Source organism: Calliopsis andreniformis, unplaced genomic scaffold (assembly GCF_051401765.1).
Source record: "Calliopsis andreniformis isolate RMS-2024a unplaced genomic scaffold, iyCalAndr_principal scaffold0025, whole genome shotgun sequence".
In the NCBI taxonomy this organism is placed as follows: Eukaryota; Metazoa; Arthropoda; class Insecta; order Hymenoptera; family Andrenidae; genus Calliopsis; species Calliopsis andreniformis.
The window spans coordinates 4,784,033-4,856,121 of record NW_027480434.1 but is presented as its reverse complement, the minus strand read 5'-3'; positions in this window follow the sequence as shown (position 1 = coordinate 4,856,121).

The following is a 72,089-nucleotide window of genomic DNA, read 5'->3' as shown; positions in this document are numbered from 1 at the left end:
ATAAGTACAACATCTTTTCCATCGTATAAAACGAATAATTGCAACCAGTATGAAACTTATGGTCATTTCTACTTTCCGAGCAAGCTAGGCTTCACCCTAGGGCGTTGCTCCAACAGATTGAATAGTTAGGGCGTTAGAAGTCAACGCCCGAATCATAAAATGCAATAAAAATACAACAGTGTTTCCATCATATAACAGGAATAATTGCAACCAGTTTGAAAGTGATGACCAATTCTACGTTCCGGGCAACCTAGGCTTCACTCCAGGGCGTTGCTCCACCAGATCCAATAGTTAGTGCCTCAGAAGTCAACGCCAGAAGCATAAAATACAACATAAATACAACAGTTTTTCCATCGTATAAAACGAATAATTGCAACCAGTTTGAAAGTGATGGCCAATTCTACCTTCCGGGCAACCTAGGCTTCACTCTAGGGCGTTGCTCTACCAGATCGAATAGTTAGTGCCTTAGAAGTCAACGCCAGAAGCATAAAATACAATATAAATACAACAGCTAATCCATCGTATAAAACGAATAATTGCAACCAGTATGAAACTTATGGTCATTTCAACTTTCCGAACAACCTAGGCTTCACCCTAGGGCGTTGCTCCCACAGGTTGAATAGTTAGGGCCTTAGATGTCTACGCCCGAACCATGAAATGCAAAAAAAATACAACAGTGTTTCCATCATATAACAGGAATAATTGCGACCAGTTTGAAGGTGATGGGCAATTCTACGTTCCGGGCAACCTAGGCTTCACTCTAGGGCGTTGCTCCACCAGATCGAATAGTTAGCGCCTTAGAAGTCAACGCCAGAAGCATAAAATACGATATGAATACAACAGCTTTTCCATCGTATAAAAGGATTAATTGCAACCAGTTTGAACGTGATGGTCATTTCTCCTTTCCGGGCAACTTAGGCTTCACTCTAGGGCGTTGCTCCACTAGATCGAAAAGTTAGTGCCGTAGAAATCAACGCCAGAAGCATAAAATACAATATAAATACAACAGTTTTTCCATCGTATGAAACAAATAATTGCAATCAGTATGAAACTTATGGTCATTTCTACGTTCCGAGCAACCTAGGCTTCACCCTAGGGCGTTGCTCCAACGGATTGAATAGTTAGGGCCTTAGAAGTCAATGCCCGAACCATAAAATGCAAAAAAAATACAACAGTCTTTCCATTATATAACAAGAATAATTGCAACCAGTTTGAAAGTGATGGCCAATTCTACGTTCCGGGCAACTTAGGTTTCACTCCAGGGCGTTGCTCCACCCGACCGAAAAGTTACGGCCTAAGAAGTCAACGCCAGAAGCATAAAATACGATATAAATACAACAGCTTTTCCATTGTATAAAACGAACAATTGCAACCAGTGTGAAAGTAATGGTCATTTCTACGTTCCGAGCACCCTAGGCGTCACTCTAGGGCGTTGCTCCACCACATCTAATAGCTACGGCCTTAGAAGTCAACGCCAGAGGCATAAAGTACAATATAAATACAACAGCGTTTCCATCGTATAAAACGAATAATTGCAACCAGTGTGAAAGTTATGGTCATTTCCACATTCCGAGCAACCTAGGCTTCACTCTAGGGCGTTGCTCCACCAGATCGAATAGTTAGGTCCTCAGAAGTAAACGCCAGAAGCATAAAATACGATATAAATACAACAGCCTTTCCATCGTATAAAAGGATTAATTGCAACCAGTTTGAACGTGATGGTCATTTCTCCTTTCCGGGCAACCTAGGCTTCACTCTAGGGCGTTGCTCCACTAGGTCGAACAGCTAGGGCCTTAGAAGTCAACGCCAGAAGCATAAGATACAATATAAATACAACAGTTTTTCCATCGTATAAAACGAATAATTGCAACCAGTATGAAACTTATGGTCATTTCTACTTTCCGAGGAACCTAGGCTTCTCGCTAGGTCGTTGCTCCAACAGATTGAATAGTTAGGGCCTTAGAAGTCAACGCCCGAAGCATATAATGCAATTAAAATACAACAGTGTTTCCATAATATAACAGGAATAATGGCAACCAATTTGGAAAGTGATGGCCAATTCTACGTTCCGGGCAACCTAGGCTTCACTCTAGGGCGTTGCTCCAGCATATCGAATAGTTAATGCCTTAGAAGTCAACGCCAGAAGCATAAAATACAATATAAAAACAACAGCTTTTCCATCGTATAAAACGAATAATTGCAACCAGTATGAAACTTATGGTCATTTCTACTTTCCTAGCAACCTAGGCTTCACCCTAGGGCGTTGCTCCAGCAGATTGAATAGTTAGGGCCTTAGAACTCTACGCCCGAAACATAAAATGCAAAAAAAATACAACAGTGTTTCCATCATATAACAGGAATAACTGCAACCAGTTTGAAAGTGATGGCCAATTCTACGTTCCGGGCAACTTAGGTTTCACTCCAGGGCGTTGCTCCACACGACCGAATAGTTGCGACCTAAGAAGTCAACGCCAGAAGCATAAAATACGATATAGGTACAACAGCTTTTCCATTGTATAAAACGAATAATTGCAACCAGTGTGAAAGTAATGGTCATTTCTACGTTCCGAGCACCCTAGGCGTCACACTAGGGCGTTGCTCCACCACATCTAATAGCTACGGCCTTAGAAGCCAACGCCAGAGGCATAAAGTACAATATAAATACAACAGCGTTTTCATCGTATAAAACGAATAATTGCAACCAGTGTGAAAGTTATGGTCATTTCCACATTCCGAGCAACCTAGGCTTCACTCTAGGGCGTTGCTCCACCAGATCGAATAGTTAGATCCTCAGAAGTAAACGCCAGAAGCATAAAATACGATATAAATACAACAGCTTTTCCATCGTATAAAAGGAATAATTGCAAACAGTGTGAAGGTAATGGTCATTTCTACGTTCCGGGCAAGCTAGGCTTCACCCTAGGCCGTTGTTCCACCAGATCGAATAGTTAGGGCCTAAGAAGTGAACGCCAGAAGCATAAAATGCAATAAAAATGCAACAGTTTTTCCAATGTATAACAGGATTAATTGCAACCAGTTTGAAAGTGATGGTCATTTCTCCTTTCCGGGCAACCTAGGCTTCACTCTAGGGCGTTGCTCCACTAGATCGAATAGCTAGGGCCTTAGAAGTCAACGCCAGAAGCATAAAGTACAATATAAATACAACAGTTTTTCCATCGTATAAAACGAATAATTGCAACCAGTATGAAACTGATGGTCATTTCTACTTTCCGAGCAAGCTAGGCTTCACCCTAGGGCGTTGCTCCAACAGATTGTATAGTTAGGGCCTTAGCAGTCAACGCCAGAAGCATAAAATGCAATAAAAATACAACAGTGTTTCCATCATATAACAGGAATAATTGCGACCAGTTTGAAAGTGATGGCCAATTCTACGTTCCGGGCAACCTAGGCTTCACTGTAGGCCGTTGCTCCACCAGATCGAATAGTTAGTGGCTTAGAAGTCAACGCCAGAAGCATAAAATACAACATAAATACAACAGTTTTTCCATCGTATAAAACGAATAATTGCAACCAGTTTGAAAGTGATGGCCAATTCTACCTTCCGTGCAACCTAGGCTTCACTCTAGAGCGTTGCTCCACCAGATCGAATAGTTAGTGCCTTAGAAGTCAACGCCAGAAGCATAAAGTACAATATAAATACAACAGTTTTTCCATCGTGTAAAACGAATAATTGCAACCAGTATGTAACTTATGGTCATTTCTATTTTCCAAGCAACCTAGGCTTCACCCTAGGGCGTTGCTCCAACAGATTCAATAGTTAGGGCCTTAGAAGTCAACGCTCGAACCATAAAATGCAAAAAAAATACAACAATGTTTCCATCATATAACAGCAATATTTGCAACCAGTTTGAAAGTGATGGCCAATTCTACGTTCCGGGCAACCTAGGTTTCACTCCAGGGCGTTGCTCCACCAGACCGAATAGTTACGGCCTAAGAAGTCAACGCCAGAAGCATAAAACACGATATAAGTACAACAGCTTTTCCATCGTATAAAACGAATAATTGCAACCAGTGTGAAAGTAATGGTCATTTCTACGTTCCGAGCACCCTAGGCGTCTGTCTAGGGCGTTGCTCCACCGCATCTAATAGCTACGGCCTTAGAAGTCAACGCCAGACGCATAAAATACAATATAAATACAACAGCTTTTCCGTCGTATAAAACGAATAATTCCAACCAGTATGAAACTTATGGTCATTTCTACTTTCCGAGCAACCTAGGCTTCACCCTAGGGCGTTGCTCCCACAGATGGAATAGTTAGGGCCTTAGAAGTCTACGCCCGAACCATAAAATGCAAAAAATATACAACAGTGTTTCCATCATATAACAGGAATAATTGCGACCTGTTTGAAAGTGATGGACCATTCTACGTTCCGGGCAACCTAGGCTTCACTCTAGGGCGTTGCTCCAACAGATCGAATAGTTAGTGCCTTAGAAGTCAACGCCAGAAGCATAAAATACAATATAAATACAACAGCTTTTCCATCGTATAAAACGAATAATTGCAACCAGTATGAAACTTATGGTCATTTCTACTTTCCGAGCAACCTAGGCTTCACCCTAGGGCGTTGCTCCAACAGATTGAATGGTTAGGGCCTTAGAAGTCTACGCCCGAACCATAAAATGCAAAAAAAATACAACAGTGTTTCCATCATATAACAGGAATAATTTCGACCAGTTTGAAAGTGATGGCCAATTCTACGTTCCGGGCAATCTAGGCTTCACTCTAGGGCGTTGCTGCACCAGATCGAATAGTTAGTGCCTTAGAAGTCAACGCCAGAAGCATAAAATACAATATAAATACAACAGTTTTTCCATCGTATGAAACAAATAATTGCAACCAGTATGAAACATATGGTCATTTCTTCTTTCCGAGCAACCTAGGCTTCACCCTAGGGCGTTGCTCCAACGGATTGAATAGTTAGGGCCTTAGAAGTCAACGCCCCAACCATAAAATGCAAAAAAAATACAACAGTGTTTCCATCATATAACAGCAATAATTGCAACCAGTTTGAAAGTGATGGCCAATTCTACGTTCCGGGCAACCTAGGTTTCACTCCAGGGCGTTGCTCCACCAGACCGAATAGTTACGGCCTAAGAAGTCAACGCCAGAAGCATAAAGTACGATATAAATACAACAGCTTTTCCATCGTATAAAAGGAATAATTGCAAACAGTGTGAAGGTAATGGTCATTTCTACGTTCCGGGCAAGCTAGGCTTCACCCTAGGCCGTTGTTCCACCAGATCGAATAGTTAGGGCCTTAGAAGTCAACGCCCGAACCATAAAATGCAAAAAAAATACAACAGTGTTTCCATCATATAAATGGAATAATTGCAACCAGTTTGAAAGTGATGGCCAATTCTACGTTCCGGGCAACCTAGGTTTCACTCCAGGGAGTTGCTCCACCAGACCGAATAGTTACGGCCTAAGAAGTTAACGCCAGAAGCATAAAATACGATATAAATACAACAGCTTTTCCATCGTATAAAACGAATAATTGCAACCAGTGTGAAAGTAATGGTCATTTCTACGTTCCGAGCTCCCTAGGCGTCACTCTAGGGCGTTGCTCCACCACATCTAATAGCTACGGCCTTAGAAGTCAACGCCAGAGGCATAAAGTACAATATAAATACAACAGCGTTTGCATCGTATAAAACGAATAATTGCAACCAGTGTGAAAGTTATGGTCATTTCTACATTCCGAGCAACCTAGGATTCACTCTAGGTCGTTGATTCACCAGATCGAATAGTTAGGCCCTTACAAGTAAGCGCCAGAAGCATAAAATACGATATAAATACAACAGTTTTTCCAATGTATAACAGGATTAATTGCAACCAGTTTGAAAGTGATGGCCATTTCTCCTTTCCGGGCAACCTAGGCTTCACTCTAGGGCGTTGCTCCACTAAATCGAATAGCTAGGGCCTTAGAAGTCAACGCCCGAACCATAAAATGCAAAAAAAATACAACAGTGTTTCCATCATATAAATGGAATAATTGCAACCAGTTTGAAAGTGATGGCCAATTCTACGTTCCGGGCAACCTAGGTTTCACTCCAGGGAGTTGCTCCACCAGACCGAATAGTTACGGCCTAAGAAGTTAACGCCAGAAGCATAAAATACGATATAAATACAACAGCTTTTCCATCGTATAAAACGAATAATTGCAACCAGTGTGAAAGTAATGGTCATTTCTACGTTCCGAGCTCCCTAGGCGTCACTCTAGGGCGTTGCTCCACCACATCTAATAGCTACGGCCTTAGAAGTCAACGCCAGAGGCATAAAGTACAATATAAATACAACAGCGTTTGCATCGTATAAAACGAATAATTGCAACCAGTGTGAAAGTTATGGTCATTTCTACATTCCGAGCAACCTAGGATTCACTCTAGGTCGTTGATTCACCAGATCGAATAGTTAGGCCCTTACAAGTAAGCGCCAGAAGCATAAAATACGATATAAATACAACAGTTTTTCCAATGTATAACAGGATTAATTGCAACCAGTTTGAAGGTAATGGTCATTTCTACGTTCCGGGCAAGCTAGGCTTCACCCTAGGCCGTTGTTCCACCAGATCGAATAGTTAGGGCCTAAGAAGTGAAGGCCAGAAGCATAAAATGCAATAAAAATACAAGAGTTTTTCCAATGTATAACAGGATTAATTGCAACCAGTTTGAAAGTGATGGTCATTTCTCCTTTCCGGGCAACCTAGGCTTCACTCTAGGGCGTTGCTCCAATAGATCGAATAGCTAGGGCCATAGAAGCCAACGCCAGAAGCATAAAATGCAATATAAATACAACAGTTTTTCCATCGTATAAAACGAATAATTGCAACCAGTATGAAACTGATGGTCATTTCTACTTTCCGAGCAACCTAGGCTTCACCCTAGGGCGTTGCTCCAACAGATTGAATAGTTAGGGCCTTAGAAGTCAACGCCCGACGCATAAAATGCAATAAAAATACAACAGTGGTAACATCGTATAAAACGAATAATTGCAAGCAGTATGAAACTTCTGGTCATTTCTACTTTCCGAGCAAGCTAGGCTTCACCCTAGGGCGTTGCTCCAACTGATTCAATAGTTAGGACCTTAGAAGTGAACGCCCGATCCATAAAATGCAAAAAAAATACAACAGTGTTTCCATCATATAACAGGAATAATTGCAACCAGTTTGAAAGTGATGGCCAATTCTACGTTCCGGGCAACCTAGGCTTCTCTCCATGGCGTTGCTCCACCAGACCGAATAGTTACGGCCTAAGAAGCCAACGCCTGAAGCATAAAATACGATATAAATACAACAGCGTTTCCATCGTATAAAACGAATAATTGCAACCAGTGTGAAAGTTACGGTCATTTCTACATTCCGAGCTACCTAGGATCCACTCTAGGGCGTTGCTCCACCAGATCGAATAGTTAGGTCCTTAGAAGTAAACGCCAGAAGCATAAAATACGATATAAATACAACAGCGTTTGCATCGTATAAATGAATATTTGCAACCAGTGTGAAAGTTATGGACATTTCTACATTCCGAGCAGCCTAGGATTCACTCTAGGGCGTTGCTCCACCAGATCGAATAGTTAGGTCTTTAGAAGTAAACGCCAGAAGCATAAAAAACTATATAAATACAACAGCTTTTCCATCGTATAAAAGGAATAATTGCAAACAGTGTGAAGGTAATGGTCGTTTCTACGTTCCGGGCAAGCTAGGCTTCACCCTATGCCGTTGTTCCACCAGATCGAATAGTTAGGGCCTAAGAAGTGAACGCCAGAAGCATAAAATGCAATAAAAATATAACAGTTTTTCCAATCTATAACAGGATTAATTGCAACCAGTTTGAAAGTGATGGTCATTTCTCCTTTCCGGGCAACCTAGGCTTCACTCTAGGGCGTTGCTCCACTAGATCGAATAGCTAGGGCCTTAGAAGTCAACGCCAGAAGCATAAAATGCAATATAAATACAACAGTTTTTCCATCGTATAAAACGAATAATTGAAACCAGTATGAAACTTATGGTCATTTCTACTTTCCGAGCAAGCTACGCTTCACCCTAGGGCGTTGCTCCAACAGATTGAATAGTTAGGGCCTTATAAGTCAATGCCCGAAGCATAAAATGCAATAAAAATACAACAGCTTTTCCATCATATAACAGCAGTAATTGCAACCAGTTTGAAAGTGATGGTCATTTCTGCGTTCCGGGCAACCTAGGCTTCACTCTAGGGCATTGTTCCACCAGATCGAATAGTTAGGACCTAAGATGTCAACGCCAGAATCATAAAATGCAATATTAATACAACAGTTTTTCCATCGTATAAAACGAATAATTGCTACCGGTGTGAAAGTTATGGCCATTTCTACGTTCCGGGCAACCTAGGCTTCACCCTAGGTTGCTGCTCCACCAGATCGAATAGTTAGTGCCCTAGAAGTCAGCGACAGAAGCATAAAATACAATATAAATACAACAGTTTTTCCATCGTATAAAACGAATAATTGCTATCAGTGTGAAAGTTAGAGTAATTTCTACGTTCCGGCCAACCTAGGTTTCACTCCAGGGCGTTGCTCCACCAGATTGCATAGCTAGGGACTTAGAATTCAACGCCATAAGAATAAAATACAATATAAGTATAACAGTTTTTCCATCGTATAAAATGGATAATTGGAAACATTGTGAAAGTAATGGTCATTTCTACGTTCCAGGCAACCTAGGCTTCACTCTAGGGCGTTGTTCCACCACATCGAATATCTACGGCCTTAGAAGTCATCGCTAGAAGCATAAAATAAAATAAAAATTCAAGAGTTTTTCCATCGTATAGCATGAATAATTGCAACCGGTGTGAATGTTATTTTCATTTCTACGTTCCGGGCAACCTAGGATTGACTGTAGGGCGTTGCTCCACCACATCTAATAGCTACGGCCTTAGAAGTCAACGCCAGAGGCATAAAGTACAATATAAATACAACAGCGTTTCCATCGTATAAAACGAATAATTGCAACCAGTGTGAAAGTTATGGTCATTTCTACATTCCGAGCAACCTAGGATCCACTCTTGGGTGTTGCTCCACCAGATCGAATAGTTAGGTCCTTAGAAGTAAACGCCAGAAGCATAAAATACGATATAAATACAACAGCGTTTGCATCGTATAAAACGAATAATTGCAACCAGTGTGAAAGTTATGGTCATTTCTACATTCCGAGCAACCTAGGATTCACTCTAGGTCGTTGATTCACCAGATCGAATAGTTAGGCCCTTACAAGTAAGCGCCAGAAGCATAAAATACGATATAAATACAACAGTTTTTCCAATGTATAACAGGATTAATTGCAACCAGTTTGAAAGTGATGGTCATTTCTCCTTTCCGGGCAACCTAGGCTTCACTCTAGGGCGTTGCTCCACCAGATCGAATAGCTAGGGCCTTAGAAGTCAACGCCCGAAGCATAAAATGCAATAAAAATACAACAGTGTTTCCATCGTATCAAACGAATAATTGCAAGCAGTATGAAACTTATGATCATTTCTACTTTCCGAGCAAGCTAGGCTTCACCCTAGGGCGTTGCTCCAACAGATTCAATAGTTAGGACCTTACAAGTGAACGCCCGAACCATAAAATGCAAGAAAAAATACAACAGTGTTTCCATCATATAACAGGAGTAATTGCAACCAGTTTGAAAGTGATGGCCAATTCTACGTTCCGGGCAACCTAGGCTTCTCTCCATGGCGTTGCTCCACCAGACCGAATAGTTGCGGCCTAAGAAGCCAACGCCAGAAGTATAAAATACGACATAAGTACAACATCTTTTCCATCGTATAAAACGAATAATTGCAACCAGTATGAAACTTATGGTCATTTCTACTTTCCGAGCAAGCTAGGCTTCACCCTAGGGCGTTGCTCCAACAGATTGAATAGTTAGGGCGTTAGAAGTCAACGCCCGAATCATAAAATGCAATAAAAATACAACAGTGTTTCCATCATATAACAGGAATAATTGCAACCAGTTTGAAAGTGATGACCAATTCTACGTTCCGGGCAACCTAGGCTTCACTCCAGGGCGTTGCTCCACCAGATCGAATAGTTAGTGCCTCAGAAGTCAACGCCAGAAGCATAAAATACAACATAAATACAACAGTTTTTCCATCGTATAAAACGAATAATTGCAACCAGTTTGAAAGTGATGGACAATTCTACCTTCCGGGCAACCTAGGCTTCACTCTAGGGCGTTGCTCTACCAGATCGAATAGTTAGTGCCTTAGAAGTCAACGCCAGAAGCATAAAATACAATATAAATACAACAGCTAATCCATCGTATAAAACGAATAATTGCAACCAGTATGAAACTTATGGTCATTTCAACTTTCCGAACAACCTAGGCTTCACCCTAGGGCGTTGCTCCCACAGGTTGAATAGTTAGGGCCTTAGATGTCTACGCCCGAACCATGAAATGCAAAAAAAATACAACAGTGTTTCCATCATATAACAGGAATAATTGCGACCAGTTTGAAGGTGATGGGCAATTCTACGTTCCGGGCAACCTAGGCTTCACTCTAGGGCGTTGCTCCACCAGATCGAATAGTTAGTGCCTTAGAATTCAACGCCAGAAGCATAAAATACGATATAAATACAACAGCGTTTGCATCGTATAAAACGAATAATTGCAACCAGTGTGAAAGTTATGGTCATTTCTACATTCCGAGCCACCTAGGATCCACTCTAGGGCGTTGCTCCACCAGATCGAATAGTTAGGTCCTTAGAAGCAAACGCCAGAAGCATAAAATACGATATAAATACAACAGCGTTTCCATCGTATAAAACGAATAATTGCAACCAGTGTGAAAGTTACGGTCATTTCTACATTCCGAGCTACCTAGGATCCACTCTAGGGCGTTGCTCCACCAGATCGAATAGTTAGGTCCTTAGAAGTAAACGCCAGAAGCATAAAATACGATATAAATACAACAGCGTTTGCATCGTATAAATGAATATTTGCAACCAGTGTGAAAGTTATGGACATTTCTACATTCCGAGCAGCCTAGGATTCACTCTAGGGCGTTGCTCCACCGGATCGAATAGTTAGGTCTTTAGAAGTAAACGCCAGAAGCATAAAAAACTATATAAATACAACAGCTTTTCCATCGTATAAAAGGAATAATTGCAAACAGTGTGAAGGTAATGGTCGTTTCTACGTTCCGGGCAAGCTAGGCTTCACCCTATGCCGTTGTTCCACCAGATCGAATAGTTAGGGCCTAAGAAGTGAACGCCAGAAGCATAAAATGCAATAAAAATATAACAGTTTTTCCAATCTATAACAGGATTAATTGCAACCAGTTTGAAAGTGATGGTCATTTCTCCTTTCCGGGCAACCTAGGCTTCACTCTAGGGCGTTGCTCCACTAGATCGAATAGCTAGGGCCTTAGAAGTCAACGCCAGAAGCATAAAATACAATATAAATACAACAGTTTTTCCATCGTATAAAACGAATAATTGAAACCAGTATGAAACTTATGGTCATTTCTACTTTCCGAGCAAGCTACGCTTCACCCTAGGGCGTTGCTCCAACAGATTGAATAGTTAGGGCCTTATAAGTCAATGCCCGAAGCATAAAATGCAATAAAAATACAACAGCTTTTCCATCATATAACAGCAGTAATTGCAACCAGTTTGAAAGTGATGGTCATTTCTGCGTTCCGGGCAACCTAGGCTTCACTCTAGGGCATTGTTCCACCAGATCGAATAGTTAGGACCTAAGATGTCAACGCCAGAATCATAAAATGCAATATTAATACAACAGTTTTTCCATCGTATAAAACGAATAATTGCTACCGGTGTGAAAGTTATGGCCATTTCTACGTTCCGGGCAACCTAGGCTTCACCCTAGGGCGGTGCTCCACCAGATCGAATAGTTAGTGCCCTAGAAGTCAACGCCCGAAGCATGAAATACAACATAAATAGAACAGTTTTTCCATCGTATAAAACGAATAATTGCTATCAGTGTGAAAGTTAGAGTAATTTCTACGTTCCGGCCAACCTAGGTTTCACTCTAGGGCGTTGCTCCACCAGATCGCATAGCTAGGGACTTAGAATTCAACGCCATAAGAATAAAATACAATATAAGTACAACAGTTTTTCCATCGTATAAAATGAATAATTGGAAACATTGTGAAAGTAATGGTCATTTCTACGTTCCAGGCAACCTAGGCTTCACTCTAGGCCGTTGTTCCACCACATCGAATATCTACGGCCATAGATGTCAACGCCCGAAGCATAAAATACACTAAATATACAAGAGCCTTTCCGTCGTATAACAGAAATAATTGCAACCAGTGTGAAAGTGATGGTCATTTCTACGTTCCGGGCAACCTATTCTTCACTCTAGGGCGTTGTTCCACCAGATCGAGAAGTTAGGGCCTAAGAAGTCAACGCCAGAAGCATAAAATACAATATAAATTTAACAGTTTTTCCATTGTAGAAAACGAATAATTGCTATCAGTGTGAAAGTTATGGTAATTTCTACGTTCCGGGAAACCTAGGTATCACTCTAGGGCGTTGCTCCACCAGATCGCATAGCTAGTGCCTTAGAAGTCAACGCCAGAAGCATAAAATACAACATAAATACAAGAGTTTTTCCATCGTATAAAACGAATAATTGCAACCAGTATGAAACTTATGGTCATTTCTACGTTCCGGGCAAGCTAGGCTTCACCCTAGGCCGTTGTTCCACCAGATCGAATAGTTAGGGCCTAAGAAGTGAACGCCAGAAGCATAAAATGCAATAAAAATGCAACAGTTTTTCCAATGTATAACAGGATTAATTGCAACCAGTTTGAAAGTGATGGTCATTTCTCCTTTCCGGGCAACCTAGGCTTCACTCTAGGGCGTTGCTCCACTAGATCGAATAGCTAGGGCCTTAGAAGTCAACGCCAGAAGCATAAAATACAATATAAATACAACAGTTTTTCCATCGTATAAAACGAATAATTGCAACCAGTATGAAACTGATGGTCATTTCTACTTTCCGAGCAACCTAGGTTTCACCCTAGGGCGTTGCTCCAACAGATTGAATAGTTAGGGCCTTAGAAGTCAACGCCCGAAGCATAAAATGCAATGAAAATACAACAGTGTTTCCATCGTATAAAACGAATAATTGCAAGCAGTATGAAACTTATGACCATTTCTACTTTCCGAGCAAGCTAGGCTTCACCCTAGGGCGTTGCTCCAACAGATTCAATAGTTAGGACCTTAGAAGAGAACGCCCGAACCATAAAATGCAAAAAAAATACAACAGTGTTTCCATCATATAACAGGAATAATTGCAACCAGTTTGAAAGTGATGGCCAATTCTACGTTCCGGGAACTTAGGCTTCTCTCCATGGCGTTGCTCCACCAGAACGAATAGTTACGGCCTAAGAAGCCAACGCCAGAAGCATAAAATACGATATAAGTACAACAGCTTTTCCATCGTATAAAACGAATAATTGCAACCAGTATCAAACTTATGGTCATTTCTGCTTTCCGAGCAAGCTAGGCTTCACCCTAGGGCATTGCTCCAACAGATTGAATAGTTAGGGCCTTAGAAGTCAACGCCCGAAGCATAAAATGCAATAAAAATACAACAGTGTTTCCATCATATAACAGGAATAATTGCAACCAGTTTGAAAGTGATGGCCAATACTACGTTCCGGGCAATCTAGGCTTCACTCTAGGGCGTTGCTCCACCAGATCGAATAGTTAGTGCCGTAGAAGTCAACGCCAGAAGCAAAAAATGCAATAAAAATACAACAGTTTTTCCAATCTATAACAGGATTAATTGCAACCTGTTTGAAAGTGATGGTCATTTCTCCTTTCCGGGCAACCTAGGCTTCACTCTAGGGCGTTGCTCCACTAGAACGAATAGCTAGGGCCTTAGAAGTCAACGCCAGAAGCATAAAATACAATATAAATACAACAGTTTTTCCATCGTATAAAACGAATAATTGAAACCAGTATGAAACTTATGGTCATTTCTACTTTCCGAGCAAGCTACGCTTCACCCTAGGGCGTTGCTCCAACAGATTGAATAGTTAGGGCCTTATAAGTCAATGCCCGAAGCATAAAATGCAATAAAAATACAACAGCTTTTCCATCATATAACAGCAGTAATTGCAACCAGTTTGAAAGTGATGGTCATTTCTGCGTTCCGGGCAACCTAGGCTTCACTCTAGGGCATTGTTCCACCAGATCGAATAGTTAGGACCTAAGAAGTCAACGCCAGAATCATAAAATGCAATATTAATACAACAGTTTTTCCATCGTATAAAACGAATAATTGCTACCGGTGTGAAAGTTATGGTCATTTCTACGTTCCGGGCAAGCTAGGATTCACCCTAGGCCGTTGTTCCACCAGATCGAATAGTTAGGGCCTAAGAAGTGAACGCCAGAAGCATAAAATGCAATAAAAATGCAACAGTTTTTCCAATGTATAACAGGATTAATTGCAACCAGTTTGAAAGTGATGGTCATTTCTCCTTTCCGGGCAACCTAGGCTTCACTCTAGGGCTCCACTAGATCGAATAGCTAGGGCCTTAGAAGTCAACGCCAGAAGCATAAAATACAATATGAATACAACAGTTTTTCCATCGTATAAAACGAATAATTGCAACCAGTATGAAACTGATGGTCATTTCTACTTTCCGAGCAACCTAGGTTTCACCCTAGGGCGTTGCTCCAACAGATTGAATAGTTAGGGCCTTAGAAGTCAACGCCCGAAGCATAAAATGCAATGAAAATACAACAGTGTTTCCATCGTATAAAACGAATAATTGCAAGCAGTATGAAACTTATGACCATTTCTACTTTCCGAGCAAGCTAGGCGTCACCCTAGGGCGTTGCTCCAACAGATTCAATAGTTAGGATCTTAGAAGAGAACGCCCGAACCATAAAATGCAAAAAAAATACAACAGTGTTTCCATCATATAACAGGAATAATTGCAACCAGTTTGAAAGTGATGGCCAATTCTACGTTCCGGGAACCTAGGCTTCTCTCCATGGCGTTGCTCCACCAGAACGAATAGTTACGGCCTAAGAAGCCAACGCCAGAAGCATAAAATACGATATAAGTACAACAGCTTTTCCATCGTATAAAACGAATAATTGCAACCAGTATCAAACTTATGGTCATTTCTGCTTTCCGAGCAAGCTAGGCTTCACCCTAGGGCGTTGCTCCAACAGATTGAATAGTTAGGGCCTTAGAAGTCAACGCCCGAAGCATAAAATGCAATAAAAATACAACAGTGTTTCCATCATATAACAGGAATAATTGCAACCAGTTTGAAAGTGATGGCCAATACTACGTTCCGGGCAATCTAGGCTTCACTATAGGGCGTTGCTCCACCAGATCGAATAGTTAGTGCCGTAGAAGTCAACGCCAGAAGCATAAAATGCAATAAAAATACAACAGTTTTTCCAATCTATAACAGGATTAATTGCAACCTGTTTGAAAGTGATGGTCATTTCTCCTTTCCGGGAACCTAGGCTTCTCTCCATGGCGTTGCTCCACCAGAACGAATAGTTACGGCCTAAGAAGCCAACGCCAGAAGCATAAAATACGATATAAGTACAACAGCTTTTCCGTCGTATAAAACGAATAATTGCAACCAGTATCAAACTTATGGTCATTTCTGCTTTCCGAGCAAGCTAGGCTTCACCCTAGGGCGTTGCTCCAACAGATTGAATAGTTAGGGCCTTAGAAGTCAACGCCCGAAGCATAAAATGCAATAAAAATACAACAGTGTTTCCATCATATAACAGGAATAATTGCAACCAGTTTGAAAGTGATGGCCAATACTACGTTCCGGGCAATCTAGGCTTCACTCTAGGGCGTTGCTCCACCAGATCGAATAGTTAGTGCCGTAGAAGTCAACGCCAGAAGCATAAAATGCAATAAAAATACAACAGTTTTTCCAATCTATAACAGGATTAATTGCAACCTGTTTGAAAGTGATGGTCATTTCTCCTTTCCGGGCAACCTAGGCTTCACTCTAGGGCGTTGCTCCACTAGAACGAATAGCTAGGGCCTTAGAAGTCAACGCCAGAAGCATAAAATACAATATAAATACAACAGTTTTTCCATCGTATAAAACGAATAATTGAAACCAGTATGAAACTTATGGTCATTTCTACTTTCCGAGCAAGCTACGCTTCACCCTAGGGCGTTGCTCCAACAGATTGAATAGTTAGGGCCTTATAAGTCAATGCCCGAAGCATAAAATGCAATAAAAATACAACAGCTTTTCCATCATATAACAGCAGTAATTGCAACCAGTTTGAAAGTGATGGTCATTTCTGCGTTCCGGGCAACCTAGGCTTCACTCTAGGGCATTGTTCCACCAGATCGAATAGTTAGGACCTAAGAAGTCAACGCCAGAATCATAAAATGCAATATTAATACAACAGTTTTTCCATCGTATAAAACGAATAATTGCTACCGGTGTGAAAGCTATGGCCATTTCTACGTTCCGGGCAACCTAGGCTTCACCCTAGGTTGCTGCTCCACCAGATCGAATAGTTAGTGCCCTACAAGTCAGCGACAGAAGCATAAAATACAATATAAATACAACAGTTTTTCCATCGTATAAAACGAATAATTGCAACCAGTATGAAAGTTATGGTCATTTCTACGTTCCGGGCAACCTAGGCTTCACCCTAGGGCGCTGCTCCACCAGATCGAATAGTTAGTGCCCTAGAAGTCAACGCCCGAAGCATGAAATACAACATAAATAGAACAGTTTTTCCATCGCATAAAACGAATAATTGCTATCAGTGTGAAAGTTAGAGTAATTTCTACGTTCCGGCCAACCTAGGTTTCACTCTAGGGCGTTGCTCCACCAGATCGCATAGCTAGTGCCTTAGAAGTCAACGCCAGAAGCATAAAATACAACATAAATACAAGAGTTTTTCCATCGTATAAAACGAATAATTGCAACCAGTATGAAACTTATGGTCATTTCTACGTTCCGGGCAAGCTAGGCTTCACCCTAGGCCGTTGTTCCACCAGATCGAATAGTTAGGGCCTAAGAAGTGAACGCCAGAAGCATAAAATGCAATAAAAATGCAACAGTTTTTCCAATGTATAACAGGATTAATTGCAACCAGTTTGAAAGTGATGGTCATTTCTCCTTTCCGGGCAACCTAGGCTTCACTCTAGGGCGTTGCTCCACTAGATCGAATAGCTAGGGCCTTAGAAGTCAACGCCAGAAGCATAAAATACAATATAAATACAACAGTTTTTCCATCGTATAAAACGAATAATTGCAACCAGTATGAAACTGATGGTCATTTCTACTTTCCGAGCAACCTAGGTTTCACCCTAGGGCGTTGCTCGAACAGATTGAATAGTTAGGGCCTTAGAAGTCAACGCCCGAAGCATAAAATGCAATGAAAATACAACAGTGTTTCCATCGTATAAAACGAATAATTGCAAGCAGTATGAAACTTATGACCATTTCTACTTTCCGAGCAAGCTAGGCTTCACCCTAGGGCGTTGCTCCAACAGATTCAATAGTTAGGACCTTAGAAGAGAACGCCCGAACCATAAAATGCAAAAAAAATACAACAGTGTTTCCATCATATAACAGGAATAATTGCAACCAGTTTGAAAGTGATGGCCAATTCTACGTTCCGGGAACCTAGGCTTCTCTCCATGGCGTTGCTCCACCAGAACGAATAGTTACGGCCTAAGAAGCCAACGCCAGAAGCATAAAATACGATATAAGTACAACAGCTTTTCCATCGTATAAAACGAATAATTGCAACCAGTATCAAACTTATGGTCATTTCTGCTTTCCGAGCAAGCTAGGCTTCACCCTAGGGCATTGCTCCAACAGATTGAATAGTTAGGGCCTTAGAAGTCAACGCCCGAAGCATAAAATGCAATAAAAATACAACAGTGTTTCCATCATATAACAGGAATAATTGCAACCAGTTTGAAAGTGATGGCCAATACTACGTTCCGGGCAATCTAGGCTTCACTCTAGGGCGTTGCTCCACCAGATCGAATAGTTAGTGCCGTAGAAGTCAACGCCAGAAGCATAAAATGCAATAAACATACAACAGTTTTTCCAATCTATAACAGGATTAATTGCAACCTGTTTGAAAGTGATGGTCATTTCTCCTTTCCGGGCAACCTAGGCTTCACTCTAGGGCGTTGCTCCACTAGAACGAATAGCTAGGGCCTTAGAAGTCAACGCCAGAAGCATAAAATACAATATAAATACAACAGTTTTTCCATCGTATAAAACGAATAATTGAAACCAGTATGAAACTTATGGTCATTTCTACTTTCCGAGCAAGCTAGGCTTCACCCTAGGGCGTTGCTCCAACAGATTGAATAGTTAGGGCCTTAGAAGTCAACGCCCGAAGCATAAAATGCAATAAAAATACAACAGTGTTTCCATCATATAACAGGAATAATTGCAACCAGTTTGAAAGTGATGGCCAATACTACGTTCCGGGCAATCTAGGCTTCACTCTAGGGCGTTGCTCCACCAGATCGAATAGTTAGTGCCGTAGAAGTCAACGCCAGAAGCATAAAATGCAATAAAAATACAACAGTTTTTCCAATCTATAACAGGATTAATTGCAACCTGTTTGAAAGTGATGGTCATTTCTCCTTTCCGGGAACCTAGGCTTCTCTCCATGGCGTTGCTCCACCAGAACGAATAGTTACGGCCTAAGAAGCCAACGCCAGAAGCATAAAATACGATATAAGTACAACAGCTTTTCCATCGTATAAAACGAATAATTGCAACCATTATCAAACTTATGGTCATTTCTGCTTTCCGAGCAAGCTAGGCTTCACCCTAGGGCGTTGCTCCAACAGATTGAATAGTTAGGGCCTTAGAAGTCAACGCCCGAAGCATAAAATGCAATAAAAATACAACAGTGTTTCCATCATATAACAGGAATAATTGCAACCAGTTTGAAAGTGATGGCCAATACTACGTTCCGGGCAATCTAGGCTTCACTCTAGGGCGTTGCTCCACCAGATCGAATAGTTAGTGCCGTAGAAGTCAACGCCAGAAGCATAAAATGCAATAAAAATACAACAGTTTTTCCAATCTATAACAGGATTAATTGCAACCTGTTTGAAAGTGATGGTCATTTCTGCTTTCCGGGCAACCTAGGCTTCACTCTAGGGCGTTGCTCCACTAGAACGAATAGCTAGGGCCTTAGAAGTCAACGCCAGAAGCATAAAATACAATATAAATACAACAGTTTTTCCATCGTATAAAACGAATAATTGAAACCAGTATGAAACTTATGGTCATTTCTACTTTCCGAGCAAGCTACGCTTCACCCTAGGGCGTTGCTCCAACAGATTGAATAGTTAGGGCCTTATAAGTCAATGCCCGAAGCATAAAATGCAATAAAAATACAACAGCTTTTCCATCATATAACAGCAGTAATTGCAACCAGTTTGAAAGTGATGGTCATTTCTGCGTTCCGGGCAACCTAGGCTTCACTCTAGGGCATTGTTCCACCAGATCGAATAGTTAGGACCTAAGAAGTCAACGCCAGAATCATAAAATGCAATATTAATACAACAGTTTTTCCATCGTATAAAACGAATAATTGCTACCGGTGTGAAAGCAATGGCCATTTCTACGTTCCGGGCAACCTAGGCTTCACCCTAGGTTGCTGCTCCACCAGATCGAATAGTTAGTGCCCTAGAAGTCAGCGACAGAAGCATAAAATACAATATAAATACAACAGTTTTTCCATCGTATAAAACGAATAATTGCAACCAGTATGAAAGTTATGGTCATTTCTACGTTCCGGGCAACCTAGGCTTCACCCTAGGGCGCTGCTCCACCAGATCGAATAGTTAGTGCCCTAGAAGTCAACGCCCGAAGCATGAAATACAACATAAATAGAACAGTTTTTCCATCGTATAAAACGAATAATTGCTATCAGTGTGAAAGTTAGAGTAATTTCTACGTTCCGGCCAACCTAGGTTTCACTCTAGGGCGTTGCTCCACCAGATCGCATAGCTAGGGACTTAGAATTCAACGCCATAAGAATAAAATACAATATAAGTACAACAGTTTTTCTATCGTATAGAATGAATAATTGGAAACATTGTGAAAGTAATGGTCATTTCTACGTTCCAGGCAACCTAGGCTTCACTCTAGGGCGTTGTTCCACCACATCGAATATGTACGGCCTTAGAAGTCATCGCTAGAAGCATAAAATAAAATAAAAATGCAAGAGTTTTTCCATCGTATAGCATGAATAATTGCAACCGGTGTGAATGTTATTTTAATTTCTACGTTCCGGGCAACCTAGGATTGACTGTAGGGTGTTGCTCCACCAGATCGAATTGGTAGGGCCATAGAAGTCAACGCCCGAAGCATAAAATACACTAAATATACAAGAGCCTTTCCGTCGTATAACAGAAATAATTGCAACCAGTGTGAAAGTGATGGTCATTTCTACGTTCCGGGCAACCTATTCTTCACTCTAGGGCGTTGTTCCACCAGATCGAGAAGTTAGGGCCTAAGAAGTCAACCCCAGAAGCATAAAATACAATATAAATTTAACAGTTTTTCCATTGTATAAAACGAATAATTGCTATCAGTGTGAAAGTTATGGTAATTTCTACGTTCCGGGAAACCTAGGTATCACTCTAGGGCGTTGCTCCACCAGATCGCATAGCTAGTGCCTTAGAAGTCAACGCCAGAAGCATAAAATACAACATAAATACAAGAGTTTTTACATCGTATAAAACGAATAATTGCAACCAGTTTGAAAGTGATGGCCAATTCTACCTTCCGGGCAACCTAGGCTCCACTCTAGGGCGTTGCTCCACCAGATCGAATAGTTAGTGCCTTAGAAGTCAACGCCAGAAGCATAAAATACAATATAAATACAACAGTTTTTCCATCGTATAAAACGAATAATTGCAACCAGTATGAAACTTATGGTCATTTCTACGTTCCGGGCAAGCTAGGCTTCACCCTAGGCCGTTGTTCCACCAGATCGAATAGTTAGGGCCTAAGAAGTGAACGCCAGAAGCATAAAATGCAACAAAAATGCAACAGTTTTTCCAATGTATAACAGGATTAATTGCAACCAGTTTGAAAGTGATGGTCATTTCTCCTTTCCGGGCAACCTAGGCTTCACTCTAGGGCGTTGCTCCACTAGATCGAATAGCTAGTGCCTTAGAAGTCAACGCCAGAAGCATAAAATACAACATAAATACAAGAGTTTTTCCATCGTATAAAACGAATAATTGCAACCAGTTTGAAAGTGATGGCCAATTCCTCCTTCCGGGCAACCTGGGCTCCACTCTAGGGCGTTGCTCCACCAGATCGAATAGTTAGTGCCTTAGAAGTCAACGCCAGAAGCATAAAATACAATATAAATACAACAGTTTTTCCATCGTATAAAACGAATAATTGTAACCAGTATGAAACTTATGGTCATTTCTACTTTCTGAGCAACCTAGGCTTCACCCCAGGGCGTTGCTCCAACGGATTGAATAGTTAGGGCCTTAGAAGTCAACGCCCGAACCATAAAATGCATAAAAAATACAACAGTGTTTCCATCATATAACAGCAATAATTGCAACCAGTTTGAAAGTGATGGCCAATTCTACGTTCCGGGCAACCGAGGTTTCACTCCAGGGCGTTGCTCCACCAGACCGAATAGTTACGGCCTAAGAAGTCAAAGCCAGAAGCATAAAATACGATATAAATACAACAGCTTTTCCATCGTATAAAAGGAATAATTGCAAACAGTGTGAAGGTAATGGTCATTTCTACGTTCCGGGCTAGCTAGGCTTCACCCTAGGCCGTTGTTCCACCAGATCGAATAGTTAGGGCCTAAGAAGTGAACGCCAGAAGCATAAAATGCAATAAAAATGCAACAGTTTTTCCAATGTATAACAGGATTAATTGCAACCAGTTTGAAAGTGATGGTCATTTCTCCTTTCCGGGCAACCTAGGCTTCACTCTAGGGCGTTGCTCCACGAGATCGAATAGCTAGGGCCTTAGAAGTCAACGCCAGAATCATAGAATACAATATAAATACAACAGTTTTTCCATCGTATAAAACGAATAATTGCAACCAGTATGAAACTGATGGTCATTTCTATTTTCCGGGCAACCTAGGTTTCAGCCTAGGGCGTTGCTCCAACAGATTGAATAGTTAGGGCCTTAGAAGTCAACGCCCGAAGCATAAAATGCAATAAAAATACAACAGTGTTTCCATCATATAACAGGAATAATTGCAACCAGTTTGAAAGTGATGGCCAATTCTACGTTCCGGTCAACCTAGGCTTCACTCTAGGGCGTTGCTCCACCAGATCGAATAGTTAGTGCCTTAGAAGTCAACGCCAGAAGCATAAAATACGATATAAATACAACAGCTTTTCCATCGTATAAAAGGAATAATTGCAAACAGTATGAAGGTAATGGTCATTTCTACATTCCGAGCCACCTAGGATCCACTCTAGGGCGTTGCTCCACCAGATCGAATAGTTAGGTCCTTAGAAGCAAACGCCAGAAGCATAAAATACGATATAAATACAACAGCGTTTCCATCGTATAAAACGAATAATTGCAACCAGTGTGAAACTTATGGTCACTTCTACTTTCCGAGCAAACTAGGCTTCACCCTAGGGCGTTGCTCCACCAGATCGAATAGTTAGGTCCTTAGAAGTAAACGCCAGAAGCATAAAATACGATATAAATACAACAGCGTTTGCATCGTATAAAACGAATATTTGCAACCAGTGTGAAAGTTATGGTCATTTCTACATTCCGAGCAGCCTAGGATTCACTCTAGGGCGTTGCTCCACCAGATCGAATAGTTAGGTCTTTAGAAGTCAACGCCAGAAGCATAAAATACAATATAAATACAACAGTTTTTCCATCGTATAAAACGAATAATTGAAACCAGTATGAAACTTATGGTCATTTCTACTTTCCGAGCAAGCTACACTTCACCCTAGGGCGTTGCTCCAACAGATTGAATAGTTAGGGCCTTATAAGTCAATGCCCGAAGCATAAAATGCAATAAAAATACAACAGCTTTTCCATCATATAACAGCAGTAATTGCTACCTGTTTGAAAGTGATGGTCATTTCTGCGTTCCGGGCAACCTAGGCTTCACTCTAGGGCATTGTTCCACCAGATGGAATAGTTAGGACCTAAGAAGTCAACGCCAGAATCATAAAATGCAATATTAATACAACAGTTTTTCCATCGTATAAAACGAATAATTGCTACCGGTGTGAAAGTTATGGTCATTTCTACGTTCCGGGCAACCTAGGCTTCACCCTAGGGCGCTGCTCCACCAGATCGAATAGTTAGTGCCCTAGAAGCCAGCGCCAGAAGCATAAAATACAATACAAATACAACAGTTTTTCCATCGTATAAAACGAATAATTGCAACCGGTGTGAATGTTATTTTCATTTCTACGTTCCGGGCAACCTAGGATTGACTGTAGGGTGTTGCTCCACCAGATCGAATAGGTAGGGCCATAGAAGTCAACGCCCGAAGCATAAAATACACTAAATATACAAGAGCTTTTCCGTCGTATAACAGAAATAATTGCAACCAGTGTGGAAGTGATGTTCATTTCTACGTTCCGGGCAACCTAGGCTTCACTCTATGGCGTTGTTCCACCAGATCGAGAAGTTAGGGCCTAAGAAGTCAACGCCAGAAGCATAAAACACAATATAAATTTAACAGTTTTTCCATCGTATAAAACGAATAATAGCAACCAGTGTGAAAGTTCTGGTCATTTCTACGTTCCCGGCAACCTAGGCTTCACTCTAGTGCGTTGCTCCACTAGATCGAATAGTTAGGGCCTTAGAAGTCAACGCCCGAATCATAAAATACGATACAAAACACAACAGCTTTTCCATCGAATAAAACGAATAATTTGGACCAGTGTGAAGGTTATGGTCATTTCTACATTCCGAGCAACCTAGGTTTCACTCTAGGGCGTTGCTCCACCAGATCGAATAGCTATGGACTTGGCATTCAACGACAGAAGAATAAAATACAATATAAGTACAACAGTTTTTCCATTGTATAAAATGAATAATTGCAAACACTGTGAAATTAATGGTCATTTCTACATTCCGGGCAACCTAGGCGTCACTGTAGGGCGTTGCTCCACTAGATCGAATAGCTAGGGCCTTAGAAGTCAACGCCAGAAGCATAAAATACAATATAAATACAACAGTTTTTCCATCGTATAAAACGAATAATTGAAACCAGTATGAAACTTATGGTCATTTCTACTTTCCGAGCAAGCTACGCTTCACCCTAGGGCGTTGCTCCAACAGATTGAATAGTTAGGGCCTTATAAGTCAATTCCCGAAGCATAAAATGCAATAAAAATACAACAGCTTTTCCATCATATAACAGCAGTAATTGCAACCAGTTTGAAAGTGATGGTCATTTCTGCGTTCCGGGCAACCTAGGCTTCACTCTAGGGCGTTGCTCCACCACATCGAATAGCTACGGCCTTAGAAGTCAACGCCAGAAGCATAAAATACAGTATAAATACAATAGTTTTTCCATTGTATAGCATGACTAATTGCAACCAGTGCGAAAGTAACGATCATTTCGACGTTTCGGGCATCCTAGACTTACCTCTGAGGTGTTGCTCCACCAGATCGAAGAGTTAGGGTCTAAGAAGTCAACACCGGAAGCATAAAGTACAATATAAATGCAACAGCTTTTCCATCGTAGAAAACGAATAATTGCAACCTGTGTGAAGGTTATGGTCATATCTACGTTCCGGGCAACCTTGGCTTCACTGTAGGGTGTTGCTCCACCAGATTGAATAGTTAGGGCCTTAGAAGTCAACGCCCGAAGCATAAAATGCAATAAAAATACAACAGTGTTTCCATCATATAACAGGAATAGTTGCAACCAGTTTGAAAGTGATGACCAATTCTACGTTCCGGGCAACCTAGGCTTCACTCTAGGGCGTTGCTCCACCAGATCGAATAGTTAGTGCGTTAGAAGTCAACGCAAGAAGCATAAAATACGATATAAATACAACAGCGTTTGCATCGTATAAAACGAATAATTGCAACCAGTGTGAAAGTTATGGTCATTTCTACATTCCGAGTAACCTGGGATCCGCTCTAGGGCGTTGCTCCACCAGATCGAATAGTTAGGTCCATAGAAGTATTCGCCAGAAGCATAAAATACGATATAAATACAACAGCGTTTGCATCGTATAAAACGAATAATTGCAACTAGTGTAAAAGTAATGGTCATTACTACGTTCCGGGCAACCTAGGCTTCACCCTAGGTCGCTGCTCCACCAGATCGAATAGTTAGTGTCCTAGAAGTCAGCGCCAGATGCATAAAATACACTATAAATAAAACAGTTTTTCCATCGTATAAAACGAATAATTGCTACCAGTGTGAAAGTTATATTCATTTCTACGTTCCGGGCAACCTAGGCTTGACTGTAATGCGTTGCTCCACCAGATCGAATAGGTAGGGCCATAGAAGTCAACGCCCGAAGCATAAAATACATTAAATATACAAGAGCTTTTCCATCGTATAACAGGAATAATTGCAACCAGTGTGAAAGTGATGGTCATTTCTACGTTCCGGGCAACCTAGTCTTCACTCTAGGGCGTAGCTCCACCACATCGAATAGCTACGGCCTTAGAAGTCAAAGCCAGAAGCATAAAATACAGTATAAATACAACAGTCTTTCCACTGTATAGCATGACTAATTGCAACCAGTGCGAAGGTAACGATCATTTCGACGTTTCGGGCATCCTAGACTTAACTCTGAGGCGTTGCTCCACCAGATCGAAGAGTTAGGGTCTAAGAAGTCAACACCGGAAGCATAAAATACAATATAAATACAACAGCTTTTCCATCGTATAAAACGAATAATTGCAACAAGTATGAAAGTTGTGGTTATTTCTACTTTCCGGGCAACCTAGGCTTCACCCTAGGGCGTTGCTCCAACAGATTGAATAGTTAGGGCCTCAGAAGTCAACGCCCGAAGCATAAAATACAAAATACATAGAACAGTTTTTCCATCGTATAAAACGAATAATTGCAACCGGTGTGAAAGTTATGGTCATTTCTACGTTCCGGGCAAGCCAGGCTTCACCCTATGGCGTTGTTCCACCATGTGGAATAGTTAGGGCATAAGAAGTCAACGCCAGAAGCATAAAATACGGTATAAATACAACAGCTTTTCCATCGTATAGAACAAATAATGGCAACCAGTATGAAAGGTATGGTCATTTCTACTTTCCGGGCAACCTAGACTTCACCTTAGCGCGTTGCTCCAACAGATTCAATAGTTAGGGCCATAGAAGTCTACGCCTGAAGCATAAAATGCAATATAAATACAACAGTTTTTCCATCGTATAAAAGGATTAATTGCAACCAGTTTGAGAGTGATGATCATTTCTGCGTTCCGGGCAACCTAGTCATCACCCTACGGTGTTGTTCCACAAGATGGAATAGTTAACGCATAGGAAGTCAACGCCAGAAGCATAAAATACGGTATAAATACAACAGCTTTTCCATCGTATAAAACGAATAATTGCAACCAGTGTGACAGTTATAGTCATTTCTACTTTCCGGGCAACCTAGGCTTCACTCTCGGGCGTTGCTCCACCAGATCGAATAGTTAGGGCCTTAGAAGTCAACGCCAGAAGCATAAAATACAATAAAGATGCAACAGTTTTTCCATCGTATATCAGGAATTATTGCAACCGGTGTGAAAGTAATGGCATATCATTGTTCCGGGCAACCTAGGCTTCACTCTAGGGCGTTGCTCCACCAGATCCAATAGTTAGTGCCTTAGAAGTCAATGCCAGAAGCATAAAATACAATATAAATACAACAGTTTTTCCATCGTATAAAACGAATAATTGCAACCAGTTTGAAAGTGGTGGCCAATTCTACCTTCCGGGCAACCTAGGCTTCACTCTAGGGCGTTGCTCCACCAGATCGAATAGTTAGTGCCTTAGAAGTCAACGCCTGAAGCATAAAATACAATATAAATACAACAGTTTTTCCATCGTATAAAACGAATAATTGCAACCAGTATGAAACTTATGGTCATTTCTACTTTCCGAGCAACCTAGGCTTCACCCTAGGGCGTTGCTCCAACGGATTGAATAGTTAGGGCCTTAGAAGTCAACGCCCGAACCATAAAATGCAAAAAAAATACAACAGTGTTTCCATCATATAACAGCAATAATTGCAACCAGTTTGAAAGTGATGGTCAATTCTACGTTCCGGGCAACCTAGGTTTCACTCCAGGGCGTTGCTCCACCAGACCGAATAGTTACGGCCTAAAAAGTCAACGCCAGAAGCATAAAATACGATATAAATACAACAGCTTTTCCATCGTATAAAAGGAATAATTGCAAACAGTGTGAAGGTAATGGTCATTTCTACGTTCCGGGCAAGCTATGCTTCACCCTAGGCCGTTGTTCCTCCAGATCGAATAGTTAGGGCCTAAGAAGTGAAAGCCAGAAGCATAAAATGCAATAAAAATGCAACAGTTTTTTCAATGTATAACAGGATTAATTGCAACCAGTTTGAAAGTGATGGTCATTTCACCTTTCCGGACAACCTAGGCTTCACTCTAGGGCGTTGCTCCACCAGATCGAATAGCTAGGGCCTTAGAAGTCAACGCCAGAAGCATAAAATACAATATAAATACAACAGTTTTTCCATCGTATAAAACGAATAATTGCAACCAGTATGAAACTGATGGTCATTTCTACTTTCCGAGCAACCTAGGTTTCACCCTAGGGCGTTGCTCCAACAGATTGAATAGTTAGGGCCTTAGAAGTCAACGCCCGAAGCATAAAATGCAATATAAATACAACAGTGTTTCCATCGTATAAAACGAATAACTGCAACCAGTATGAAACTTATGGTCATTTCTACTTTCCGAGCAAGCTAGGCTTCACTCTAGGGCGTTGCTCCAACAGATTGAATAGTTAGGGCCCTAGAAGTCAACGCCCGAAGCATAAAATGCAATAAAAATACAACAGTGTTTCCATCATATAACAGGAATAAATGCAACCAGTTTGAAAGTGATGACCAATTCTACGTTCCGGGCAACCTAGGCTTCATTCTAGCGCGCTGCTCCACCAGATCGAATAGTTAGTGCCTTAGAAGTCAACGTCAAAAGCATAAAATACAATATAAATACAACAGCTTTTCCATCGTATAAAACGAATAATTGCTACCAGTATGAAACTTATGGTCATTTCTACTTTCCGAACAACCTGGGCTTTACCCTAGGGCGTTGCTCCCACAGATTGAATAGTTATGGCCTTAGAAGTCTACGCCCGAACCATAAAATGCAAAAAAAATACAACAGTGTTTCCATCATATAACAGGAATAATTGCGACCAGTTTGAAGGTGATGGGCAATTCTACGTTCCGGGCAACCTAGGCTTCACCCTAGGGCGTTGCTCCAACAGATTGAATAGTTAGGGCCTTAGAAGACAACGCCAGAAGCACAAAATACAATATAAATACAACAGTTTTTCCGTCGTATAAAACGAATAATTGCAACAAGTATGAAAGTTGTGGTTATTTCTACTTTCCGGGCAACCTAGGCTTCACCCTAGGGCGTTGCTCCAACAGATTCAATAGTTAGGGCCTTAGAAGTCAACGCCCGAAGCATAAAATACAATAAAAATACAACAGTCTTTCCATCCTATAACAGGAATAATTGCAACCCGTGTGAAAGTGATGGTCATTTGTACGTTCCTGGCAACCTAGGCTTCACTCTAGGGCGTTGTTCCACCAGATCGAATTGTTAAGGCCTAAGAAGTCAACGCCAGAAGCATGAGATACAATATAAATATAACAGTTTTTCCATCGTATAAAACGAATAATAGCAACCAGTGTGAAAGTTCTGGTCATTTCTACGTTCCGGGCAACCTAGGCTTCACTCTAGGGCGTTGCTCCACCAGATCGAATAGTTAGGGCCATTGAAGACAACGCCCGAAGCATAAAATTCAATAAAAATACAACAGTCTTTCCATCCTATAACAGGAATAATTGCAACCCGTGTGAAGGTGATGGTCATTTGTACGTTCCGGGCAACCTAGGCTTCACCCTAGGGCGTTGTTCCACCAGATCGAATAGTTAGGGCCTAAGAAGTGAACGCCAGAATCATAAAATACAATATAAATACAACAGTTTTTCCATCATATAAAACGAGTATTGCAACCAGTATGAAAATTGTGGTCATTTCTACTTTCCGGGCAACCTAGGCTACACCCTAGGGCGTTGCTCCAACAGATTGAATAGTTAGGGCCCTAGAAGTCAATGCCCGAAGCATAAAATGCAATAAAAATACAACAGTCTTTCCATCATATAACCGGAATAATTGCAACCAGTTTGAAAGTGATGGTCATTTCTACGTTCTGGGCAACCTCGGCTTCACTCTAGGGCGTTGCTCCACCAGATCGAATAGTTAGGGCATAAGAAGTCAACGCCAGAAGCATAAAATACGGTAATAATACAACAGCTTTTCCATCGTATAAAACGAATAATTGCAACCAGTGTGAAAGTTATATTCATTTCTACTTTCCGGGCAACCTAGGCTTCACTCTAGGGCGTTGCTCCGCCAGAGCGAATAGTTAGGGCCTAAGAAGTCAACGCCAGAAGCATAAAATACAATAAAGATGCAACAGTCTTTCCATCGTATAAAACGAATAATTGAAACCAGTGCAAAGGTAATGGTCATTTCCACGTTCCGGGCAACCTAGGCTTCACCCTAGGGCGCTGCTCCACCAGACCGAATAGTTAGTGCCCTAGAAGTCAGCGCCAGAAGCATAAAATAAAATATAAATACAACAGTTTTTCCATCGTATAAAACTAATAATTGCAACCAGTATGAAAGTTATGGTCATTTCTACTTTCCGGGCAACCTAGGATCCACCCTAGGGCGTTGCTCCACCAGATCCAACAGTTAGGGCCTTAGAAGTCAACGCCCGAAGCATAAAATACAAAATAAATAGAACAGCTTGTCCATTGTATAAAACGAATAATTGCTACCAGTGTAAAAGTTACGGTCATTTCTACGTTACGGGCAACCTAGGCTTCACCCTAGGGCGTTGTTCCACCAGATCGAATAGTTAGGGCCTAAGAAGTCAACGCCAGAAGCATATAATACAATATAAATATAACAGTTTTTACATCGTATAAAATGAATAATAGCAACCAGTGTGAAAGTTCTGGTCATTTCTACGTTCCGGGCAACCTAGGCTTCACTCTAGTGCGTTGCTCCACCAGATCGAATAGTTAGGGCCTTAGAAGTCAACGACCGAAGCATAAAATACAAAATAAATAGAACAGTTTTTCCATTGTATATAGCGAATAATTGCTACCAGTGTGAAAGTTATATTCTGTTCTACGTTTCTGACAACCTAGGCTTCACTGTAGGGTGTTGCTCCCCAAATCGAATAGGTAGGGCCATAGAAGTCAACGCCAGAAGCATAAAATACAATATAAATATAACAGTTTTTCCATCGTATAAAACGAATAATAGCAACCAGTGTGAAAGTTCTGGTCATTTCTACGTTTCGGGCAACCTAGGCTTCACCCTAGGGGCGTTGCTCCACCATATCGAATAGTTAGGGCCTTAGAAGTCAACGCCCGAAGCATAAAATACAAAATAAATAGAACAGTTTTTCCATTGTATAAAACGAATAATTGCTACCAGTGTGAAAGTTATGTTCATTTCTACGTTTCTGACAACCTAGGCTTCACTGTAGGGTGTTGCTCCACGAAATCGAATAGTTAGGGCCTAAGAAGTCAACGCCAGAAGCATAAAATATAATATCAATATAACAGTTTTTACATCGTATAAAACGAATAATTGCACAAGTATGAAAGTTGTGGTTATTTCTACTTTCCGGGCAACCTAGGCTTCACCCTAGGGCGTTGCTCCAACAGATTGAATAGTTAGGGCCTTAGAAGTCAACGCCCGAAGCATAAAATACAAAATACATAGAACAGTTTTTCCATCGTATAAAAGTATTAATTGCAACCAGTTTGAAAGTTATGTTCATTTCTACGTTTCTGACAACCTAGGCTTCACTGTAGGGTGTTGCTCCACGAAATCGAATAGTTAGGGCCTAAGAAGTCAACGCCAGAAGCATAAAATATAATATAAATATAACAGTTTTTCCATCGTATAAAACGAATAATTGCAACAAGTATGAAAGTTGTGGTTATTTCTACTCTCCGGGCAACCTAGGCTTCACCCTAGGGCGTTGCTCCAACAGATGGAATAGTTAGGGCCTTAGAAGTCAACGCCCGAAGCATAAAATACAATAAAGATGCAACAGTTTTTCCATCGTATAAAACGAATAATTGAAACCAGTGTAAAAGTAATGGTCATTTCTACGTTCCGGGCAACCTAGGCTTCACCCTAGGGCGCTGCTCCACCAGATCGAATAGTTAGTGCCCTAGAAGTCAGCGCCAGAAGCATAAAATACACTATAAATACAACAGTTTTTCCATCGAATAAAACGAATAATTCGTACCAGTGTGAAAGTTATGGTAATTTATACGTTCCGGGCAACCTAGGTTTCACTCTACGACGTTGCTCCACCAGATCGAATAGTTATTGCCCTAGAAGTCAGCGCCAGAAGCATAAAATACAATATAAATATAACAGTTTTTCCATCGTATAAAACGAATAATAGCAACCAGTGTGAAAGTTCTGGTCATTTCTACGTTTCGGGCAACCTAGGCTTCACCCTAGGGGCGTTGCTCCACCATATCGAATAGTTAGGGCCTTGGAAGTCAACGCCCGAAGCATAAAATACAAAATAAATAGAACAGTGTTTCCATTGTATAAAACGAATAATTGCTACCAGTGTGAAAGTTATGTTCATTTCTACGTTTCTGACAACCTAGGCTTCACTGTAGGGTGTTGCTCCACGAAATCGAATAGTTAGGGCCTAAGAAGTCAACGCCAGAAGCATAAAATATAATATAAATATAACAGTTTTTACATCGTATAAAACGAATAATTGCAACAAGTATGAAAGTTGTGGTTATTTCTACTTTCCGGGCAACCTAGGCTTCACCCTAGGGCGTTGCTCCAACAGATTGAATAGTTAGGGCCTTAGAAGTCAACGCCCGAAGCATAAAATACAAAATACATAGAACAGTTTTTCCATCGTATAAAAGTATTAATTGCAACCAGTTTGAAAGTTATGTTCATTTCTACGTTTCTGACAACCTAGGCTTCACTGTAGGGTGTTGCTCCACGAAATCGAATAGTTAGGGCCTAAGAAGTCAACGCCAGAAGCATAAAATATAATATAAATATAACAGTTTTTCCATCGTATAAAACGAATAATTGCAACAAGTATGAAAGTTGTGGTTATTTCTACTCTCCGGGCAACCTAGGCTTCACCCTAGGGCGTTGCTCCAACAGATGGAATAGTTAGGGCCTTAGAAGTCAACGCCCGAAGCATAAAATACAATAAAGATGCAACAGTTTTTCCATCGTATAAAACGAATAATTGAAACCAGTGTAAAAGTAATGGTCATTTCTACGTTCCGGGCAACCTAGGCTTCACCCTAGGGCGCTGCTCCACCAGATTGAATAGTTAGTGCCCTAGAAGTCAGCGCCAGAAGCATAAAATACACTATAAATACAACAGTTTTTCCATCGAATAAAACGAATAATTCGTACCAGTGTGAAAGTTATGGTAATTTCTACGTTCCGGGCAACCTAGGTTTCACTCTACGACGTTGCTCCACCAGATCGCATAGCTAGGGACTTAGAATTCAACGCCATAAGAATAAAATACAATATAAGTACAACAGTTTTTCCATCGTATAAAATGAATAATTGGAAACATTGTGAAAGTAATGGTCATTTCTACGTTCCAGTCAACGTAGGCGTCACTCTATGGCGTTACTCCAGCACATCTAATAGCTACGGCCTTAGCAGTCAACGCTAGAAGCATAAATTACAATAAAAATGCAACAGTTTTTCCAACATATAGAAACGCATAATTCCTACCAGTGTGAAAGTTATGGTAATTTCTACGTTCCGGGCAACCTAGGTTTCACTCTAGGACGTTGCTCCACCAGATTGCATAGCTAGGGACTTAGAATTCAACGCCATAAGAATAAAATACAATATAAGTACAACAGTTTTTCCATCGTATAAAATGAATAATTGGAAACATTGTGAAAGTAATGGTCATTTCTACGTTCCAGGCAACGTAGGCTTCACTCTAGGGCGTTGCTCCACCAGATGGAATAGTTAGGGCCTTAGAAGTCAACGCCCGAAGCATAAAATACAATTTCAACGTAACAGTTTTTCCATCGTATAAAACGAATAATTTCAACCAGTGTGAATGTTATGGTCATTTTTACATTCCGAGCAACCTAGGCTTCACTCTAGGGCGTTGATACACCAGATAGGATAGTTAGGGCCTTAGAAGTCAACGCCAGAAACTTAAAATTCAATAAAGTTGCAACAGTTTTTCCGTCGTATACGAGGAGTCACTGCAAACAGTGTGAAAGTACTGGTCATCTCTACGTTCCGGGTAACCTAGGCTTCACTCTAGGGCGTTGTTCTACCAGATCGAACAGTTAGGGCCTAAGAAGGCAACGCCAGAAGCATAAAGTACAACATAAATATAACAGTTTCTCCATCGTATAAAACGAATAATAGCGACCAGTGTGAAAGTTATGGTCATTTCTACGTTCCGGGCAACCTAGGCTTCACTCTAGGGCGTTGCTCCACCAGATCGAATAGTTAGGGCCTTAGAAGTCAACGCCCGAAGCATAAAATACAATAAAAATACAACAGTCTTTCCATCCTATAACAGGAATAATTGCAACCCGTGTGAAAGTGATGGTCATTTGTACGTTCCAGGCAACCTAGGCTTAACTCTAGGGCGTTGTTCCACCAGATCGAATTGTTAAGGCCTAAGAAGTCAACGCCAGAAGCATGAGATACAATATAAATATAACAGGTTTTCCATCGTATAAAACGAATAATAGCAACCAGTGTGAAAGTTCTGGTCATTTCTACGTTCCGGGCAACCTAGGCTTCACCCTAGGGCGCTGCTCCACCAGAACGAATAGTTAGTGCCCTAGAAGTCAGCGCCAGAAGCATAAAATACAATATAAATACAACAGTTTTTCCATCGTTTAAAACGAATAATTGCAACCAGTATGATAGTTATGGTCATTTATACTTTCCGGGCAACCTAGGCTTCACCCTAGGGCGTTGTTCCAACAGATTGAATAGTTAGGGCCTTAGAAGTCAACGCCCGAAGCATGAAATACAAAATAAATAGAACAGGTGTTCCATCGTATAAAACGAATAATTCCAACGAGTGTGAAAGTTCTGGTAATTTCTACGTTCCGTGTAACCTAGGTTTCACACTAGGGCGTTGCTCCACCAGATCGCAGAGCTAGGGACTTAGAATTCAACGCCATAAGAATAAAATGCAATATAAGTACAACAGTTTTTCCGTCGTATAAAATGAATAATTGGAAACATTGTGAAAGTAATGGTTATTTCTACGTTCCAGGCAACCTAGGCGTCACTCTAGGGCGTTACTCCACCACATCTAATAGCTACGGCCTTAGAAGTCAACGCTAGAAGCATAAAATACAATATAAATACAACACCTTTTCCAACGTATAAAAAGAATAATTGCAAACAGTGTGAAAGTAATGGTCATTTCTACGTTCCGGTCAACCTAGGCGTCACTCTAGGGCGTTGCTCAACCACAGCTAATAGCTACGGCCTAAGAAGGCAACGCCAGAAGCATAAAATACAATATAAATATAACAGTTTTTCCATCGTGTAAAACGAATAATAGCAACCAGTGTGAAAGTTATGGTCATTTCTACGTTCCGGGCAACCTAGGCTTCACTCTATGGCGTTCTTCCACCACATGGAATAGCTACGGCCTCAGAAATCAACGCCTGAAACATAAAATACAATAAAAATACAACAGTCTTTCCATCCTATAACAGGAATAATTGCAATCCGTGTGAAAGTGATGGTCATTTGTACGTTCACGGCAACCGAGGCTTCACTCTAGGGCGTTGTTCCACCAGATCGACTAGTTAGGGCCTATGAAGTCAACGCCAGAAGCATAAGATACAATATAAATATAACAGTTTTTTCATCGTATAGAACGAATAATAGCATCCAGTGTGAAAGCTATGGTCATTTCTACGTTCCGGGCAACCTAGGCTTCACTCTATGGCGTTCTTCCACCACATCGAATAGCTACGGCCTCAGAAGTCAACGCCTGAAGCATAAAATACAATAAAAATACAACAGTATTTCCATCCTATAACAGGAATAATTGCAACCCGTGTGAAAGTGATGGTCATTTGTACGTTCCAGGCAACCTAGGCTTCACTCTAGGGCGTTGTTCCACCAGATCGAATTGCTAGGGCCTAAGAAGTCAACGCCAGAAGCATATGATACAATATAAATATAACAGTTTTTTCATCGTATAGAAAGAATAATAGCATCCAGTGTGAAAGTTATGGTCATTTCTACGTTCCGGGCAACCTAGGCTTCACTCTAGGGCGTTGCTCCACCAGATCAAACAGTTAGGGCCTTAGAAGTCGATGCCCGGAGCATAAAACACAAAATAAATAGAACAGTTTTTCCATCGTATAAAACGAATAATAGCAACCAGTGTCAAAGTTATGGTCATTTCTACGTTCCGGGAAACCTAGGCTTCACCCCAGGGCGTTGTTCCACCAGATCGACTAGTTAGGGCCTAAGAAGTGAACGCCAGCAGCATAAAATACGATATAAATACAACAGTTCTTCCATCCTATAACAGGAATAATTGCAACCCGTGTGAAAGTGATGGTCCTTTCTACGTTCCGGGCAACCTAGGCTTCACTCTATGGCGTTCACCCACCACATCGAATAGCTACGGCCTCAGAAGTCAACGCCAGAAGCATAAAATACAATATAAATACAACAGTTCTTCCATCGTATAAAACGAATAATTGCAACCAGTATGAAACTGATGGTCATTTCTACTTTCCGAGCAACCTAGGCTTCACCCTAGGGCGTTGCTCCAACAGATTGAATAGTTAGGGCCTTAGAAGTCAACGACCGAAGCATAAAATGCAATAAAAATACAACAGTGTTTCCATCGTATAAAACGAATAATTGCAACCAGTATGAAACTGATGGTCATTTCTACTTTCCGAGCAACCTAGGCTTCACCCTAGGGCGTTGCTCCAACAGATTGAATAGTTAGGGCCTTATAAGTCAACGACCGAAGCATAAAATGCAATAAAAATACAACAGTGTTTCCATCGTATAAAACGAATAATTGCAACCAGTATGAAACTTATGGTCATTTCTACGTTCCGGGCAAGCTAGGCTTCACCCTAGGGCGTTGCTCCAACAGATTGAATAGTTAGGGCCTTAGAAGTCTACGTCCGAACCATAAAATGCAAAAAAAAATACAACAGTGTTTCCTTCATATAACTGGAATATTTTCGACCAGTTTGAAAGTGATGACCAATTCTACGTTCCGGGCAACCTAGGCTTCACTCTGGGGCGTTGCTCCACCAGATCGAATAGTTAGTGCCTTAGAAGTCAACGCCAGAAGCATAAAATACAATATAAATACAACAGTTTTTCCATCGTATGAAACAAATAATTGCAACCAGTATGAAACATATGGTCATTTCTACTTTCCGAGCAACCTAGGCTTCACCCTAAGGCGTTGCTCCAACGGATTGAATAGTTAGGGCCTTAGAAGTCGATGCCCGAACCATAAAATGCAAAAAAAATACAACAGTGTTTCCATCATATAACAGGAATAATTGCAACCAGTTTGAAAGTGATGGCCAATTCTACGTCCCGGGCAACCTAGGTTTCACTCCAGAGCGTTGCTCCACCAGACCGTATAGTTACGGCCTAAGAAGTCAACGCCAGAAGCATAAAATACGATATAAATACAACAGCTTTTCCATCGTATAAAACGAATAATTGCAACCAGTGTGAAAGTAATGGTCATTTCTACGTTCCGAGCACCCTAGGCGTCACTCTAGGGCGTTGCTCCACCACATCTAATAGCTACGGCCTTAGAAGTCAACGCCAGAGGCATAAAGTACAATATAAATACAACCGCGTTTCCATCGTATAAAACGAATAATTGCAACCAGCGTGAAAGTTATGGTCATTTCCACATTCCGAGCAACCTAGGCTTCACTCTAGGGCGTTGCCCCACCAGATCGAATAGTTAGGTCCTCAGAAGTAAACGCCAGAAGCATAAAATACGATATAAATACAACAGCCTTTCCATCGTATAAAAGGATTAATTGCAACCAGTTTGAACGTGATGGTCATTTCTCCTTTCCGGGCAACCTAGGCTTCACTCTAGGGCGCTGCTCCAACAGATTGAATAGTCAGGGCCTTAGAAGTCTACGTCCGAACCATAAAATGCAAAAAAAATACAACAGTGTTTCCATCATATAACAGGAATAATTGCGACCAGTTTGAAAGTGATGGACAATTCTACGTTCCGGGCAAACTAGGCTTTTATCTAGGGCGTTGCTCCACCACATCGAATAGATAGTGCCTTAGAAGTCAACGCCAGAAGCATAAAATACAATATAAATACAACAGTTTTTCCATCGTATGAAACAAATAATTGCAACCAGTATGAAACATATGGTCATTTCTACTTTCCGAGCAACCTAGGCTTCACCCTAAGGCGTTGCTCCAACGGACTGAATAGTTAGGGCCTTAGAAGTCAACGCCCGAACCATAAAATGCAAAAAAAATACAACAGTGTTTCCATCATATAACAGGAATAATTGCAACCAGTTTGAAAGTGATGGCCAATTCTACGTTCCGGGCAGCCTGGGTTTCACTCCAGGGCGTTGCTCCACCAGAACGAATAGTTACGGCCTAAGAAGTCAACGCCAGAAGCATAAAATACGATATAAATACAACAGCTTTTCCATCGTATAAAACGAATAATTGCAACCAGTGTGAAAGTAATGGTCATTTCTACGTTCCGAGCACCCTAGGCGTCACTCTAGGGCGTTGCTCCACCACATCTAATTGCCACGGCCTTAGAAGTCAACGCCAGAAGCATAAAATACGATATAAATACAACAGCTTTTCCATCGTATAAAAGGATTAATTATAACCAGTTTGAACGTGATGGTCATTTCTCCTTTCCGGGCAACCTAGGCTACACTCTAGGTCGCTGCTCCAACAGATTGAATAGTCAAGGCCTTAGAAGTCTACGTCCGAACCATAAAATGCAAAAAAAGATACAACAGTGTTTCCTTCATATAACAGGAATATTTTCGACCAGTTTGAAAGTGATGACCAATTCTACGTTCCGGGCAACCTAGGCTTCACTCTAGGGCGTTGCTCCACTAGATCGAATAGTTAGTGCCGTAGAAGTCAACGCCAGAAGCATAAAATACGATACAAATACAACAGTTTTTCCATCGTATGAAACAAATAATTGCAATCAGTATGAAACTTATGGTCATTTCTACGTTCCGAGCAACCTAGGCTTAACCCTAGGGCGTTGCTCCAACGGATTGAATAGTTAGGGCCTTAGAAGTCAATGCCCGAACCATAAAATGCAAAAAAAATACAACAGTGTTTCCATCATATAACAGGAATAATTGCAACCAGTTTGATAGTGATGGCCAATTCTACGTCCCGGGCAACCTAGGTTTCACTCCAGAGCGTTGCTCCAGCAGACCGTATAGTTACGGCCTAAGAAGTCAACGCCAGAAGCATAAAATACGATATAAATACAACAGCTTTTCCATCGTATAAAACGAATAATTGCAACCAGCGTGAAAGTAATGGTCATTTCTACGTTCCGAGCACCCTAGGCGTCACTCTAGGGCGTTGCTCCACCGCATCTAATAGCTACGGCCTTAGAAGTCAACGCCAGAAGCATAAAATACAATATAAATATAACAGTTTTTCCATCGTATAAAACGAATAATAGCAACCAGTGTGAAAGTTCTGGTCATTTCTACGTTTCGGGCAACCTAGGCTTCACCCTAGGGGCGTTGCTCCACCATATCGAATAGTTAGGGCCTTAGAAGTCAACGCCCGAAGCATAAAATACAAAATAAATAGAACAGTTTTTCCATTGTATAAAACGAATAATTGCTACCAGTGTCAAAGTTATGTTCATTTCTACGTTTCTGACAACCTAGGCTTCACTGTAGGGTGTTGCTCCACGAAATCGAATAGTTAGGGCCTAAGAAGTCAACGCCAGAAGCATAAAATATAATATAAATATAACAGTTTTTCCATCGTATAAAACGAATAATTGCAACAAGTATGAAAGCTGTGGTTATTTCTACTTTCCGGGCAACCTAGGCTTCACCCTAGGGCGTTGCTCCAACAGATGGAATAGTTAGGGCCTTAGAAGTCAACGCCCGAAGCATAAAATACAATAAAAATACAACAGTCTTTCCATCCTATGACAGGAATAATTGCAACCCGTGTGAAAGTGATGGTCATTTGTACGTTCCAGGCAACCTAGGCTTAACTCTAGGGCGTTGTTCCACCAGATCGAATTGTTAAGGCCTAAGAAGTCAACGCCAGAAGCATGAGATACAATATAAATATAACAGGTTTTCCATCGTATAAAACGAATAATAGCAACCAGTGTGAAAGTTCTGGTCATTTCTACGTTCCGGGCAACCTAGGCTTCACCCTAGGGCGCTGCTCCACCAGAACGAATAGTTAGTGCCCTAGAAGTCAGCGCCAGAAGCATAAAATACAATATAAATACAACAGTTTTTCCATCGTTTAAAACGAATAATTGCAACCAGTATGAAAGTTATGGTCATTTATACTTTCCGGGCAACCTAGGCTTCACCCTAGGGCGTTGTTCCAACAGATTGAATAGTTAGGGCCTTAGAAGTCAACGCCCGAAGCATGAAATACAAAATAAATAGAACAGGTGTTCCATCGTATAAAACGAATAATTCCAACGAGTGTGAAAGTTATGGTAATTTCTACGTTCCGTAAAACCTAGGTTTCACACTAGGGCGTTGCTCCACCAGATCGCAGAGCTAGGGACTTAGAATTCAACGCCATAAGAATAAAATGCAATATAAGTACAACAGTTTTTCCGTCGTATAAAATGAATAATTGGAAACATTGTGAAAGTAATGGTTATTTCTACGTTCCAGGCAACCTAGGCGTCACTCTAGGGCGTTACTCCACCACATCTAATAGCTGCGGCCTTAGAAGTCAACGCTAGAAGCATAAAATACAATATAAATACAACACCTTTTCCAACGTATAACAAGAATAATTGCAAACAGTGTGAAAGTAATGGTCATTTCTACGTTCCGGGCAACCTAGGCGTCACTGTAGGGCGTTGCTCCACCACAGCTAATAGCTACGGCCTAAGAAGGCAACGCCAGAAGCATAAAATACAATATAAATATAACAGTTTTTCCATCGTGTAAAACGAATAATAGCAACCAGGGTGAAAGTTATGGTCATTTCTACGTTCCGGGCAACCTAGGCTTCACTCTATGGCGTTCTTCCACCACATCGAATAGCTACGGCCTCAGAAATCAACGCCTGAAACATAAAATACAATAAAAATACAACAGTCTTTCCATCCTATAACAGGAATAATTGCAACCCGTGTGAAAGTGATGGTCATTTGTACGTTCACGGCAACCGAGGCTTCACTCTAGGGCGTTGTTCCACCAGATCGACTAGTTAGGGCCTATGAAGTCAACGCCAGAAGCATAAGATACAATATAAATATAACAGTTTTTTCATCGTATAGAACGAATAATAGCATCCAGTGTGAAAGCTATGGTCATTTCTACTTTCCGAGCAACCTAGGCTTCATCCTAAGGCGTTGCTCCAACGGATTGAATAGTTAGGGCCTTAGAAGTCGATGCCCGAACCATAAAATGCAAAAAAAATACAACAGTGTTTCCATCTATAACAGGAATAATTGCAACCAGTTTGAAAGTGATGGCCAATTCTACGTTCCGGGCAGCCTAGGTTTCACTCCAGGGCGTTGCTCCACCAGACCGAATAGTTACGGCCTTAGAAGTCAACGCCAGAGGCATAGAGTACAATATAAATACAACAGCGTTTCCATCGTATAAAACGAATAATTGCAACCAGTGTGAAAGTTATGGTTATTTCTACATTCCTAGCAACCTAGGATTCACTCTAGTGCGTTGCTCCACCAGATCGAACAGTTAGTCCCTTAGAAGTAAACGCCAGAAGCATAAAATACGATATAAATACAACAGCTTTTCCATCGTATAAAAGGATTAATTATAACCAGTTTGAACGTGATGGTCATTTCTCCTTTCCGGGCAACCTAGGCTACACTCCAGGGCGCTGCTCCAACAGATTGAATAGTCAAGGCCTTAGAAGTCTACGTCCGAAACATAAAATGCAAAAAAAATACAACCGTGTTTCCTTCATATAACAGGAATATTTTCGACCAGTTTGAAAGTGATGACCAATTCTACGTTCCGGGCAACCTAGGCTTCACTCTAGGGCGTTGCTCCACTAGATCGAATAGTTAGTGCCGTAGAAGTCAACGCCAGAAGCATAAAATACAATATAAATACAACAGTTTTTCCATCGTATGAAACAAATAATTGCAATCAGTATGAAAGTTATGGACATATCTACTTTCCGGGCAACCTATGCTTTACCCTAGGGCGTTGCTCCAACAGATTGAATAGTTAGGGCCCTAGAAGTCAACGCCAGAAGCATAAGGTACAATATAAATACAACAGCTTTTCCATCGTATGACAGGAACAATAGCAACCAGTGTGAAAGATATGGTCATTTCTGCGTTCCGGGCAAGCTAGGCGTCACTCTAGGGCGTTGTTCCACCAGATCGAATTGCTAGGGCCTAAGAAGTCAACGCCAGAAGCATAAGATACAATATAAATATAACAGTTTTTCCATCGTATAGAAAGAATAATAGCATCCAGTGTGAAAGTTATGGTCATTTCTACGTTCCGGGCAACCTAGGCTTCACTCTAGGGCGTTGCTCCACCAGATCTAACAGTTAGGGCCTTAGAAGTCGATGCCAGGAGCATAAAACACAAAATAAATAGAACAGTTTTTCCATCGTATAAAACGAATAATAGCAACCAGTGTCAAAGTTATGGTCATTTCTACGTTCCGGGAAACCTAGGCTTCACCCCAGGGCGTTGTTCCACCAGATCGACTAGTTAGGGCCTAAGAAGTGAACGCCAGCAGCATAAAATACGATATAAATACAACAGTTCTTCCATCCTATAACAGGAATAATTGCAACCCGTGTGAAAGTGATGGTCATTTCTACGTTCCGGGCAACCTAGGCTTCACTCTATGGCGTTCATCCACCACATCGAATAGCTACGGCCTCAGAAGTCAACGCCAGAAGCATAAAATACAATATAAATACAACAGTTTTTCCATCGTATAAAACGAATAATTGCAACCAGTATGAAACTGATGGTCATTTCTACTTTCCGAGCAACCTAGGCTTCACCCTAGGGCGTTGCTCCAACAGATTGAATAGTTAGGGCCTTAGAAGTCAACGACCGAAGCATAAAATGCAATAAAAATACAACAGTGTTTCCATCGTATAAAACGAATAATTGCAACCAGTATGAAACTGATGGTCATTTCTACTTTCCGAGCAACCTAGGCTTCACCCTAGGGCGTTGCTCCAACAGATTGAATAGTTAGGGCCTTAGAAGTCAACGACCGAAGCATAAAATGCAATAAAAATACAACAGTGTTTCCATCGTATAAAACGAATAATTGCAACCAGTATGAAACTTATGGTCATTTCTACGTTCCGGGCAAGCTAGGCTTCACCCTAGGGCGTTGCTCCAACAGATTGAATAGTTAGGGCCTTAGAAGTCTACGTCCGAACCATAAAATGCAAAAAAAAATACAACAGTGTTTCCTTCATATAACAGGAATATTTTCGACCAGTTTGAAAGTGATGACCAATTCTACGTTCCGGGCAACCTAGGCTTCACTCTGGGGCGTTGCTCCACCAGATCGAATAGTTAGTGCCTTAGAAGTCAACGCCAGAAGCATAAAATACAATATAAATACAACAGTTTTTCCATCGTATGAAACAAATAATTGCAACCAGTATGAAACATATGGTCATTTCTACTTTCCGAGCAACCTAGGCTTCACCCTAAGGCGTTGCTCCAACGGATTGAATAGTTAGGGCCTTAGAAGTCGATGCCCGAACCATAAAATGCAAAACAAATACAACAGTGTTTCCATCATATAACAGGAATAATTGCAACCAGTTTGAAAGTGATGGCCAATTCTACGTCCCGGGCAACCTAGGTTTCACTCCAGAGCGTTGCTCCACCAGACCGTATAGTTACGGGCTAAGAAGTCAACGCCAGAAGCATAAAATACGATATAAATACAACAGCTTTTCCATCGTATAAAACGAATAATTGCAACCAGTGTGAAAGTAATGGTCATTTCTACGTTCCGAGCACCCTAGGCGTCACTCTAGGGCGTTGCTCCACCACATCTAATAGCTACGGCCTTAGAAGTCAACGCCAGAGGCATAAAGTACAATATAAATACAACCGCGATTCCATCGTATAAAACGAATAATTGCAACCAGCGTGAAAGTTATGGTCATTTCCACATTCCGAGCAACCTAGGCTTCACTCTAGGGCGTTGCCCCACCAGATCGAACAGCTAGGCCCTTAGAAGTAAACGCCAGAAGCTTAAAATACGATATAAATAGAACAGCTTTTCCATCGTATAAAAGGAGTAATTGCAAACAGTGTGAAGGTAATGGTCATTTCTACGTTCCGGGCAAGCTAGGCTTCACCCTCGGCCGTTGTTCCACCAGATCGAATATTTAGGGCCTAAGAAGTGAACGCCAGAAGCATAAAATGCAATAAAAATACAACAGTTTTTCCAATGTATAACAGGATTAATTGCAACCAGTTTGAAAGTGATGGTCATTTCTCCTCTCCGGGGAACCTAGGCTTCACTCTAGGGCGTTGCTCCACCAGATCGAACAGTTAGGCCCTTAGAAGTAAACGCCAGAAGCATAAAATACGATATAAATACAACAGCTTTTCCATCGTATAAATGGATTAATTATAACCAGTTTGAACGTGATGGTCATTTCTCCTTTCCGGGCAACCTAGGCTTCACTCTCGGGCGGTGCTCCACTAGATCGAATAGTTAGTGCCGTAGAAGTCAACGCCAGAAGCATACAATACGATATAAATACAACAGCTTTTCCATCGTATAAAACGAATAATTGCAACCAGCGTGAAAGTAATGGTCATTTCTACGTTCCGAGCACCCTAGGCGTCACTCTAGGGCGTTGCTCCACCACATCTAATAGCTACGGCCTTAGAAGTCAACGCCAGAGGCATAACGTACAATATAAATACAACAGCGTTTCCATCGTATAAAACGAATAATTGCAACCAGCGTGAAAGTTATGGTCATTTCCACATTCCGAGCAACCTAGGCTTCACTCTAGGGCGTTGCTCCACCAGATCGAATAGTTAGGTCCTCAGAAGTAAATGCCAGAAGCATAAAATACGATATAAATACAACAGCGTTTGCATCGTATAAAACGAATAATTGCAACCAGTGTGAAAGTTCTGGTCATTTCTACGTTTCGGGCAACCTAGGCTTCACCCTAGGGGCGTTGCTCCACCATATCGAATAGTTAGGGCCTTAGAAGTCAACGCCCGAAGCATAAAATACAAAATAAATAGAACAGTTTTTCCATTGTATAAAACGAATAATTGCTACCAGTGTCAAAGTTATGTTCATTTCTACGTTTCTGACAACCTAGGCTTCACTGTAGGGTGTTGCTCCACGAAATCGAATAGTTAGGGCCTAAGAAGTCAACGCCAGAAGCATAAAATATAATATAAATATAACAGTTTTTCCATCGTATAAAACGAATAATTGCAACAAGTATGAAAGCTGTGGTTATTTCTACTTTCCGGGCAACCTAGGCTTCACCCTAGGGCGTTGCTCCAACAGATGGAATAGTTAGGGCCTTAGAAGTCAACGCCCGAAGCATAAAATACAATAAAAATACAACAGTCTTTCCATCCTATGACAGGAATAATTGCAACCCGTGTGAAAGTGATGGTCATTTGTACGTTCCAGGCAACCTAGGCTTAACTCTAGGGCGTTGTTCCACCAGATCGAATTGTTAAGGCCTAAGAAGTCAACGCCAGAAGCATGAGATACAATATAAATATAACAGGTTTTCCATCGTATAAAACGAATAATAGCAACCAGTGTGAAAGTTCTGGTCATTTCTACGTTCCGGGCAACCTAGGCTTCACCCTAGGGCGCTGCTCCACCAGAACGAATAGTTAGTGCCCTAGAAGTCAGCGCCAGAAGCATAAAATACAATATAAATACAACAGTTTTTCCATCGTTTAAAACGAATAATTGCAACCAGTATGAAAGTTATGGTCATTTATACTTTCCGGGCAACCTAGGCTTCACCCTAGGGCGTTGTTCCAACAGATTGAATAGTTAGGGCCTTAGAAGTCAACGCCCGAAGCATGAAATACAAAATAAATAGAACAGGTGTTCCATCGTATAAAACGAATAATTCCAACGAGTGTGAAAGTTATGGTAATTTCTACGTTCCGTAAAACCTAGGTTTCACACTAGGGCGTTGCTCCACCAGATCGCAGAGCTAGGGACTTAGAATTCAACGCCATAAGAATAAAATGCAATATAAGTACAACAGTTTTTCCGTCGTATAAAATGAATAATTGGAAACATTGTGAAAGTAATGGTTATTTCTACGTTCCAGGCAACCTAGGCGTCACTCTAGGGCGTTACTCCACCACATCTAATAGCTGCGGCCTTAGAAGTCAACGCTAGAAGCATAAAATACAATATAAATACAACACCTTTTCCAACGTATAACAAGAATAATTGCAAACAGTGTGAAAGTAATGGTCATTTCTACGTTCCGGGCAACCTAGGCGTCACTGTAGGGCGTTGCTCCACCACAGCTAATAGCTACGGCCTAAGAAGGCAACGCCAGAAGCATAAAATACAATATAAATATAACAGTTTTTCCATCGTGTAAAACGAATAATAGCAACCAGGGTGAAAGTTATGGTCATTTCTACGTTCCGGGCAACCTAGGCTTCACTCTATGGCGTTCTTCCACCACATCGAATAGCTACGGCCTCAGAAATCAACGCCTGAAACATAAAATACAATAAAAATACAACAGTCTTTCCATCCTATAACAGGAATAATTGCAACCCGTGTGAAAGTGATGGTCATTTGTACGTTCACGGCAACCGAGGCTTCACTCTAGGGCGTTGTTCCACCAGATCGACTAGTTAGGGCCTATGAAGTCAACGCCAGAAGCATAAGATACAATATAAATATAACAGTTTTTTCATCGTATAGAACGAATAATAGCATCCAGTGTGAAAGCTATGGTCATTTCTACTTTCCGAGCAACCTAGGCTTCATCCTAAGGCGTTGCTCCAACGGATTGAATAGTTAGGGCCTTAGAAGTCGATGCCCGAACCATAAAATGCAAAAAAAATACAACAGTGTTTCCATCTATAACAGGAATAATTGCAACCAGTTTGAAAGTGATGGCCAATTCTACGTTCCGGGCAGCCTAGGTTTCACTCCAGGGCGTTGCTCCACCAGACCGAATAGTTACGGCCTTAGAAGTCAACGCCAGAGGCATAGAGTACAATATAAATACAACAGCGTTTCCATCGTATAAAACGAATAATTGCAACCAGTGTGAAAGTTATGGTCATTTCTACATTCCTAGCAACCTAGGATTCACTCTAGTGCGTTGCTCCACCAGATCGAACAGTTAGTCCCTTAGAAGTAAACGCCAGAAGCATAAAATACGATATAAATACAACAGCTTTTCCATCGTATAAAAGGATTAATTATAACCAGTTTGAACGTGATGGTCATTTCTCCTTTCCGGGCAACCTAGGCTACACTCCAGGGCGCTGCTCCAACAGATTGAATAGTCAAGGCCTTAGAAGTCTACGTCCGAAACATAAAATGCAAAAAAAATACAACCGTGTTTCCTTCATATAACAGGAATATTTTCGACCAGTTTGAAAGTGATGACCAATTCTACGTTCCGGGCAACCTAGGCTTCACTCTAGGGCGTTGCTCCACTAGATCGAATAGTTAGTGCCGTAGAAGTCAACGCCAGAAGCATAAAATACAATATAAATACAACAGTTTTTCCATCGTATGAAACAAATAATTGCAATCAGTATGAAAGTTATGGACATATCTACTTTCCGGGCAACCTATGCTTTACCCTAGGGCGTTGCTCCAACAGATTGAATAGTTAGGGCCCTAGAAGTCAACGCCAGAAGCATAAGGTACAATATAAATACAACAGCTTTTCCATCGTATGACAGGAACAATAGCAACCAGTGTGAAAGATATGGTCATTTCTGCGTTCCGGGCAAGCTAGGCGTCACTCTAGGGCGTTGTTCCACCAGATCGAATTGCTAGGGCCTAAGAAGTCAACGCCAGAAGCATAAGATACAATATAAATATAACAGTTTTTCCATCGTATAGAAAGAATAATAGCATCCAGTGTGAAAGTTATGGTCATTTCTACGTTCCGGGCAACCTAGGCTTCACTCTAGGGCGTTGCTCCACCAGATCTAACAGTTAGGGCCTTAGAAGTCGATGCCAGGAGCATAAAACACAAAATAAATAGAACAGTTTTTCCATCGTATAAAACGAATAATAGCAACCAGTGTCAAAGTTATGGTCATTTCTACGTTCCGGGAAACCTAGGCTTCACCCCAGGGCGTTGTTCCACCAGATCGACTAGTTAGGGCCTAAGAAGTGAACGCCAGCAGCATAAAATACGATATAAATACAACAGTTCTTCCATCCTATAACAGGAATAATTGCAACCCGTGTGAAAGTGATGGTCATTTCTACGTTCCGGGCAACCTAGGCTTCACTCTATGGCGTTCATCCACCACATCGAATAGCTACGGCCTCAGAAGTCAACGCCAGAAGCATAAAATACAATATAAATACAACAGTTTTTCCATCGTATAAAACGAATAATTGCAACCAGTATGAAACTGATGGTCATTTCTACTTTCCGAGCAACCTAGGCTTCACCCTAGGGCGTTGCTCCAACAGATTGAATAGTTAGGGCCTTAGAAGTCAACGACCGAAGCATAAAATGCAATAAAAATACAACAGTGTTTCCATCGTATAAAACGAATAATTGCAACCAGTATGAAACTGATGGTCATTTCTACTTTCCGAGCAACCTAGGCTTCACCCTAGGGCGTTGCTCCAACAGATTGAATAGTTAGGGCCTTAGAAGTCAACGACCGAAGCATAAAATGCAATAAAAATACAACAGTGTTTCCATCGTATAAAACGAATAATTGCAACCAGTATGAAACTTATGGTCATTTCTACGTTCCGGGCAAGCTAGGCTTCACCCTAGGGCGTTGCTCCAACAGATTGAATAGTTAGGGCCTTAGAAGTCTACGTCCGAACCATAAAATGCAAAAAAAAATACAACAGTGTTTCCTTCATATAACAGGAATATTTTCGACCAGTTTGAAAGTGATGACCAATTCTACGTTCCGGGCAACCTAGGCTTCACTCTGGGGCGTTGCTCCACCAGATCGAATAGTTAGTGCCTTAGAAGTCAACGCCAGAAGCATAAAATACAATATAAATACAACAGTTTTTCCATCGTATGAAACAAATAATTGCAACCAGTATGAAACATATGGTCATTTCTACTTTCCGAGCAACCTAGGCTTCACCCTAAGGCGTTGCTCCAACGGATTGAATAGTTAGGGCCTTAGAAGTCGATGCCCGAACCATAAAATGCAAAACAAATACAACAGTGTTTCCATCATATAACAGGAATAATTGCAACCAGTTTGAAAGTGATGGCCAATTCTACGTCCCGGGCAACCTAGGTTTCACTCCAGAGCGTTGCTCCACCAGACCGTATAGTTACGGGCTAAGAAGTCAACGCCAGAAGCATAAAATACGATATAAATACAACAGCTTTTCCATCGTATAAAACGAATAATTGCAACCAGTGTGAAAGTAATGGTCATTTCTACGTTCCGAGCACCCTAGGCGTCACTCTAGGGCGTTGCTCCACCACATCTAATAGCTACGGCCTTAGAAGTCAACGCCAGAGGCATAAAGTACAATATAAATACAACCGCGATTCCATCGTATAAAACGAATAATTGCAACCAGCGTGAAAGTTATGGTCATTTCCACATTCCGAGCAACCTAGGCTTCACTCTAGGGCGTTGCCCCACCAGATCGAACAGCTAGGCCCTTAGAAGTAAACGCCAGAAGCTTAAAATACGATATAAATAGAACAGCTTTTCCATCGTATAAAAGGAGTAATTGCAAACAGTGTGAAGGTAATGGTCATTTCTACGTTCCGGGCAAGCTAGGCTTCACCCTCGGCCGTTGTTCCACCAGATCGAATATTTAGGGCCTAAGAAGTGAACGCCAGAAGCATAAAATGCAATAAAAATACAACAGTTTTTCCAATGTATAACAGGATTAATTGCAACCAGTTTGAAAGTGATGGTCATTTCTCCTCTCCGGGGAACCTAGGCTTCACTCTAGGGCGTTGCTCCACCAGATCGAACAGTTAGGCCCTTAGAAGTAAACGCCAGAAGCATAAAATACGATATAAATACAACAGCTTTTCCATCGTATAAATGGATTAATTATAACCAGTTTGAACGTGATGGTCATTTCTCCTTTCCGGGCAACCTAGGCTTCACTCTCGGGCGGTGCTCCACTAGATCGAATAGTTAGTGCCGTAGAAGTCAACGCCAGAAGCATACAATACGATATAAATACAACAGCTTTTCCATCGTATAAAACGAATAATTGCAACCAGCGTGAAAGTAATGGTCATTTCTACGTTCCGAGCACCCTAGGCGTCACTCTAGGGCGTTGCTCCACCACATCTAATAGCTACGGCCTTAGAAGTCAACGCCAGAGGCATAACGTACAATATAAATACAACAGCGTTTCCATCGTATAAAACGAATAATTGCAACCAGCGTGAAAGTTATGGTCATTTCCACATTCCGAGCAACCTAGGCTTCACTCTAGGGCGTTGCTCCACCAGATCGAATAGTTAGGTCCTCAGAAGTAAATGCCAGAAGCATAAAATACGATATAAATACAACAGCGTTTGCATCGTATAAAACGAATAATTGCAACCAGTGTGAAAGTTATGGTCATTTCTACATTCCGAGCAACCTAGGATTCACTCTAGGGCGTTGCTCCACCAGATCGAATAGTTACGGCCTAAGAAGTCAACGCCAGAAGCATAAAATACGATATAAATACAACAGCGTTTCCATCGTATAAAACGAATAATTGCAACCAGTGTGAAAGTTATGGTCATTTCTACATTCCGAGCTACCCAGGATCCACTCTAGGGCGTTGCTCCACCAGATCGAATAGTTAGGTCCTTAGAAGTAAACGCCAGAAGCATAAAATACGATATAAATACAACAGCGTTTGCATCGTATAAAACGAATATATGCATCCAGTGTGAAAATTATGGTCACTTCTACATTCCGAGCAACCTAGGATTCACTCTAGGGAGTTGCTCCACCAGATCGAATAGTAAGGTCCTTAGAAGTAAACGCCATAAGCATAAAATACGATATAAATACAACAGCTTTTCCATCGTATAAAAGGAATAATTGCAAACAGTGTGAAGGTAATGGTCATTTCTACGTTCCGGGCAAGCTAGGCTTCACCCTATGCCGTTGTTCCACCAGATCGAATAGTTAGGGCCTAAGAAGTGAACGCCAGAAGCATAAAATGCAATAAAAATACAACAGTTTTTCCAATGTATAACAGGATTAATTGCAACCAGTTTGAAAGTGATGGTCATTTCTCCTTTCCGGGCAACCTAGGCTTCACTCTAGGGCGTTGCTCCACTAGATCGAATAGTTAGTGCCTTAGAAGTCAACGCCAGAAGCATAAAATACAATATAAATACAACAGCTTTTCCATCGTATAAAACGAATAATTGCAACCAGTATGAAACTTATGGACATTTCTACTTTCCGAGCAACCTAGGCTTCACCCTTGGGCGTTGCTCCAACAGATTGAATAGTTAGTGCCTTAGAAGTCAACGCCAGAAGCATAAAATACGATATAAATACAACAGCGTTTGCATCGTATAAAACGAATAATTGCAACCAGTGTGAAAGTTATGGTCATTTCTACATTCCGAGCAACCTAGGATCCACTCTAGGGCGTTGCTCCACCAGATCGAATAGCTAGGTCCTTAGAAGTAAACGCCAGAAGCATAAAATACGATATAAATACAACAGCGTTTGCATCGTATAAAACGAATAATTGCAACCAGTGTGAAAGTTATGGTCATTTCTACATTCCGAGGCACCTAGGATCCACACTAGGGCGTTGCTCCACCAGATCGAATAGTTAGGTCCTTAGAAGTAAACGCCAGAAGCATAAAATACGATATAAATACAACAGCGTTTCCATCGTATAAAACGAATAATTGCAACCAGTGTGAAAGTTATGGTCATTTCTACATTCCGAGCTACCCAGGATCCACTCTAGGGCGTTGCTCCACCAGATCGAATAGTTAGGTCCTTAGAAGAAAACGCCAGAAGCATAAAATACGATATAAATACAACAGCGTTTGCATCGTGTAAAACGAATATATGCATCCAGTGTGAAAGTTATGCTCACTTCTACATTCCGAGCAACCTAGGATTCACTCTAGGGAGTTGCTCCACCAGATCGAATAGTAAGGTCCTTAGAAGTAAACGCCATAAGCATAAAATACGATATAAATACAACAGCTTTTCCATCGTATAAAAGGAATAATTGCAAACAGTGTGAAGGTAATGGTCATTTCTACGTTCCGGGCAAGCTAGGCTTCACCCTATGCCGTTGTTCCACCAGATCGAATAGTTAGGGCCTAAGAAGTGAACGCCAGAAGCATAAAATGCAATAAAAATACAACAGTTTTTCCAATGTATAACAGGATTAATTGCAACCAGTTTGAAAGTGATGGTCATTTCTCCTTTCCGGGCAACCTAGGCTTCACTCTAGGGCGTTGCTCCACTAGATCGAATAGCTAGGGCCTTAGAAGTCAACGCCAGAAGCATAAAACACAATATAAATACAACAGTTTTTCCATCGTATGAAACAAATAATTGCAACCAGTATGAAACATATGGTCATTTCTACTTTCCGAGCAACCTAGGCTTCACCCTAAGGCGTTGCTCCAACGGACTGAATAGTTAGGGCCTTAGAAGTCAACGCCCGAACCATAAAATGCAAAAAAAATACAACAGTGTTTCCATCATATAACAGGAATAATTGCAACCAGTTTGAAAGTGATGGCCAATTCTACGTTCCGGGCAGCCTAGGTTTCACTCCAGGGCGTTGCTCCACCAGACCGAATAGTTACGGCCTAAGAAGTCAACGCCAGAAGCATAAAATACGATATAAATACAACAGCTTTTCCATCGTATAAAACGAATAATTGCAACCAGTGTGAAAGTAATGGTCATTTCTACGTTCCGAGCACCCTAGGCGTCACTATAGGGCGTTGCTCCACCACATCTAATTGCTACGGCCTTAGAAGTCAACGCCAGAGGCATAGAGTACAATATAAATACAACAGCGTTTCCATCGTATAAAACGAATAATTGCAACCAGTGTGAAAGTTATGGTCATTTCTACATTCCTAGCAACCTAGGATTCACTCTAGTGCGTTGCTCCACCAGATCGAACAGTTAGGCCCTTAGAAGTAAACGCCAGAAGCATAAAATACGATATAAATACAACAGCTTTTCCATCGTATAAAAGGATTAATTATAACCAGTTTGAACGTGATGGTCATTTCTCCTTTCCGGGCAACCTAGGCTACACTCCAGGGCGCTGCTCCAACAGACTGAATAGTCAAGGCCTTAGAAGTCTACGTCCGAAACATAAAATGCAAAAAAAAATACAACAGTGTTTCCTTCATATAACAGGAATATTTTCGACCAGTTTGAAAGTGATGACCAATTCTACGTTCCGGGCAACCTAGGCTTCACTCTAGGGCGTTGCTCCACTAGATCGAATAGTTAGTGCCGTAGAAGTCAACGCCAGAAGCATAAAATACAATATAAATACAACAGTTTTTCCATCGCATGAAACAAATAATTGCAATCAGTATGAAAGTTATGGACATATCTACTTTCCGGGCAACCTATGCTTTACCCTAGGGCGTTGCTCCAACAGATTGAATAGTTAGGGCCCTAGAAGTCAACGCCAGAATCATAAGGTACAATATAAATACAACAGCTTTTCCATCGTATGACAGGAACAATAGCAACCAGTGTGAAAGATATGGTCATTTCTGCGTTCCGGGCAAGCTAGGCGTCACTCTAAGGCGTTGCTCCACCAGATCGAATAGTTAGGGCCCAAGAAGTCAACGCCAGAAGCATAAAATACAATATAAATACAACAGCGTTTCCATCGTATAAAACGAATAATTGCAACCAGCGTGAAAGTTATGGTCATTTCCACATTCCGAGCAACCTAGGCTTCACTCTAGGGCGTTGCTCCACCAGATCGAATAGTTAGGTCCTCAGAAGTAAACGCCAGAAGCATAAAATACGATATAAATACAAGAGCGTTTGCATCGTATAAAACGAATAATTGCAACCAGTGTGAAAGTTATTGTCATTTCTACATTCCGAGCAACCTAGGATTCACTCTAGGGCGTTGCTCCACCAGATCGAACAGTTAGGCCCTTAGAAGTAAACGCCAGAAACATAAAATACGATATAAATACAACAGCTTTTCCATCGTATAAAAGGAATAATTGCAAACAGTGTGAAGGTAATGGTCATTTCTACGTTCCGGGCAAGCTAGGCTTCACCCTAGGCCGTTGTTCCACCAGATCGAATAGTTAGGGCCTAAGAAGTGAACGCCAGGAGCATAAAATGCAATAAAAATACATCAGTTTTTCCAATGTATAACAGGATTAATTGCAACCAGTTTGAAAGTGATGGTCATTTCTCCTTTCCGGGGAACCTAGGCTTCACTCTAGGGTGTTGCTCCACTAGACCGAAAAGCTAGGGCCTTAGAAGCCAGCGCCAGAAGCATAAAATACAATGTAAATACAACAGTTTTTCCATCGTATAAAACGAATAATTGCAACCAGTATGAAACTTATGGTCATTTCCACTTTCCGAGCAACCTAGGCTTCACCCTAGGGCGTTGCTCCCACAGATTGAATAGTTAGGGCCTTAGAAGTCTACGCCCGAACCATAAAATGCAAAAAAAATACAACAGTGTTTCCATCATATAACAGGAATAATTGCGACCAGTTTGAAAGTGATGGCCAATTCTACGTTCCGGGCAGCCTAGGTTTCACTCCAGGGCGTTGCTCCACCAGACCGAATATTTACGGCCTAAGAAGTCAACGCCAGAAGCATAAAATACGATATAAATACAACAGCTTTTCCGTCGTATAAAACGAATAATTGCAACCAGTGTGAAAGTAATGGTCATTTCTACGTTCCGAGCACCCTAGGCGTCACTCTAGGGCGTTGCTCCACCACATCTAATTGCTACGGCCTTAGAAGTCAACGCCAGAGGCATAGAGTACAATATAAATACAACAGCGTTTCCATCGTATAAAACGAATAATTGCAACCAGTGTGAAAGTTATGGTCATTTCTACATTCCTAGCAACCTAGGATTCACTCTAGTGCGTTGCTCCACCAGATCGAACAGTTAGGCCCTTAGAAGTAAACGCCAGAAGCATAAAATACGATATAAATACAACAGCTTTTCCATCGTATAAAAGGATTAATTATAACCAGTTTGAACGTGATGGTCATTTCTCCTTTCCGGGCAACCTAGGCTACACTCTAGGGCTCTGCTCCAACAGATTGAATAGTCAAGGCCTTAGAAGTCTACGTCCGAACCATAAAATGCAAAAAAAGATACAACAGTGTTTCCTTCATATAACAGGAATATTTTCGACCAGTTTGAAAGTGATGACCAATTCTACGTTCCGGGCAACCTAGGCTTCACTCTAGGGCGTTGCTCCACTAGATCGAATAGTTAGTGCCGTAGAAGTCAACGCCAGAAGCATAAAATACGATACAAATGCAACAGTTTTTCCATCGTATGAAACAAATAATTGCAATCAGTATGAAACTTATGGTCATTTCTACGTTCCGAGCAACCTAGGCTTAACCCTAGGGCGTTGCTCCAACGGATTGAATAGTTAGGGCCTTAGAGGTCAATGCCCGAACCATAAAATGCAAAAAAAATACAACAGCTTTTCCATCGTATAAAACGAATAATTGCAACCAGCGTGAAAGTAATGGTCATTTCTACGTTCCGAGCACCCTAGGCGTCACTCTAGGGCGTTGCTCCACCACATCTAATAGCTACGGCCTTAGAAGTCAACGCCAGAGGCATAAAATACAATATAAATATAACAGTTTTTCCATCGTATAAAACGAATAATAGCAACCAGTTTGAAAGTTCTGGTCATTTCTACGTTTCGGGCAACCTAGGCTTCACCCTAGGGGCATTGCTCCACCATATCGAATAGTTAGGGCCTTAGAAGTCAACGCCCGAAGCATAAAATACAAAATAAATAGAACAGTTTTTCCATTGTATAAAACGAATAATTGCTACCAGTGTGAAAGTTATGTTCATTTCTACGTTTCTGACAACCTAGGCTTCACTGTAGGGTGTTGCTCCACGAAATCGAATAGTTAGGGCCTAAGAAGTCAACGCCAGAAGCATAAAATATAATATAAATATAACAGTTTTTCCATCGTATAAAACGAATAATTGCAACAAGTATGAAAGTTGTGGTTATTTCTACTTTCCGGGCAACCTAGGCTTCACCCTAGGGCGTTGCTCCAACAGATGGAATAGTTAGGGCCTTAGAAGTCAACGCCCGAAGCATAAAATACAATAAAAATACAACAGTCTTTCCATCCTATAACAGGAATAATTGCAACCCGTGTGAAAGTGATGGTCATTTGTACGTTCCAGGCAACCTAGGCTTAACTCTAGGGCGTTGTTCCACCAGATCGAATTGTTAAGGCCTAAGAAGTCAACGCCAGAAGCATGAGATACAATATAAATATAACAGGTTTTCCATCGTATAAAACGAATAATAGCAACCAGTGTGAAAGTTCTGGTCATTTCTACGTTCCGGGCAACCTAGGCTTCACCCTAGGGCGCTGCTCCACCAGAACGAATAGTTAGTGCCCTAGAAGTCAGCGCGAGAAGCATAAAATACAATATAAATACAACAGTTTTTCCATCGTTTAAAACGAATAATTGCAACCAGTATGAAAGTTATGGTCATTTATACTTTCCGGGCAACCTAGGCTTCACCCTAGGGCGTTGTTCCAACAGATTGAATAGTTAGGGCCTTAGAAGTCAACGCCCGAAGCATGAAATACAAAATAAATAGAACAGGTGTTCCATCGTATAAAACGAATAATTCCAACGAGTGTGAAAGTTATGGTAATTTCTACGTTCCGTAAAACCTAGGTTTCACACTAGGGCGTTGCTCCACCAGATCGCAGAGCTAGGGACTTAGAATTCAACGCCATAAGAATAAAATGCAATATAAGTACAACAGTTTTTCCGTCGTATAAAATGAATAATTGGAAACATTGTGAAAGTAATGGTTATTTCTACGTTCCAGGCAACCTAGGCGTCACTCTAGGGCGTTACTCCACCACATCTAATAGCTGCGGCCTTAGAAGTCAACGCTAGAAGCATAAAATACAATATAAATACAACACCTTTTCCAACGTATAACAAGAATAATTGCAAACAGTGTGAAAGTAATGGTCATTTCTACGTTCCGGGCAACCTAGGCGTCACTGTAGGGCGTTGCTCCACCACAGCTAATAGCTACGGCCTAAGAAGGCAACGCCAGAAGCATAAAATACAATATAAATATAACAGTTTTTCCATCGTGTAAAACGAATAATAGCAACCAGGGTGAAAGTTATGGTCATTTCTACGTTCCGGGCAACCTAGGCTTCACTCTATGGCGTTCTTCCACCACATCGAATAGCTACGGCCTCAGAAATCAACGCCTGAAACATAAAATACAATAAAAATACAACAGTCTTTCTATCCTATAACAGGAATAATTGCAACCCGTGTGAAAGTGATGGTCATTTGTACGTTCACGGCAACCGAGGCTTCACTCTAGGGCGTTGTTCCACCAGATCGACTAGTTAGGGCCTATGAAGTCAACGCCAGAAGCATAAGATACAATATAAATATAACAGTTTTTTCATCGTATAGAACGAATAATAGCATCCAGTGTGAAAGCTATGGTCATTTCTACGTTCCGGGCAACCTAGGCTTGACTCTATGGCGTTCTTCCACCACATCGAATAGCTACGGCCTCAGAAGTCAACGCCTGAAGCATAAAATACAATAAAAATACAACAGTATTTCCATCCTATAACAGGAATAATTGCAACCCGTGTGAAAGTGATGGTCATTTGTACGTTCCAGGCAACCTAGGCTTCACTCTAGGGCGTTGTTCCACCAGATCGAATTGCTAGGGCCTAAGAAGTCAACGCCAGAAGCATAAGATACAATATAAATATAACAGTTTTTCCATCGTATAGAAAGAATAATAGCATCCAGTGTGAAAGTTATGGTCATTTCTACGTTCCGGGCAACCTAGGCTTCACTCTAGGGCGTTGCTCCACCAGATCTAACAGTTAGGGCCTTAGAAGTCGATGCCAGGAGCATAAAACACAAAATAAATAGAACAGTTTTTCCATCGTATAAAACGAATAATAGCAACCAGTGTCAAAGTTATGGTCATTTCTACGTTCCGGGAAACCTAGGCTTCACCCCAGGGCGTTGTTCCACCAGATCGACTAGTTAGGGCCTAAGAAGTGAACGCCAGCAGCATAAAATACGATATAAATACAACAGTTCTTCCATCCTATAACAGGAATAATTGCAACCCGTGTGAAAGTGATGGTCATTTCTACGTTCCGGGCAACCTAGGCTTCACTCTATGGCGTTCATCCACCACATCGAATAGCTACGGCCTCAGAAGTCAACGCCAGAAGCATAAAATACAATATAAATACAACAGTTTTTCCATCGTATAAAACGAATAATTGCAACCAGTATGAAACTGATGGTCATTTCTACTTTCCGAGCAACCTAGGCTTCACCCTAGGGCGTTGCTCCAACAGATTGAATAGTTAGGGCCTTAGAAGTCAACGACCGAAGCATAAAATGCAATAAAAATACAACAGTGTTTCCATCGTATAAAACGAATAATTGCAACCAGTATGAAACTGATGGTCATTTCTACTTTCCGAGCAACCTAGGCTTCACCCTAGGGCGTTGCTCCAACAGATTGAATAGTTAGGGCCTTAGAAGTCAACGACCGAAGCATAAAATGCAATAAAAATACAACAGTGTTTCCATCGTATAAAACGAATAATTGCAACCAGTATGAAACTTATGGTCATTTCTACGTTCCGGGCAAGCTAGGCTTCACCCTAGGGCGCTGCTCCAACAGATTGAATAGTTAGGGCCTTAGAAGTCTACGTCCGAACCATAAAATGCAAAAAAAAATACAACAGTGTTTCCTTCATATAACAGGAATATTTTCGACCAGTTTGAAAGTGATGACCAATTCTACGTTCCGGGCAACCTAGGCTTCACTCTGGGGCGTTGCTCCACCAGATCGAATAGTTAGTGCCTTAGAAGTCAACGCCAGAAGCATAAAATACAATATAAATACAACAGTTTTTCCATCGTATGAAACAAATAATTGCAACCAGTATGAAACATATGGTCATTTCTACTTTCCGAGCAACCTAGGCTTCACCCTAAGGCGTTGCTCCAACGGATTGAATAGTTAGGGCCTTAGAAGTCGATGCCCGAACCATAAAATGCAAAACAAATACAACAGTGTTTCCATCATATAACAGGAATAATTGCAACCAGTTTGAAAGTGATGGCCAATTCTACGTCCCGGGCAACCTAGGTTTCACTCCAGAGCGTTGCTCCACCAGACCGTATAGTTACGGGCTAAGAAGTCAACGCCAGAAGCATAAAATACGATATAAATACAACAGCTTTTCCATCGTATAAAACGAATAATTGCAACCAGTGTGAAAGTAATGGTCATTTCTACGTTCCGAGCACCCTAGGCGTCACTCTAGGGCGTTGCTCCACCACATCTAATAGCTACGGCCTTAGAAGTCAACGCCAGAGGCATAAAGTACAATATAAATACAACCGCGATTCCATCGTATAAAACGAATAATTGCAACCAGCGTGAAAGTTATGGTCATTTCCACATTCCGAGCAACCTAGGCTTCACTCTAGGGCGTTGCCCCACCAGATCGAACAGCTAGGCCCTTAGAAGTAAACGCCAGAAGCTTAAAATACGATATAAATAGAACAGCTTTTCCATCGTATAAAAGGAGTAATTGCAAACAGTGTGAAGGTAATGGTCATTTCTACGTTCCGGGCAAGCTAGGCTTCACCCTCGGCCGTTGTTCCACCAGATCGAATATTTAGGGCCTAAGAAGTGAACGCCAGAAGCATAAAATGCAATAAAAATACAACAGTTTTTCCAATGTATAACAGGATTAATTGCAACCAGTTTGAAAGTGATGGTCATTTCTCCTCTCCGGGGAACCTAGGCTTCACTCTAGGGCGTTGCTCCACCAGATCGAACAGTTAGGCCCTTAGAAGTAAACGCCAGAAGCATAAAATACGATATAAATACAACAGCTTTTCCATCGTATAAATGGATTAATTATAACCAGTTTGAACGTGATGGTCATTTCTCCTTTCCGGGCAACCTAGGCTTCACTCTCGGGCGGTGCTCCACTAGATCGAATAGTTAGTGCCGTAGAAGTCAACGCCAGAAGCATACAATACGATATAAATACAACAGCTTTTCCATCGTATAAAACGAATAATTGCAACCAGCGTGAAAGTAATGGTCATTTCTACGTTCCGAGCACCCTAGGCGTCACTCTAGGGCGTTGCTCCACCACATCTAATAGCTACGGCCTTAGAAGTCAACGCCAGAGGCATAACGTACAATATAAATACAACAGCGTTTCCATCGTATAAAACGAATAATTGCAACCAGCGTGAAAGTTATGGTCATTTCCACATTCCGAGCAACCTAGGCTTCACTCTAGGGCGTTGCTCCACCAGATCGAATAGTTAGGTCCTCAGAAGTAAATGCCAGAAGCATAAAATACGATATAAATACAACAGCGTTTGCATCGTATAAAACGAATAATTGCAACCAGTGTGAAAGTTATGGTCATTTCTACATTCCGAGCAACCTAGGATTCACTCTAGGGCGTTGCTCCACCAGATCGAATAGTTACGGCCTAAGAAGTCAACGCCAGAAGCATAAAATACGATATAAATACAACAGCGTTTCCATCGTATAAAACGAATAATTGCAACCAGTGTGAAAGTTATGGTCATTTCTACATTCCGAGCTACCCAGGATCCACTCTAGGGCGTTGCTCCACCAGATCGAATAGTTAGGTCCTTAGAAGTAAACGCCAGAAGCATAAAATACGATATAAATACAACAGCGTTTGCATCGTATAAAACGAATATATGCATCCAGTGTGAAAGTTATGGTCACTTCTACATTCCGAGCAACCTAGGATTCACTCTAGGGAGTTGCTCCACCAGATCGAATAGTAAGGTCCTTAGAAGTAAACGCCATAAGCATAAAATACGATATAAATACAACAGCTTTTCCATCGTATAAAAGGAATAATTGCAAACAGTGTGAAGGTAATGGTCATTTCTACGTTCCGGGCAAGCTAGGCTTCACCCTATGCCGTTGTTCCACCAGATCGAATAGTTAGGGCCTAAGAAGTGAACGCCAGAAGCATAAAATGCAATAAAAATACAACAGTTTTTCCAATGTATAACAGGATTAATTGCAACCAGTTTGAAAGTGATGGTCATTTCTCCTTTCCGGGCAACCTAGGCTTCACTCTAGGGCGTTGCTCCACTAGATCGAATAGTTAGTGCCTTAGAAGTCAACGCCAGAAGCATAAAATACAATATAAATACAACAGCTTTTCCATCGTATAAAACGAATAATTGCAACCAGTATGAAACTTATGGACATTTCTACTTTCCGAGCAACCTAGGCTTCACCCTTGGGCGTTGCTCCAACAGATTGAATAGTTAGTGCCTTAGAAGTCAACGCCAGAAGCATAAAATACGATATAAATACAACAGCGTTTGCATCGTATAAAACGAATAATTGCAACCAGTGTGAAAGTTATGGTCATTTCTACATTCCGAGCAACCTAGGATCCACTCTAGGGCGTTGCTCCACCAGATCGAATAGCTAGGTCCTTAGAAGTAAACGCCAGAAGCATAAAATACGATATAAATACAACAGCGTTTGCATCGTATAAAACGAATAATTGCAACCAGTGTGAAAGTTATGGTCATTTCTACATTCCGAGGCACCTAGGATCCACACTAGGGCGTTGCTCCACCAGATCGAATAGTTAGGTCCTTAGAAGTAAACGCCAGAAGCATAAAATACGATATAAATACAACAGCGTTTCCATCGTATAAAACGAATAATTGCAACCAGTGTGAAAGTTATGGTCATTTCTACATTCCGAGCTACCCAGGATCCACTCTAGGGCGTTGCTCCACCAGATCGAATAGTTAGGTCCTTAGAAGAAAACGCCAGAAGCATAAAATACGATATAAATACAACAGCGTTTGCATCGTGTAAAACGAATATATGCATCCAGTGTGAAAGTTATGCTCACTTCTACATTCCGAGCAACCTAGGATTCACTCTAGGGAGTTGCTCCACCAGATCGAATAGTAAGGTCCTTAGAAGTAAACGCCATAAGCATAAAATACGATATAAATACAACAGCTTTTCCATCGTATAAAAGGAATAATTGCAAACAGTGTGAAGGTAATGGTCATTTCTACGTTCCGGGCAAGCTAGGCTTCACCCTATGCCGTTGTTCCACCAGATCGAATAGTTAGGGCCTAAGAAGTGAACGCCAGAAGCATAAAATGCAATAAAAATACAACAGTTTTTCCAATGTATAACAGGATTAATTGCAACCAGTTTGAAAGTGATGGTCATTTCTCCTTTCCGGGCAACCTAGGCTTCACTCTAGGGCGTTGCTCCACTAGATCGAATAGCTAGGGCCTTAGAAGTCAACGCCAGAAGCATAAAACACAATATAAATACAACAGTTTTTCCATCGTATAAAACGAATAATTGCAACCAGTATGAAACTGATGGTCATTTCCACTTTCCCAGCAACCTAGGCTTCACCCTAGGGCGTTGCTCCAACAGATTGAATAGTTGGGGCCTTAGAAGTCAACGCCCGAAGCATAAAATGCAATAAAGGTACAACAGTGTTTCCATCGTATAAAACGAATAGTTGAAACCAGTATGAAACTTATGGTCATTTCTACTTTCCGAGCAACCTACGCTTCACCCTAGGGTGTTGCTCCAACAGATTCAATAGTTAGGAACTTAGAAGTGAACGCCCGAACCATAAAATGCAAAAAAAATACAACAGTGTTTCCATCATATAACAGGAATAATTGCAACCAGTTTGAAAGTGATGGCCACTTCTACGTTCCGGGCAACCTAGGCTTCTCTCTAGGGCGTTGCTCCACCAGATCGAATAGATAGTGCCTTAGGAGTCAACGCCAGAAGCATAAAATACAATATAAATACAACAGTTTTTCCATCGTATAAAACGAATAATTGCAACCAGTATGTAACTTATGGTCATTTCTACTTTCCGAGCAACCTAGGCTTCACCCTAGGGTGTTGCTCCCACAGATTGAATAGTTAGGGCCTTAGAAGTCTACGCCCGAACCAAAAATGCCAAAAAAATACAACAGTGTTTCCATCATATAACAGGAATAATTGCAACCAGTGTGAAAGTTATGGTCATTTCTACATTCCGAGCAACCTAGGATCCACTCTAGGGCGTTGCTCCACCAGATCGAATAGTTAGGTGCTTAGAAGTAAACGCCAGAAGCATAAAGTAGGATATAAATACAACAGCTTTTCCATCGTATAAAAGGAATAATTGCAAACAGTGTGAAAGCAATGGTCATTTCTATGTTCCGCGCAACCTAGGCTTCACTCTACGGCGTTGTTCCACCAGATCGAATAGTTAGGGCCTAAGAAGTGAACGTCAGAAGCATAAAATACAATATAAATATAACAGTTTTTCCATCGTATAAAACGAATAATAGCAACCAGTGTGAAAGTTATGGTCATTTCTACGTTCCGGGCAACCTAAGCTTCACTCTAGGGCGTTGGTCTACCAGATCAAACAGTTAGGGCCTTAGAAGTCAACGCCCGAAGCATGAAATACAAAATAAATAGAACAGTTTTTCCATTGTATAAAAGGAATAATTGCTACCAGTGTAAAAGTTATGGTCATTTCTACGTTCCGGGAAACCTAGGCTTCACCCTAGGGCGTTGCTCCACCAGATCGAATAGTTAGGGCCTAAGAAGTGAACGCCCGAAGCATAAAATACAATATAGATACAACAGTTTTTCCAAGGAATAAAACTAGTAATTGCAACCAGTATGAAACTTATGGTCATTTCTACGTTCCGCTCAACCTAGGATTCACCCTATGGCGTTCTTCCACCACATCGATTAGCTACGGCCTCAGAAGTCAACGCCTGAAGTATAAAATACAATAAAAATACAACAGTGTTTCCATCCTATAACAGGAATGATTGCAACCCGTGTGAAAGTGATGGTCATTTCTACGTTCCAGGCAACCTATGCTTCACTCTAGGGCGTTGTTCCACCAGATCGAATAGTTAGCGCCTAAGAAGTCAGCGCCAGAAGCATAAAATACAATATAAATATAACAGTTTTTCCATCGTATAAAACGAATAATCGAAACCAGTATGAAACTTATGGTCATTTCTACTTTCCGAGCAACCTAGGCTTCACCCTAGGGCGTTGCTCCCACAGATTGAATAGTTAGGGCCTTAAAAGTCAACGCCCGAACCATAAAATGCAAAAAAAATACAACAGTGTTTCCATCATATAACAGGAATAATTGCGACCAGTTTGAAAGTGATGGACAATTCTACGTTCCGGGCAACCTTGGCATCACTCTAGGGCGTTGCTCCACCAGATCGAATAGTTAGTGCCTTAGAAATCAACGCCAGAAGCATAAAATACAATATATATACAACAGCTTTTCCATCGTATAAAACGAATAATTGCAACCAGTATGAAACTTATGGACATTTCTACTTTCCGAGCAACCTAGGCTTCACCCTTGGGCGTTGCTCCAACAGATTGAATAGTTAGTGCCTTAGAAGTCAACGCCAGAAGCATAAAATACGATATAAATACAACAGCGTTTGCATCGTATAAAACGAATAATTGCAACCAGTGTGAAAGTTATGGTCATTTCTACATTCCGAGCAACCTAGGATCCACTCTAGGGCGTTGCTCCACCAGATCGAATAGCTAGGCCCTTAGAAGTAAACGCCAGAAGCATAAAATACGATATAAATACAACAGCGTTTGCATCGTATAAAACGAATAATTGCAACCAGTGTGAAAGTTATGGTCATTTCTACATTCCGAGCCACCTAGCATCCACACTAGGGCGTTGCTCCACCAGATCGAATAGTTAGGTCCTTAGAAGTAAACGCCAGAAGCATAAAATACGATATAAATACAACAGCGTTTCCATCGTATAAAACGAATAATTGCAACCAGTGTGAAAGTTATGGTCATTTCTACATTCCGAGCTACCCAGGATCCACTCTAGGGCGTTGCTCCACCAGATCGAATAGTTAGGTCCTTAGAAGTAAACGCCAGAAGCATAAAATACGATATAAATACAACAGCGTTTGCATCGTATAAAACGAATATATGCATCCAGTGTGAAAGTTATGGTCACTTCTACATTCCGAGAAACCTAGGATTCACTCTAGGGAGTTGCTCCACCAGATCGAATAGTAAGGTCCTTAGAAGTAAACGCCATAAGCATAAAATACGATATAAACACAACAGCTTTTCCATCGTATAAAAGGAATAATTGCAAACAGTGTGAAGGTAATGGTCATTTCTACGTTCCGGGCAAGCTAGGCTTCACCCTATGCCGTTGTTCCACCAGATCGAATAGTTAGGGCCTAAGAAGTGAACGCCAGAAGCATAAAATGCAATAAAAATACAACAGTTTTTCCAATGTATAACAGGATTAATTGCAACCAGTTTGAAAGTGATGGTCATTTCTCCTTTCCGGGCAACCTAGGCTTCACTCTAGGGCGTTGCTCCACTAGATCGAATAGTTAGTGCCTTAGAAGTCAACGCCAGAAGCATAAAATACAATATAAATACAACAGTTTTTCCATCGTATAAAACTAATAATTGCAACCAGTATGTAACTTATGGTCATTCCTACTTTCCGAGCAACCTAGGCTTCACCCTAGGGTGTTGCTCCCACAGATTGAATAGTTAGGGCCTTAGAAGTCTACGCCCGAACCAAAAATGCAAAAAAAATACAACAGTGTTTCCATCATATAACAGGAATAATTGCGACCAGTTTGAAGGTGATGGACAATTCTACGTTCCGGCCAACCTAGGCTTCACTCTAGGGCGTTGCTCCGCCAGATCGAATAGTTAGTGCCTTAGAAGTCAACGCCAGAAGCATAAAATACGATATAAATACAACAGCGTTTGCATCGTATAAAACGAATAATTGCAACCAGTGTGAAAGTTATGGTCATTTCTACATTCCGAGCAACCTAGGATCCACTCTAGGGCGTTGCTCCACCAGATCGAATAGTTAGGTGCTTAGAAGTAAACGCCAGAAGCATAAAGTAGGATATAAATACAACAGCTTTTCCATCGTATAAAAGGAATAATTGCAAACAGTGTGAAAGTAATGGTCATTTCTATGCTCCACGCAACCTAGGCTTCACTCTACGGCGTTGTTCCACCAGATCGAATAGTTAGGGCCTAAGAAGTGAACGTCAGAAGCATAAAATACAATATAAATATAACAGTTTTTCCATCGTATAAAACGAATAATAGCAACCAGTGTGAAAGTTATGGTCATTTCTACGTTCCGGGCAACCTAAGCTTCACTCTAGGGCGTTGGTCTGCCAGATCAAACAGTTAGGGCCTTAGAAGTCAACGCCCGAAGCATGAAATACAAAATAAATAGAACAGTTTTTCCATTGTATAAAAGGAATAATTGCTACCAGTGTAAAAGTTATGGTCATTTCTACGTTCCGGGAAACCTAGGCTTCACCCTAGGGCGTTGCTCCACCAGATCGAATAGTTAGCGCCTAAGAAGTGAACGCCCGAAGCATAAAATACAATATAGATACAACAGTTTTTCCAAGGAATAAAACTAGTAATTGCAACCAGTATGAAACTTATGGTCATTTCTACGTTCCGGGCAACCTAGGCTTCACCCTATGGCGTTCTTCCACCACATCGATTAGCTACGGCCTCAGAAGTCAACGCCTGAAGTATAAAATACAATAAAAATACAACAGTGTTTCCATCCTATAACAGGAATGATTGCAACCCGTGTGAAAGTGATGGTCATTTCTACGTTCCAGGCAACCTATGCTTCACTCTAGGGCGTTGTTCCACCAGATCGAATAGTTAGCGCCTAAGAAGTCAGCGCCAGAAGCATAAAATACAATATAAATATAACAGTTTTTCCATCGTATAAAACGAATAATCGAAACCAGTATGAAACTTATGGTCATTTCTACTTTCCGAGCAAGCTAGGCTTCACCCTAGGGCGTTGCTCCAACAGATTGAATAGTTAGGGCCTTAGAAGCCAACGCCCGAACCATAAAATGCAAAAAAAATACAACAGTGTTTCCATCATCTATCAGGAATAATTGCAACCAGTTTGAAAGTGATGGCCAATTCTACGTTCCGGGCAACCTAGGTTTCACTCCAGGGCGTTGCTCCACCAGACCGAATAGTTACGGCCTAAGAAGTCAACGCCAGAAGCATAAAATACGATATAAATACAACAGCTTTTCCATCGTACAAAACGAATAATTGCAAACAGTGTGAAAGTAATGGTCATTTCTACGTTGCGAGCACCCTAGGCGTCTCTCTAGGGCGTTGCTCCACCACATCTAATAGCTACGGCCTTAGAAGTCAACGCCAGAGAAATAAAATGCAATATAAATACAACAGTGTTTCCATCATATAACAGGAATAATTGCAACCAGTTTGAAAGTGATGGCCATTTCTACGTTCCGGGCAACCTAGGCTTCACTCTATGGCGTTCTTCCACCACATCGAATAGCTACGGCCTCAGAAGTCAACGCCAGAAGCATAAAATACGATATAAATACAACAGCTTTTCCACCGTATAAAAGGAATAATTGCAAACAGTGTGAAGGTAATGGTCATTTCTACGTTCCGGGCAAGATAGGCTTCACCCTATGCCGTTGTTCCACCAGATCGTATAGTTGTGGCCTAAGAAGTGAACGCCAGAAGCATAAAATGCAATAAAAATACAACAGTTTTTCCAATGTATAACAGGATTAATTGCAACCAGTTTGAAAGTGATGGTCATTTCTCCTTTCCGGGCAACCTAGGATTCACTCTAGGTCGTTGCTCCGCCAGATCGAATAGTTAGTGCCTTAGAAGTCAACGCCAGAAGCATAAAATACGATATAAATACAACAGCGTTTGCATCGTATAAAACGAATAATTGCAACCAGTGTGAAAGTTATGGTCATTTCTACATTCCGAGCAACCTAGGATCCACTCTAGGGCGTTGCTCCTCCAGATCGAATAGTTAGGTGCTTAGAAGTAAACGCCAGAAGCATAAAATACGATATAAATACAACAGCGTTTGCATCGTATAAAACGAATATTTGCAACCAGTGTGAAGGTAATGGTCATTTCTACGTTCCGGGCAAGCTAGGCTTCACCCTATGCCGTTGTTCCACCAGATCGAATAGTTAGGGCCTAAGAAGTGAACGCCAGAAGCATAAAATGCAATAAAAATTCAACAGTTTTTCCAATGTATAACAGGATTAATTGCAACCAGTTTGAAAGTGATGGTCATTTCTCCTTTCCGGGCAACCTAGGCTTCACTCTAGGGCGTTGCTCCACTAGATCGAATTGCTAGGGCCTTAGAAGTCAACGCCAGAAGCATAAAACACAATATAAATACAACAGTTTTTCCATCGTATAAAACGAATAATTGCAACCCGTGTGAAAGTGATGGTCATTTCTACGTTCCAGGCAACCTATGCTTCACTCTAAGGCGCTGTTCCACCAGATCGAATAGTTAGGGCCTAAGAAGTCAACGGCAGAAGCATAAAATACAATATAAATATAACAGCTTTTTCCATCGTATAAAACGAATAATTGCAACCAGTATGAAACTTATGGTCATTTCTGCTTTCCGAGCAACCTAGGCTTCACCCCAGGGCGTTGCTCCAACAGACTGAATAGTTAGGGCCTTAAGAGTCAACGCCCGAACCATAAAATGCAAAAAAAATACAGCAGTGTTTCCATCATGTAACAGGTATAATTGCAACCAATTTGAAAGTGATGGCCAATTCTACCTTACGGGCTACCTAGGCTTCACTCCAGGGCGTTGCTCCACCAGATCGAATAGTTAGTGCCTCAGAAGTCAACGCCAGAAGCATAAAATACAATATAAATACAACAGCTTTTCCATCGTATAAAACGAGTAATTGCAACCAGTGTGAAAGTAATGGTCATTTCTACGTTCCGAGCACCCTAGGCGTCACTCTAGGGCGTTGCCTCACCATATCTAATAGCTACGGCCTTAGAAGTCAACGCCAGAGGCATAAAATACAAAATAAATAGAACAGTTTTTCCATTGTATAAATCGAATAATTGCAACCAGTGTGAAAGTTATGGTCATTTCTACATTCCGAGCAACCTAGGCTTCACTCTAGGGCGTTGCTCCACCAGATCGAATAGTTAGGGCCTAAGAAGTGAACGTCAGAAGCATAAAATACAATATAAATATAACAGTTTTTCCATCGTATAAAACGAATAATAGCAACCAGTGTGAAAGTTATGGTCATTTCTACGTTCCGGGCAACCTATGCTTCACTCTAGGGCGTTGTTCCACCAGATCGAATAGTTAGCGCCTAAGAAGCCAACGCCCGAACCATAAAATGCAAAAAAAATACAACAGTGTTTCCATCATCTATCAGGAATAATTGCAACCAGTTTGAAAGTGATGGCCAATTCTACGTTCCGGGCAACCTAGGTTTCACTCCAGGGCGTTGCTCCACCAGACCGAATAGTTACGGCCTAAGAAGTCAACGCCAGAAGCATAAAATACGATATAAATACAACAGCTTTTCCATCGTACAAAACGAATAATTGCAAACAGTGTGAAAGTAATGGTCATTTCTACGTTGCGAGCACCCTAGGCGTCTCTCTAGGGCGTTGCTCCACCACATCTAATAGCTACGGCCTTAGAAGTCAACGCCAGAGAAATAAAATGCAATATAAATACAACAGTGTTTCCATCATATAACAGGAATAATTGCAACCAGTTTGAAAGTGATGGCCATTTCTACGTTCCGGGCAACCTAGGCTTCACTCTATGGCGTTCTTCCACCACATCGAATAGCTACGGCCTCAGAAGTCAACGCCAGAAGCATAAAATACGATATAAATACAACAGCTTTTCCACCGTATAAAAGGAATAATTGCAAACAGTGTGAAGGTAATGGTCATTTCTACGTTCCGGGCAAGATAGGCTTCACCCTATGCCGTTGTTCCACCAGATCGTATAGTTGTGGCCTAAGAAGTGAACGCCAGAAGCATAAAATGCAATAAAAATACAACAGTTTTTCCAATGTATAACAGGATTAATTGCAACCAGTTTGAAAGTGATGGTCATTTCTCCTTTCCGGGCAACCTAGGATTCACTCTAGGTCGTTGCTCCGCCAGATCGAATAGTTAGTGCCTTAGAAGTCAACGCCAGAAGCATAAAATACGATATAAATACAACAGCGTTTGCATCGTATAAAACGAATAATTGCAACCAGTGTGAAAGTTATGGTCATTTCTACATTCCGAGCAACCTAGGATCCACTCTAGGGCGTTGCTCCTCCAGATCGAATAGTTAGGTGCTTAGAAGTAAACGCCAGAAGCATAAAATACGATATAAATACAACAGCGTTTGCATCGTATAAAACGAATATTTGCAACCAGTGTGAAGGTAATGGTCATTTCTACGTTCCGGGCAAGCTAGGCTTCACCCTATGCCGTTGTTCCACCAGATCGAATAGTTAGGGCCTAAGAAGTGAACGCCAGAAGCATAAAATGCAATAAAAATTCAACAGTTTTTCCAATGTATAACAGGATTAATTGCAACCAGTTTGAAAGTGATGGTCATTTCTCCTTTCCGGGCAACCTAGGCTTCACTCTAGGGCGTTGCTCCACTAGATCGAATTGCTAGGGCCTTAGAAGTCAACGCCAGAAGCATAAAACACAATATAAATACAACAGTTTTTCCATCGTATAAAACGAATAATTGCAACCCGTGTGAAAGTGATGGTCATTTCTACGTTCCAGGCAACCTATGCTTCACTCTAAGGCGCTGTTCCACCAGATCGAATAGTTAGGGCCTAAGAAGTCAACGGCAGAAGCATAAAATACAATATAAATATAACAGCTTTTTCCATCGTATAAAACGAATAATTGCAACCAGTATGAAACTTATGGTCATTTCTGCTTTCCGAGCAACCTAGGCTTCACCCCAGGGCGTTGCTCCAACAGACTGAATAGTTAGGGCCTTAAGAGTCAACGCCCGAACCATAAAATGCAAAAAAAATACAGCAGTGTTTCCATCATGTAACAGGTATAATTGCAACCAATTTGAAAGTGATGGCCAATTCTACCTTACGGGCTACCTAGGCTTCACTCCAGGGCGTTGCTCCACCAGATCGAATAGTTAGTGCCTCAGAAGTCAACGCCAGAAGCATAAAATACAATATAAATACAACAGCTTTTCCATCGTATAAAACGAGTAATTGCAACCAGTGTGAAAGTAATGGTCATTTCTACGTTCCGAGCACCCTAGGCGTCACTCTAGGGCGTTGCCTCACCATATCTAATAGCTACGGCCTTAGAAGTCAACGCCAGAGGCATAAAATACAAAATAAATAGAACAGTTTTTCCATTGTATAAAACGAATAATTGCAACCAGTGTGAAAGTTATGGTCATTTCTACATTCCGAGCAACCTAGGCTTCACTCTAGGGCGTTGCTCCACCAGATCGAATAGTTAGGGCCTAAGAAGTGAACGTCAGAAGCATAAAATACAATATAAATATAACAGTTTTTCCATCGTATAAAACGAATAATAGCAACCAGTGTGAAAGTTATGGTCATTTCTACGTTCCGGGCAACCTATGCTTCACTCTAGGGCGTTGTTCCACCAGATCGAATAGTTAGCGCCTAAGAAGCCAACGCCCGAACCATAAAATGCAAAAAAAATACAACAGTGTTTCCATCATCTATCAGGAATAATTGCAACCAGTTTGAAAGTGATGGCCAATTCTACGTTCCGGGCAACCTAGGTTTCACTACAGGGCGTTGCTCCACCAGACCGAATAGTTACGGCCTAAGAAGTCAACGCCAGAAGCATAAAATACGATATAAATACAACAGCTTTTCCATCGTATAAAACGAATAATTGCAAACAGTGTGAAAGTAATGGTCATTTCTACGTTCCGAGCACCCTAGGCGTCTCTCTAGGGCGTTGCTCCACCAGATCTAACAGCTACGGCCTTAGAAGTCAACGCCAGAGGCATAAAATACAATATAAATACAACAGTGTTTCCATCATATAACAGGAATAATTGCAACCA